This window comes from Natrix helvetica, assembly GCF_964273705.1.
Source record: "Natrix helvetica genome assembly, chromosome: 4".
NCBI classification, from domain to species: Eukaryota; Metazoa; Chordata; class Lepidosauria; order Squamata; family Natricidae; genus Natrix; species Natrix helvetica.
Window position 1 is genome coordinate 27,651,224 of NC_138550.1, and position 59,823 is coordinate 27,711,046.

The 59,823-nt window shown below is 39.3% G+C and overlaps 2 protein-coding genes across 6 annotated transcripts; one reads left to right on the plus strand and one right to left on the minus strand.

Annotated features, from left to right (window-relative positions):
* Positions 1-661: 661 nt before the first annotated feature.
* On the plus strand, positions 662-43,913 carry B4GALT4 (beta-1,4-galactosyltransferase 4). Of its 4 annotated transcripts, XM_081951444.1 has the most exons (8): positions 663-1,077; positions 14,241-14,283; positions 28,226-28,689; positions 31,302-31,534; positions 35,952-36,139; positions 38,531-38,653; positions 42,771-42,875; positions 43,126-43,913. In XM_081951444.1, exons 3-8 carry the CDS (start codon positions 28,419-28,421, stop codon positions 43,265-43,267), a joined length of 1,062 nt encoding a protein of 353 aa, XP_081807570.1. In that variant the 5' UTR covers positions 663-1,077; positions 14,241-14,283; positions 28,226-28,418; the 3' UTR covers positions 43,268-43,913. The 4 variants fall into 4 exon arrangements, with proteins under 4 accessions (XP_081807572.1, XP_081807570.1, XP_081807569.1 ...); XM_081951446.1 differs by lacking the exon at positions 14,241-14,283 and having other exon boundaries at positions 662-1,077; positions 28,501-28,689; XM_081951443.1 differs by lacking the exon at positions 14,241-14,283.
* Positions 43,914-44,045: 132 nt separating this feature from the next.
* On the minus strand, positions 44,046-57,083 carry LOC309391225 (beta-1,4-galactosyltransferase 3-like). 2 transcript variants are annotated; one of them, XM_081951441.1, is made up of 7 exons: positions 56,870-57,083; positions 54,830-55,313; positions 53,063-53,298; positions 50,306-50,496; positions 49,267-49,389; positions 46,663-46,767; positions 44,046-45,184 (listed from the first exon to the last, which is right to left on the minus strand). In XM_081951441.1, the coding sequence occupies exons 2-7, from the start codon at positions 55,074-55,076 to the stop codon at positions 45,016-45,018; spliced, it is 1,071 nt and encodes a 356-aa protein (XP_081807567.1). In that variant the 5' UTR covers positions 55,077-55,313; positions 56,870-57,083; the 3' UTR covers positions 44,046-45,015. The 2 variants fall into 2 exon arrangements, with proteins under 2 accessions (XP_081807567.1, XP_081807568.1); XM_081951442.1 differs by lacking the exon at positions 56,870-57,083 and adding an exon at positions 56,714-56,861.
* Between the last annotated feature and the right edge of the window lie 2,740 nt (positions 57,084-59,823).

The window sequence follows — 59,823 nt, forward strand, 5'->3', positions numbered from 1 at the left end:
TACAACACAGATATGCTTTCTCTGTTCTCTGTCATTTCAGAATAAACACATAATAATGGATTTACATTACAGGGAGACTAATTCTATTTGAATATAAGAAACCAGAAACTTTCTAACTGAACAGTTTGACAGCAGAAGTTTCCTTCATGGAATACATTCAGAGGGTAGAGAACTGCCTAATGGGGAATGTATACAAAGAAATTTTATATCTGCTCCCTGGATTGCAACATTGGGTTTCATATTGTTTTCTGTTTTTAATTTTTATTTTTGTTGTGCTCCACTCATAGCTGACTGCTGTGGTGCAGTATACAAATGTAGTAAGTAAATAAATGCGATTTGTGCACCGAATAGCGGGTTGAAGACCCTTTCCAACTATTATTACAGCCCCTAAGATTTGCGAGCTTTTAAATTCTCCAGAATTCTTAAATCCAGAGCTAGAAATGGAGGAAACAAGTCGGATCAGTCTTTATGGTTTGCGTCTGAAAAGGCGGTTTGGGGACCGACTGAAATCGAAAACAGCGATTTGAGATATGCAACAGTCCCCTGCACTGCCCAGCATTTCATTGCCGAACTCTAAAGACGGTTTCACTCTTAATTGCCGTCAATTTTGACTAGAGCCTCATCAGCCTCAGGTGGCGTTTTCTTATGATTACATCTTACGCCAAGAAGCAACGGGACGGCGGAGGCTTGCGAAACGAGCGGCTCTGAACACAGCATGGAAAGCGAGAGTCCCACGAATGAAGGTCGTGACCATTTCTTAATGACAATTAAGGCACGGGTAGCTTTCCTGCCATGCTGCGAAGAACACCTAGGGAGAGAGAGTGAGTGAAGACGGAAAGAGACGCGTCGAACAGAACGCGGTGGACTGCAGAGAGTTATCTGTTGCCAGGCCTCGTTTCTAGGCAACCACATCGGCGGGACCAGGAACCGTGACGCTCTACTTGCAGGGAGGAACCTCTATGGTTGTGAAAAGTGGCCGTTCTGCCTTCCTCTCCTTGGTTGGTGGGGCGTTTGGCTGGCAATCCGGGCCTTAGGAGGGGGCGATGGAACGGGAAGGAACGTTTGGTCCAGCAACGCGTGAGTACCGAGCAGGCAAGGGAGGAGGAGGAGGAGGAATACTTGGTTTCGGGTGCTTAACACTTAACTAGGTTTTCTCTCGGACCTGTGTGGACTTCTCAGGAAATATCGTGTTGCAATGGGACATTAGGAATGTTGCTCGGGAGAGGAATCCTCAGAACAGGATAGAGTAGACTACTTTATTTGGCCAAGTGTAATTAGACACACAAGGAATTTGTCTTCGGTGCAGAAGCTCTCACTGTACATGCAAAACAACAGAATCATCATCATTATCATACCAATAAGAGGGGTAGTAAATAAGATAAGGATAAATGGCAATACTATAGTCATGCTACATGGATAAATTTACATAGTAGACATTCGATAAAGTGAATTGACTGCAGCTGCAGATCCGTTTCCCCCCCCCGGAGTAAACCTGATTCAATTAAAAGGCACGTCGGAATAGTCGCGCATGAGGTCGTATGGCAAGGCTTCTCTTTGTGGAAAGGCTACTGAACTCCTGATATGAGTGCACACTGGAATCGGTTTCAGGCACCTTGATCTAGAAGCGAATTCGCTGAGAGAGAGGTGGGATTTGAGCGCAGAACTAGTTGTTTTCAGATAAGAAGTGTGAGCAGTGCCAGGCAAAACCCATGAAATGAAAATGGAAATACCTCCCCCCACTTCCACTACATTTCAGCAACTCCTGTGAGCTATTACCAGATAATTAAGTGCTAATTTTTAAATGTCCAATTTAAGAGGGGAATATGTTCTGAAATTTAGTGTTGTAGTGGGCTTCCCAATAAAACAAAATGGGGCGGTAAGGGATTATCCTTTTAATATTGCACAAAACAAAATCATCTTTCTCTCATCATAAGTAGATATTAATCGTAAGAAAAAAGTTTACGTTTTTTTGTAAAATAAAATGCATGTTTCTGGAGCTTTGCAGGAACTTGCAAAACTTTGAAATAGCTCAAAGAAAAAGAGGAACTTTCTGTGATATGAGGCGTTTAGAGACTGAAGTGAGAGATACTTTAAAAAAAAAGAAAATATCACCCCAGGTGACTTTGTTAAATGCTCGATTCTGTTTGGTTTTATTCTTGGGAGTCTGTATAAGAAAAGTGGTTTTTATAAATACATTTGGGGAATACACGCACACACCACACAGACATATACTGGGGAAAATATGCATGAATCTCTTTGATTTCACCAGGCTGTTCATATGTGATTACTGATAATATGGACTTCTATTTTGATACCTGGTTCAGTAAATGATGAGCAATCACATCGGTTGCAACATTTATAGCTCATTTGATCCTGTTTGACTCTTTCCTTCAATATGACAAATTAACGAACGTGCTCTCTTAAATCATTATTTTAGTTTGCTGCTACTGTTAATAAGCCAGGATTGGTAAACAATACTTCTGATGTATGGTCCTAATAGGAAAGGAAGCATCATACTAGGACTCTGAAAGGGTCGTTAGGAATTGTAGTTTGGTAACATTTGGAATAGTACAAATGGTTACATCTACACTTATAAAATCATTTTTGGTTTCTTTAGCTTTGAAGGGCAACCAGGGTGTATGCTCATGTACAGTTGTATGTGAATGTGGCATGTGTTATTTGGTTTTTTAATAGTATTGGATTTGTTCTTTCTGCAATTAAATATACCTAAACACCATCATATTAGAATCATAGGATCAAAGGAAAATGTATTTAAATTTGTAAGCCATGCTGGATATTTTAAGGTAGAAAGCTATCTCTTTTTTAAGGGGTAGAGGTGATCTTTAAGTTGGTCTCCATTTCAGGTGAGAGCCTAGGAAATTTATGCAGTTTTCTTGACAACATTTTCAGAAGTGGTTTGTTAATACCTTCTTTCTAGGGCTGAGAGAAAATGGGCCAAAGTCACCCAACTAATGTGGATCAGGGTAGGACTAGAATTAATAGACTTCTTGTTTCTAGCAGTAGCAATACAACTTAGATTTACCGTATTTATCGGCGTATAACACGCACAGGCGTATAACACGCACCTTCATTTTAAGAGGGAAATTTCAGGGGAAAAATTTAAATTTCAAATAAAGAACTTTGAAGCAAAATAAGGGTAGCTCAGAACTTTTTTTTATTAACTTTTAGTTGGGAGTCTGGGGAGAGGAGAGATAGCTCATCCATTCTCTCCTCCTCTCACCACACCCCGCTGTCTAAAGCGCTTCCTTTCGCCCGCCCGAGCTCTTCCGCGGGCGAAAGAAAGCGTTTTAGTCGGGTGTCGGGGAGAGGAGAGACGGCTCATCCATTCTCTCCTCCTCTCGCCCACACCCCGCTGAGTAGCGCTCCGTGATCCTTTTCTGTGCACCTGGCGTTTAGGACATCCAGCTATCTATCTAAACGCCAGGCACACAGAAAAGGATCGCGGAGCGCTTCGCCCCAACAGCAGCTGCTTTTCTGTGTGCCTGGCGTTTAGATAGATAGCCGGATGTTTTAAACGCCAGGCACACAGAAAAGGATCGCGGAGCGCTTCGCCCCAACAGCAGCTGCTTTTCTGTGTGCCTGGCGTTTAGATAGATAGCCGGATGTTTTAAACGCCAGGCACACAGAAAAGGATCGCGGAGCGCTTCGCCCCAACAGCAGCTGCTTTTCTGTGTGCCTGGCGTTTAGATAGATAGCCGGATGTTTTAAACGCCAGGCACACAGAAAAGGATCGCGGAGCGCTTCGCCCCAAAAGCAGCTGCTTTTCTGTGCGCCTGGCGTTTAAAACATCCGGCTATCTATCTAAACGTCAGGCACACAGAAAAGCAGCTGCTGTTGGTGCGAAGCGCTCCGCGATCCTTTTCTGTGTGCCTGGCGTTTAGATAGATAGCCGGATGTTTCAAACGCCAGGCACACAGAAAAGCAGCTGCTGTTGGGGATCGCAGAACGCGAACCGGCGAAGCGCGCTCAGGAAGACGGGGTAATGGGGTCACGTGTGCTTGAGGCTGAGGCAGCTTCAGGCTACTGTAAAAACAGTATCGGCGTATAACACACATACATCATTTGCCCCCTATTTTTCGGGGGGAAAAGTGTGTGTTATACGCCAATAAATACGGTATATACCGCTTCACAGTGCTTTCCAGCCCTCTCTAAGCGGTTTACTGAGTCAGCATATTGCCCCCAACAATCTGGGTCTTCATTTTAACCACCTCAGAAGGATGGAAGGCTGAGTCAACCTTGAGCCTGGTGAGATTTGAACTGCCAAATTGCAGGCAGCCGGCAGTCAGCAGAAGGAGCCTACAGTACTGCATTCTAACCATTGCGCCACCGTGGCTCATATCTGGGTATTTTTATCCACTACACCAAACTGGCTCTCAATAGATTAGTTTTTTTAATATTTGCAAAATTTTATCGTCAGTAATGCCTGCCCTTTTTCAGTTTTATTATTTCAGTAAAAAAACATCTAGATAGGTGTTTATTAAATACAGTTCAAGTAGGATTAAACATAATCCCAATAATTGATATTTCATAAAGTTCATTGTAAAAAAAGATACATTTAATAATTGTATTTATAGAGCTACTAGATCTGGATTGGATTATAGAAATAACTGTTAAATAATATCAAAGAGATGCAACCCCCAACTTTTTTCTGCCATTAAGTGATCATCAAAATTTTTTACAACTGTCATTTGCAAGTCCTATCCTTTAAAAAGTAACAGCATTGCAATTTGCAGGACAGATAGAGAATTGTGTAAATTTATCTGTCCTGAAATTTAGAATGCTGTTACTTTTTAAAATTCAGTATTCTGATTATTTCTTTTTATAATTTTCTTTCTGAAATCTAAAAATTATGCTGTTCATCTTTTCTCCCTGTTTATTTTTATTATTGATGTTAAATTGCTAGTTAATACTAAATAACCTGGAAGATTATGGCTCTTTTAAAATGAAAAATAGATGAATCATAAACACTCAGAAAATTTCAGGTAAGTAATGACAATAACATTTTGGTTTTCACACTAATTAGAGGGAAAGACCATCCATTAAAACCAGAGCTGATTTAAATCCAAATGTATATAATAACCATATATTTTAAATACTTATTTACATTTTACTGAGCTGCTCTAGAGCTCTAGAATCAACAGCAAGAATCTGTTATGGGAGGGTAAGTGAGCCATGGTTGGGTAAAAAGACTTACTTGCATTTTGATTAGCATTTCTGTCTTGTTGGGTTTATCTGCCCCAGAGTAGTATGGAGCCCTTAAATCTATATTAGAAATGTGATCATAACAAGTGACAACTATATTGGAGCTTGCAAGTGGCCATATGAAATGAAGGGACTTTAGCTGGTAAATGATGGGACTTAATTCCTGAAACAGCTTATAATTAGCAATATCAATAGCACTGAGATTTATATACAGCTTCATGATGCTTTTACAGCCCTTTCTAAACAGTTTACAGAGTCGGCATATTGCCCCAACAATCTGGGTCCTCATTTTACCTACCTTGGAAGGATGGAAGGCTGAGTCAACCTTGAGCCAGTGAGATTTGAACTGCCAAATTGCAGCTTAAGTAGCCTGCAGTGCTGCAATCTAACCACTGTGCCACCTCTACTAATTAGAGTATTGGTGATCGTGCTTAATTGCCAAGATGCCTTACAAATTTTATTTTAATGTTGTGTTTATGTAGCATATAAAATGCAAACATTCACTTGACAGAAACGTATGTTTCATCATCTTCACATTGTGTGCTGCACTTCAACTAACTCTATGGAGTAAAAGTGGCTTAATATGTTGAATGTAAAATGGTCCATTGCAAACTCTCATTTCAAGTCAAATAAAAGTTTGGCTTTATTGCTACTCCAGTTATAGTCGTCATCTTGTTTGAAATTGCAAGGCAAATATTTTTTGAGATGTTTGTGTAAAACGTTTTGCTTTTATTCTGTACATTACATGCCAAGTTAGCCAGTGAGTTGTAGTTCGGTCTTAGGAATGGTTGACCATTGGGAGCCATTCTCTCTCAGAAGGAAGGAGACTATAGCAAGCCGCTTAAGAAAAATCCTTGCCAAGAAAACTGCAGGGACTAGTCCAGGCAGTTGCCAGAAGTCATATCTGACTTAAAGGCAAATAATATCATATCATATCATATACCATATCATATCATATATCATATCATATCATATATCTAAATGCCAGCCATATGTTATCTACAAATAACATTATGGGAGGTTATCATCTATAACCTATGGCACACATGCCACTGATGGCACTATATCTGTGGGCACGTGAACTCAGCTCAGCCAGCCAGCTGATTTTGGGACTTTCTGGGCCCACCAGAAGTCAGAAAACAGGCTGTTTTCAGCTTCCGGTGGGCTTCCAGGGGAAGGAAGGCCGTTTTCACCCTCCCCAGGCTCCTAGAAAGGCTCTGGAGCCTGGGGAGAGCGAAGAACGGACCTTCCGCTCCAACCAGAAACCAGCAAACGGGCCATTTCTGGCCTCCGGGGGGTGGAAGAGGCAGTTTTTGAAGAGAAAGGAGCGTGTGGAGAGCGAAAAAAGGATCCACCGTGCATCACATGCCAAAAGCGGGAGGAGCAGGGGGTTGTCAGATGTGCATGCATGGGGAGAGGGTGCATAGAATTATGGGAGTGGGCACATGCGTGAATGACCCCCTCATGCTCCCCCTGCTTTTGGCACGTGATGGCAAAAAGGTTAGCCATCACTGATCTATAACATACAAGGCAAATATGCAAAAATGATGCTTTTAAGAGATTGAAAGAGAGGACAGCTGGTGTGATTACATATCTTAAGCGGGAGTCCAAATCCTGTAAGTGCTTTCTGAGTTGTGGCCAAATTAATTTTCAATATGTCCAAAAGGAGAAATTATGAAATATGTATAGACTAAGTCATACTAAATACACTGAGTTTACTTTTAAAAACATATTTAAATTCAAAAAGCAACATTTATTTTTTTACTTTTCATTGGCTCTTACTTCTGGCCTGCTGTTCTTTTTGGAAAGGACTCTTGGTTTAAAAAAGTTGCAGTCTGCTAGTTGAAATTACTGAAGAGGAAGTAATCTTTCAGACAGTAGCAATCTAATCAGGAGATTTGAATTTCTGAATGGCAATATTTATGCCCAAATGAAATGAAATAAGACCTCTAGCTGACTCTTAATTTCTCTGTCAACAAACCTTATAGCAGAAAGAATCTTGGGCTGTATTTTTTTAAATCTGTGTCACAATCTGATCATACTTTCCAAATGGAAACATGCCAGATAAATCTAGGAAGAATTGGAGGACAGGGCAAAGTCTTTACAAAACTCGAATACAAATAACTATGATTACTTTGACTGCTCTGGTAAATTTTACCCAGATAGTGATATGTTTTCTAGCTAACTAAAACTTAATTGGTTTATTCTGCAGCTAGCAAGTTGGGGTGAAAACCCAGCTCCTGTTTTATTCACGTGCAGTTTTTACCATTCAATTTCAGGACAGATAATGTCATCGGTTTGAGGCACAGATTGTTCTGTTTTAATATTATGTGCTGACAGCAGCATTTCTTCTTTTAAAAAATTGCACTCTGAATGTTTCTACTATCTTAATTTTTTTAAAGATATAGCTGAATTCTTAAAGTATGTTTAATATGCATATTCTGCCATAAAGGATCCTCTCTGTCCTCTTGGGATCACTCTGTACTTCCAGCTATTTCTACTTTATTTTTAGTACAACTGTGATTGCTTCTCTGACATATTTAAAATGTGATTAAGCTTTACCCAGCGTAGTTACTTTACCTGTACCTTTCAGACAACTATGCTTAATAGGGCCTGTAATAATGTTCTAACCCAGCAATGGCGAACCTTTTTTGGCTCGCGTGCCACAAGTGGGGGGAGCGCAGGGGGGTCGTGTGCAGGCGTGCTGCACCCATAATACAATGCGTGACCCCCCAGTGCGTATGCGTGCACTACAGGCGCGATTCTCCCATTTTTGCATGTTTTTTTCGCCCTCCCCAGCTCCAGAGGCTTTATAGGAGCATGGGAAGGGCGAAAACAGCTTCCCCCCCCAAAGCCTTCCGGAGGCTTCAGGGACCTTCAGGAGGCTTCCCTAAAGCCTGCGAAGCAGTCAAAATGACCCTCCGAGCAAACCGGAAGTCACTTCCGGTTTGCTCAGAGGGTCGTTTTAAGCGCTCCGAAGGCTTTAGGGACCTTCAGGAGTCTTCCCTGAAGCCTTCGGAGCGCTCAAAACGACCTTCCGACCAAACCGGAAGTCACTTTCGGTTTGCTCGGAGGGTCGTTTTGAGCGCTCCGAAGGCTTCAGGGACCTTCAGGAGGCTTCCCTGAAGCCTCTGGAGCAGCCAAAACGACCCTCTGAGCAAACAGGAAGTCTGTTTCTGAACTTCTGGTTTGCCCGTAGGACCGTTTTTTGCGCTTTGGAGGCTTCAGGAAAGCTCATGAGGGCCTCCGGGGGGGGGCGGAGTCTCTTTTCACCCTCCCTAGGCTCCTATAAAGCCTCTGGAGTGTGGGGAGGGCAAAAAATGGCTTTAAAAAAGGGTGAACTCAGCTGGCCAGCACGCTGGCTGCAGATCAGAGCTTTGGAAATGGTTTTGTGATATTATCCAAGCTAGAAGGCATGAGTGACCTTTATATGGAAGATTTTCAATAGTTTGTTTTGGAAAGGGCATGATGTGTCTGTAGAATCTCGGAAATTCCCAGCAGCAAGGGAAGCCTTAATTTATGAGATTGATAATGGCAGGGCTGTGATGCCCAAATCACTCCCTATATTTAATGGCATAGTCTTATAGCAGTAGGTCTCACTTAAAACTAAGTGATTGAATTAGGGGGTGATTACTTTTCCACATTAGCGCATTGCAGTTTAGATACATTTATGCATGAAATAATAAGCAAGTTTATAATTTTGGTATTGTTTGGTAGCACTCCCTTGAAGGCTCCACATAAAGTTCCAATAACAGATCCAGTGGCATAGTTACGCAAAACCTCAAAAATGGGAAAGACTGTCAGATTCTAGCGCATGTTTCTTTGCTTCTTGTTCTCTCTGTTTCCTTTAGGTAGTTTCTTTTTATCTATCTTGTTGGAACAAAAATCTGGTCCAGTTCCAAGCCAGGAGAAAGATATGAAATAAAATGGAGGCAGGCTACAGGAAAGAAGGTCTCTGTTTATTTGGTAGCTAGAAACTTCAGTGATAACAGCATGTTGTCAGAATAATCATGAACTGGAATAGGACATAGCAACAGGTCAGCCAATGTATAGGCATGACAATGGGAACTATTTGGGGACTGAGAGCTATGCCAGATGGCTTAGAGCCTATGTAGCTCTGAGTCTGTGCAAGAGAACTAATCTAGTCTTTTTAAAATATATATATATATATATTTATTATTTTTACATTTAAAACAATGCAGTACCACGAATCGAAGTGACCATACATTCACATTACATGCAGCTAGTCTCAACCATTAACAATTAGCCTACTTAATACATTGTCTATCCTTCTGTCCAATCACAATATATACAGTTTGTTCCAGTCTTGTCACCTTGTCTTATACCAATCATAAAATCTGTTCCAGACTTCAAAATATTCTGATTTCCCTTTATTTTTAAGTTCAAGAATGAGCCTATCTGCTTCCGCACAGGCCAACACTTTTCTGATTATATCTAGCTCTGATGGTGTATTTTCTTTTTTCTAATATTGTGCATAAGTTATGCACGCCACAGTTAGTACATGTATAATTAGATAAAGTGTATCTTAAAACCCTACGGTATTAATACCTAGGAGAAAAATTTCTGGTTTAAACAAGATTTGGTCTCCCACCATTTGTTCTAACTATGATTGAATCATTTTCCAATTTTTTTTGCCTCATTGCACGTCCACCACATGATAAAAAGTGCCTGGTGTTTTTTTATACTTTGTACAATTTGGGGGCAGATTTTTAAACATTTTGGAGAGCCGTGCTGGGGGGAGATGCCATCTGTAGAACATCTTATAAAGGTTTTCTTTATACGCCGTAACCATTGTTAGTTTCTGATTAAGTATCCAAAGTTTTTCCCACTTAGCCAATTCCACATTATAACCGAAATTTTTTTGCCCAGGCGATCATAGTTTCTTTGACATGTTCTTCCTCTAGTTTATATTCCAACAAAAGTCTATACCAAACTTTGATCAGCCTTTCTGTCTGTATCAAAAGTTTATCTAAAATTGTGTAATCTTTGGCAATACCTTCCTTCTTCCTATCCTGTGCAAACCTTGATTTTACCTGTAAGTAGGATCACCATTCTACTTGTATCCCTTGTGATGCCAATTCTAATCTAGTTTTGATCTCCCCCTGTCTGTTCAATAACTCTTTATATGTAACTATATTTTCCATATTAATTAAATTTGGGTGTATGTATGCTTCCATCGTAGATAGCCAAATCAGTGTTTTGGTATAGTGGTCGTGTTTAATTTTGTTCCATATTAATAACAGGGACTGTCTGATGTAGTGTCTATTGAAATATTTGTGTGCAGATCCTTTTTCATACCAAAGGAAGGCATGCCATCCTACTTGGATGCCTTCCAATTTGAGTAATCTTTTATTTCTCAACATTATCCATTTTTTTTTACCATGTTAGAGTGGCCGCAGTATAATAAAGTTCCCAATCTGGTATGCCAAATCCTCCTTTTTCCTTAGTGTCTTGCATAGCCTTGAGTTTTATTCTTGGTTTTCTTCCCTGCCAAATAATTTTCGAAACCAATTGACTCAAATCCTTAAAAAAACCTTTTTCTAATTTAATGGGAATATTCTGAAATAGGAAAAGAAATTTTGGTAAATCATTCATTTTTATGACTGCGATCCTACCCATCAGGGACAATTGTAGGTTTTTCCACCTTTCCAAGTCTTTCTTAATTTTATTGATCAAATTAGTATAGTTATCTTCTTTGATGGACACACACCTCACAGATAAATGTATACCTACATATTTGACTTTTTTGACAGTTTGGATACCCAATTTCTTCGTTAACTCCTCTTTCGATTTTGATGTCATATTTTTAACTAGCATTTTAGTCTTTGTCATATTTATCTTTAAACCTGCTACTTTCCCATACTCTGTCAATTCCTCAATAAGTTTCATACCAGACTTTATAGGATCCTCTAACACAAACAGTAGATTGTCCGCAAAAGCCTGTAATTTAAATTGTTCCTTTTAAATTCCTAGTCCCTTTATCTGTTCCTCTTTACGTACATCCCTGGCTAAAACTTCTAAGGTTAATATAAACAGCAGCGGGGATAGGGGGCAATCTTGTCTGGTATCTTTCTGGATTGCTATACTTTGTGTTAATTCACCATTAATTATTACTTTGGCTTTTTGATTTATATATATTGCTCTAATCGTGTTTATAAATTTATTCCCAAATTCCATGTGTTCCAATTGTTGATGCAAAAATTCCCAGTTCACTAATCCAGTGAACTAATCTAGTCTTAAACTCTGAAATCTGAACTGAAACCAATCTCTCCTCTGCCTGTATTTTGCCTGTAACTACTACCATGTTGGAGACTCCCCTATTGGTATTGTATATTTACTCATGTGTTGTTATGTATATAAAGAAGTTAATGAATCCTGTTGAATCAGTTATCTGTGTGTGGTTTCTGGGTGTGATTTCTGCAACAAATTCTGCAGATGTTTCTGGGGTGGCTGATAAAATTGGGTTGAAAGTAGGTGGGCTTTTATACATTCTTTGGGGCTTTGTGATTGAGATGCCTGTTTAATGGCTATTACCAGATTCCTATGGGGTCGTGTAGCGATCATGGCTAGCTCTATAGGCAAAAGGGGGAAATGCAAATACTAGGCGTTTTGTTAGTCTGAGCTAATCTTGTCAGCTTTGGCTCCTTCCCTATTGTGTTGCTTATTTGGAGTTTCTGGCTGCTCTTTGCTTATGAATAGAGTGGTCCAGCTTTCTGAATGGATACAAAATATCCATTCCTAAATCTAGGTTCTTCAGGTTTCTGCTTGAGGCTGTTTTCCTATAGCAGGAACACTGGGACTGCTTTCTGCCTTTAAGAAGATGTCTCTCCTTTTCTCCTTCAGGGGAAATACTCCATTCTGTCTCTTTTTAATATTAAGGAATATTTTATTCTGTGGAGGAGGTCCTTCCTGCAATCTCTTGATAGCAAGGATGGTATAAGGCCATGATGGCAAACCTATGGCACGCGTGCCACAGGTGGCAAATGGAGCCATTTGTCAAGGCACACAAGGTTTACCCTGTCAGCTGGCCAGCGCGTGCCAGCTGACTTTGGCCTTCTTTTGAGGCCATTTTTCGCCCCCCGGAGGCTTCAGGAAAGTTCCTGAACCGCGAAAAACCTCCGGAGCGTGAAAAACCGGCCCTACAGGCAAACCAGAAGTTCGCAAATGGACTTCCAGTTTGCTTGTAGGGCTGGTTTTAGCCTTCCGGAGTGTTCAGGAGCCCTCGGGAGGCTACCCTGAAGGCTCCGGAGGGCAAAAAATGACGTTATGGGCAAATCGGAAGTCACTTCCGGGTTGCTTGTAGGGCTGATTTTAGCCCTTCGGAGTGTTCAGGAGCCCTCAGGGGGCTTCCCTGGAGACTCCGGAGGGCAAAAAATGACCCTACAAGCAAACTTGGATGCTTGCTTGATTTTCCTAGGACTCTATTTTTTTAGCCCCACACTGGCTTTTTGCGATTTTCAGCTGCTCTCTCTCTAAATATACCAACTCTCTGTTTATTTTGCTTGTAGTATAAAATAACCTTTACTGCTCAAAGATTAAGTATTCAGTCTCCATAATTTCCAACTGGTAGTTCGTGTTATATATATCACTTGATACCTATTGAATATATTGTGTAGCCTGTACTGCTCCTGTGTCTTTGATAATCAGTTGAAACAACTCTCAAATGCCACTCCTAATACTAACACTGCTTTCTTCTAGAAGGAGAAATATATTAGTTGGTGATGGCAAAACAAACAAACAAACAAAAAACAGGAATCTGGGAGCATCTTTTCCAACAAGTAGATTTTTTTTATATTAATAAAGTTTGTCGGAAAAGGTGTTACCAGTTTTCTGATTTTTCAGATGTCCTGTGATAGGTTTCCGGAGACAGAGATTACATTGGCAGAAGCAGTCAAGATGTTCTGAATATTGAGAAATAAATAGCTACTTCAGAGAATGTCTACTCTAAAAAATAATTCTTCCAGTTTATCTTGTATTAACTTATGTCTCCATAGCTCTCCTGCTAAAAAAAAAAACCCACACATTATTTATTGAGTTTTAAATGCTAAAGCATGTCCTGTGTGAATAATAGACCACTAAGTGTCAGTGAAGCAAATGACAGGTTTATCAAGCTGATATAGATCCTTGCTTTTTTCTGTTATGTTTCTCAGCGCGTGCACATGTACACACACACATTATGGTCAGAATGCTGAGAAATTTCTTAATTATTTGCATTGCAAAATTAATTTCTCTTAATGCTGATCCACCAGTACTCTGCAGCTTTCTCACTCTAAGGCTTATTTAACGATTGTGAAATGAACTCATTTCATTTCCCTAAGTTATATTAATGTTCTTTATAGTCAAAGATAAACTGTTAGTTACACATTGCACATAATCAGGAAGATAATCACAAAGAAATGAAAGAACAATTAATTGTCAAGAACAATTAAACTAAATTAAATAATCTTTAAAATAAATTAATGATTATTTAGATCTTCATTATATCTGGTATATTCAAAGCTGTTGTATTGTTCTCTCACTGTTCTGCCATGAAATCTAAGGTTCTTATGTATTGAACATTGCACATTTTACATTTCCCTGGAAAAAAAGTGTATTCGTTTAATTACAGGTCAACCTTCGAGAGAGATTTATTATTCAAAATTGAACACCCCCCCCCCCCAGTATTTTTTTTTAGTAATATTGCCTTGATCATACTGATTCCTAATGCAGGAAGTGAAATCCAACAAATGTAAAGGTAAGAATGTTGGGGAAAAACTGATTTACTCAAACAGTCACTAGAATTTATGTTACTACATATTCAGCAGCTTTTGACAATTGATGACCGTTTGAGAGACAAACCTGAGCCACTGTTCATGAATGGAAACCCTGCAAACCCAGCAGTTCTGACTTAGACCTCAATACAAGCTGTGTGTCAGAGTAATTATGTTTTGTGCTTTTCCATATTTTTCGGTTGTGCATATGGTAATTCTGAAGTAACTTCCTTTTTTTCTACTTAGCTGCCATTAAGAAGAGATGCACAGCTGCAGTCCGCAAAGCTGTGTAGAGTTTTCCTATCTATTTGTCATTAAAGTTATAGAATGTGTGCCTCTGACTTTGCACCTTCTTGATACCTTCTTGTTCCCGAGACTCCGCTGTGAAATGGGAAGTTGCAAGCCTTTCACTCTTTGTATGTGGCTTTAATAAGCTCATTTCTGCCCCTTCATTTCTCTGACTATCTTGTTGGTACTGGATGGAGCAATACCTGCAAGAATCAATAATTGATATTGAAAAAAGAAGCAAAAGTTATGTTACCTGATCATACTGGGATAATGTCCACACAGTTAGCCCATGTTTAATAACCCCAACAGTGGTGAAATTCATTTTTTTTTACTACCACTTCTGTGGGTGTGGGGCGTGGGGCGTGGCAGGGGAAGGATACTGCAAAATCCCCATTCCCATCCCACTCCAGGGGGAGGATACTGCAAAATCTCCATCCCCACCCCACTCCAGGGAAAGGATACTGTAAAATCCCCATTCCCTCCCCACTCCAGGGAAGGATACTGCAAAATCCCCATTCCCTACCCACTCCTGGGGAAAGGATATTGCAAAATCTCCATTCCCACCCTACTCTGGGGCCAGCCAGAGGTGGTATTTGCCAGTTTTCTGAACTACTCAAAATTTCCGGTAGCGGAAATTTTGTCAGAACCTGCTGAATTTCACCCCCGCCACAACTGGAACCAGAGTTTCCATTGCTAAATAGTTATTATGTGGAGCCATATGACTGTACCACTTAGTGACAACAGTTTTCTAATGCTGGCTGTGGTCGTTAGGCCAGAATCTTACACATCTCCATTGTTGGTGAAGACAGCAGTCATGAATGGGTTAACTCTGTTATCATCTAATGGGATTGAGACTGAAGATTTGCATATCCCGTCTTCTTCACTGGCCTCACCAGCTTTTTTAGACTCACTGTTTCAAGGGATAACGTGCTAGTCTAGTTCTCTAGCTATATTAAATACTATTTTTTTAAAAAAAATTTTTAAAAATGCAAAAAGATCCTTTCTTCACTGATTTCTCCCCTGGCTTTTAATTTAAAGCAGCAAGTCCAGGGGAGCCCTAGCAGCCACAGGAGCCTTGCAGAGGTGAGGGCTTTGCTGTGGGGTGGTTTCTGCCCTCTCTACCTCTCCTCTTCCGTTTCAGACCCTTTGGAGGGGGTGAGCTCTGGAGGCATTGGGAAGGCCCAGGTGAGCTGAGACAATCACGTGGGGGGTCCCTGCGGCTCAGGCTTTGCTCCACGTGACTGCTAGAGCTGCCGGTGGAGTTTCTCTTCAGGTGATGATCTAAAAGTTGGGGCCGCTGTTTTGTTTTGGCACAAAAAGCACCTGACCTCAGAAGACCAGCAGGTCTCTCCTTCATTGTAGGAGGCTGGTGGAACGTCAGTGGTCGCTCTGCAGATGCAGGCGGCCTTGGGAAGCACCTCTGCACCTCTGCAGGCCTATTCCCTGAGGCTAGTGGGCAGCTCGAGCTGGATCACACCGCAGCAGAGCTGCAGCCTCCTGCCACCACCACTGGGACCCGGGTGAGGCAGCAACTGCTGCACGAGGCCGGAGAACCCAGCACCAGGCCTGCAGGACAGATAAGTATGGAGGGTTCCCCAGGGGAGGTGATTTCCCATTCTTCCTCTCTGGAAGAGGCTGTTGCAGGGCCTCCAGGGGTACCCCCCACCAGAAAGAGGGCTACCCCTCCTCCCAAAGCTGGGCCTTCTCAAAAAGCCTCTAAGGCATCACAACTGGCAGAAGAGAGGAGCAAAGAACCCTGGATCGTGCATTTTTCAGAGCTCAGAAGGAGGCTGAGAAACAGGCCTCCCCAATTACTGTGCAGTCCCAAGTCCATTCTCAGCCCTCTGAAGAGGTTTCAGTCTCTCCTGATCCTCTTCTGCCCCAGGAGTTATCCGCTGATAGCGGGGAGGAAGGTTCCCTTTCAGAACAGGAGGAAGGTGAGATCATTCCCGACTCCCCCAGGGGCAGTCCGTGCCAGGCTGTGACTGCTACTCCCACCATTGAGATCCAACCTGACATGGCCACCATAATTTCTGAGGTCATTTGCTAGGGCATAGCGGCCGGTCTGATGCAGAGGGACTCCTCTTGGGCTTCTGGCCACAGCAAACCTTTGGGGGGGGGGGTGTAAGAAGAATAAAACCTCTTCTGCAATGACTCAATCTGAACCTAGACGCCCATCCAGGTCACCTAGTCAGTCATCTTCTGAGGAGGATGAAGATAGCCAACGGGGTTCAGAGATGTCTGCTGATGAGGGTCTCGAGCCCAATCAGTCTGAATTTGTGGGCCTCTTTAAGCCCACGCTCTTTAAGTCACTCTTCCACAAGGCACGTAGGGTGACAACTCAGGATGAGTCGCTGGAGCCTCCTGCTTCGGCTCCGACGCCAGGGGACAACACTGATCCCTTGTTCTTAGAGCCAACAGTGAGAAATCGGGAAAAAATTCCTCTTCCTCTTACAGGAGGTCACTCTTTCGTGGTGGAGGGGGAGGCTTTTCTTCCCCTCGCTCCCAGCGTCTGTTCAGTCCTCCTCAGGGACAACAGTATCAGCAGGACAAGTCCAATAAGGAAGGCCAGCGCTATCAGGCTAGGAGATCCTTCCGAGGTGGGGCTAGTCACCCCTTTCAGTGCCAGAAGTGACTACCTCGAGACGATACCCATCGGGGGCCAATTGGCCTTTTTTGCCCACTGATGGTGTCAAGGGAAAAAAAATCACCCTGAAGAAAAATGAGGTCTATGGATCGGGCTGATTTCCAAGAGCATATGCATTAAGATGTTAAGAAAAGAAAATAGTCTTGAGAAGCATATTCTAATTAATAAACAAACTTTAATACGAAAATAATAAAAGTAAATAAAACAAAAGCTAACTAATTGTTACATTTTGATAAGAATGTCCCGTCTGCCAGCTTTCTTGGCAGGCGGACAAAAGTTCAGCAGAAGCTTTCTCTTTCTCCTTCGCCTCTCTCTGGAATGTGTGAAGACATGCGCAATAAATCACTTTCAGATAAGTTTTATGACCTGCGCAATAACTCTTTCTCAGTTTAACTCTTTAGTGTCAGTTTCAGTCAGTTCATGTCTAGCAAACTTTTTTTAACATCGTGACACCCCTTTTGCTAGTCTGGGCTGATGTCATCAAATCATCAATTAAGGCACATCTTCTTTTGCAGATACTCGTGTTGATTTACAGGAAGTGGTTTGTTAAGCATATCAGCAATCTGATCATGTGTAGAAACATATTGCAATTTAACAAAACCTTGCTTAACTAATTGCTTTGTGTTTTGATAACGAATGTCAATGTGTCTGGACCTAGAACCTGTGAAATGTGACTCAGAAATATAAACAACAGATACATTATCTTCCATCACGGTGATTGGTCGAATCGGACGTGTCCAGATATCTGTGATCAAAGCATCAAACCACGTTAGAGAATTACAAGCATCTGAAACACAAGCATATTCAGCTTCAGTAGATGAACATGAAACAAAACTCTGTTTTCTCACTTGCCAGTAAACAGGACATCCATTCAGGAACATCATGTAACCAGAAGTGCTTTTGCGTGACTTCTTGTCACTCGCCCAGTCAGAATCAGAATAACAAATCAACTGTGGATGATCAGCGTGTGTTGGTTCTAGCAATAACTTCATGTGTTTAGTGTGTTTCAGGTATTTCAACAACTTCTTAATGCATGACCAATGAAATTGTGTTGCCTTACCTACGTGTCGTGATAAAAGATTAACACTAAGTGCAATGTCAGGTCTGGTCCAACTACTAATGTATAATAGTGAACCAATGACTGAACGATAAAGTGTTTGATCCTCGAACTCAGGACTTGGTTCATGTGTTAAGTTGTGAAAATCTGTTTGCATGGGTGTCTTTGTTGTGCTAGCATCTTTCATGTTGCAATGATGTAGAATGTGGTCAATTTTCTCTTCTTGTGAAAGACTAAACCCCTTCTGTGTCTTTTCAATTTGAACACCTAAATAAGTGCTAATGTGTCCTAAAGATTTCAGTGTGAAGTATCTCTGCAAACTTTTAGCAAAAATCTCACTCATTTTCTTATTTGGACCAATATAAACAATATCATCAACATAAACAAGAATTATCTCATATGCATTGTTAGATCTTTTTGTGAACACGCATTCATCAGTTTCGGACTTAATAAAGCCCATTGAATTTAGTTTGTCAGTAAGACATAAATACCACATTAAACCTGACTGTTTCAGACCATAAAGACTTTTGTTCAGGAACCAGGTATCCCCTTCTTGCTTTCGGAATCCTGGAGGGCTTCTCACGTAGATTTCTTCATCTAGGTCTGCATGTAGATAAGCTGTGTCCACATCAAATTGGAAAACTTCTAAACCAAGAATAGTTGCAGTGGTTAAAGCAATTTTTACACTTTCAGTTCTGACTGTTGGTGAGTAAGTGTTTGTGTAGTCCTCAGGATAACGTTGAGCGAAACCCTGAGCTACAAGTCTGGCTTTGTATAAAGACTCACCATTTGGTTTCTTCTTGATTCTGTAGACCCATCGAGTGCCAATGACTTTCTTGTTTGCTGGAGGTTTTGCAGGTGTGAATACATTAAGTTTCTTTAAACTGTCCATTTCATCCTGCATTGCATCATACCATTTGTCTTGCTCTGAATCAGGAAGCTGTTTAATTTGTGTGAATGTCTCAGGAGGAAGAGTAACGTTGCAAATCAAAGGTAATGGTGTTTTTGTCAGTTGCCATGAATAACGTTGTGGAGGGTTTCCTTTTGTGATCCTCTTGGAATGTCTAGGAACATCAGTCCAGTCTTCTTCTTCTTCTTCATCCTCATCCTCGTCCTCACGTTCGTCGCTAGCATCAGCATCCGCGGCTTGCGAAGACGGAACATCAGGTTGTGAAGAACTGGTAGAAGGAATATCTGCCTGCGAATTGTCATCAGGCTGCGTGGTATCTGGAACACCATCTCTAGGAAAATAAACTTCAGGATCATTGGAATGAATCCTGGACCAATCAATATCTTCCTCAAAATTAGCAGATTGTGAAATGATAATCACATGTTTAGTATCGATGAATTTGCACCATTTTGAGTTATCATCAATACCCATAAATCTCAGTCTCTTTGCTACTGTACCTCCCTTTCTTCTTTGACTTAAGGGAGTGTTCACCATAGCATATGAACCAAAAATGTGGAGGTTCTTGAGATCAGGCTTGTAGCCATACAGCATGTAGAAAGGAGTTTGATTGATTACACTGCTCCAAGTACGGTTGACAATGTAATTTGCATATTTGATTGCTTCACCCCAGTATATGTTACTGAGATTAGCATCTTCTAGAAGACAACGCATCATGGTTTGTAGAACCCCTTGTCTTCTTTCTACGACTCCGTTATGAGCCGGTGTATATGGAGCAGATGTCTGATGAAGAATTCCATTCTTACGCATCCAGTCCTGGAAACGCTGAGACATGAATTCTGCACCACGGTCACTCTGGATTCTGGCGATGCGAACTTGGTATTGTGTAGAAACAAAAGCTGCAAAGTCTTTAAAGATCTGAAAGGTCTCAGATTTCTCTCTCATAGGATATACAAATCCATATCTAGAATGATTATCTACTATTGTTAGAAAATACTTTCTGCCACCAATTGTTGGTGGGAAAGGACCCACTATGTCAGTGTGTACCAAATCAAAAATGCGTGTTGACTGGCGTGTAGCGTGTTTTGGAATTGCAGCCTACTTGGATTTAGCCTTTTTGCAAACTGCACAATCCAAAAACACCTTACACCCCTTTAGATCCAAACATTTTGCGAACTCCGGCATCTTTCTAAGAACACGGAAACTGGCATGTCCCAATCTTCTGTGCCACTTGTGAATACACCTGGAATGCAAAGGTTTACCAGTTAGTGAATTCTCAACATTAACAGTTTCATGAGGACCCTCAGGCTTGCTCTGAGCAATCTGTTTCTGTTTTCTCTGTTTGTTGGCTTTAGGAGCCTTTGGCACAGTAATGGTTTCTCTCTCTGAACCAACTCTCTCTGGGCCCGTGTTGTGCCTTTTTGGAGTTTGCATACTTGCCTGTGCTTGCCCTTTAGGCTTTGGCTTTAAGTAATAAACACCACCAATCAGCATAGTTTCAGCAACAATATCTCCATCTTTAACTAAGTAACTTGCTTTTTCGAGGTGGTGAACCTGGAACTTTAAATCTCTAGACAAGTGACTTTGACTAAGCAAATTACTGGTTGCTGAAGGTATGTAATAAACATCAGGGATGTGTGTATCGAGCTCTTCAATGTAAACAGTTCCTTTTCCCATGACCTTGCAAGTGTGGTTGGTGAAGGAATACAGTTCTCGATACTCGGGCTCTGGTTCGCCCATCTCTGTGAAAAGTTCCCTTCTGTGGGTAACGTGCACAGCTGCTCCACTATCTAAAGTCCACAAAAGACGTCTGTCGAACTTTGGATCAGGTTGTGGAACGTTGGTTATGGCCAGTGTTGCAAGTGGAGCTTGTGGATCACGCCTTGGACCACGATGACCTTGTCTTCCGCCTCTACCTCTGCCTCTGGAGTCTGTTCCTCTGGGCTGGTACGTGACGGGAGCTGGAACTCGTTGGGGACAATCCCGGGTGTCATGTCCCACACGGTTGCAGGTGTAGCATTTTGGCATCCTTGGAGCGTAGCCTCTTCCTCGGAAGGGACGTCTGGCTGGAGCCTTTGATGCTGGGGGTCGTTGCAGATGTGGTGTAGCTAACTTGATAGCTTCCTCTTCCACTAAAAGTCTGCAAACGTGGTTAACTGCGTTGAGCAATAGGCACGTAGTTAATCTTTGCAACAGCATCTTTCCATTCATAATTCAATGAGTTAATGATGATGCTAACCATTTGGATATCATCGATTACATGGCCATTTTGTCTCAATTCACTTCTCATTCTGTTCAGTTTGGTCAAATGTCCACCAATTCGTTCACCAGGTTTCAACTTCGAACCATGGAACTCAGACATGAGCAAACATGAAGATTCAATTGAAACGGGCCTGTAGCAATCTTCCAAAATAGCCCAAATTTGTTGGGCAGTTGCATCAGGTGGAAAGATACCCTGGATCTCAATTTCCATTGACATGAGCAAAGTCGTGATTGCTCTGTTTTCCAGGTCTCTCATTGCAGGTGTCCACGGCTGAGGGGGAGGATTAAAAATCATGCAGTATGTGCCTTCTCTTCGAAGCAAGAGCACAATTTCACTGACCCAGGCTTTATAATTCTCTCCTGACTCCTTTAATTTGGACTCACCAGTCAAGGGAGTGACTGGAAATACCTGCTGAGGAATATGCATCGGAACAATTTGTTGAGCAGGTTGCAAAGCTGGTTGTTGAACCAGGGGGTGCTGCAGTTGCACCATTGATCTTTGCGTGGCAACATCAAATTGACTTCCTTGCATTCGCCTTTGACTTTGCCTTTTTCCATCTAGGGAGGATTCAGCACCACCAGGGGGCGTTGAAGACTTAACCTTTGGAGGCAAAGCTTTGGCTTCTAGAGAACTCATAGATAAATCTTTAAAGCTTTGATGAAGCTGCTTCATCTTTTGCTCTAATAATTTTTCTCCGCCAGCAGATAGCAGTGCAGCCTCACTTTTTGGCTGCCTCATCTTTCTATACGTGGCCGGAAGTTCAGTGGACTCAAAGGGATCACGTGACCTCGGTGACGTGTACATATCTCTTTGTTCTGATTCACCAATGAACTCTGTGGGGTGTGTCTTAGGCTGTTGTTTTGAGGAAGACAAGATGGCGTCCTCAGACATTTTGGGAGTGGGGGAGCCCCTCCTACTTCTTTTTATTTCCTCAAAATATTCTCTCGCCTCCCTAGCATATTTTTCAAACAGCTCTAATTGATCAAGATAGCTTTGCATTTCTTCCCCAGTGCCTGGGAAGGATTCATAAACTTCGCTTTCTGCGTGGGAGTGTTTTTTCTCTGCCGGCAGTTGCCGTTTAGACTTTTGCCATTCATCAAGTGTTTCATAATCTCCAAGAGTCTGGGAATGGAGTGGCTTTGGCAAAGTGGGAAGTTTTGGCTTGGCCCCCAATAAATCATAATCTCCTGGAGGTATTTTAGAAGGGGGAACCACTGACCTCGTTTCGTAGATCTCGCCTCCTGTAGCTCCTTCCCCCACATCTGGGTCTTCATCCAGTCCAGTTGCTGGATTTTGGGAAGCTAGAAGCCAGCGTGAGAGATCTTGCGTTTTTGTGTCTGAGAGAATGGATCCTTCCGAGCGCGTTCCACGTTTTTTCTTTTTCTTCCTTGGCATGGCTAATTAGCCTTAGTCGGTTATCTTAAGATAGCTCGAAGGAAAAGCAGCCGTAAATTATAGCCATCTCAGCTTCCATCAATTAACTCTGTTAGCATTAACCGTCTTTGCTGCCATAAACCATCCTCTGCTACCATAAATTGTCAAGGGAAAAAAAATCACCCTGAAGAAAAATGAGGTCTATGGATCGGGCTGATTTCCAAGAGCATATGCATTAAGATGTTAAGAAAAGAAAATAGTCTTGAGAAGCATATTCTAATTAATAAACAAACTTTAATACGAAAATAATAAAAGTAAATAAAACAAAAGCTAACTAATTGTTACATTTTGATAAGAATGTCCCGTCTGCCAGCTTTCTTGGCAGGCGGACAAAAGTTCAGCAGAAGCTTTCTCTTTCTCCTTCGCCTCTCTCTGGAATGTGTGAAGACATGCACAATAAATCACTTTCAGATAACTTTTATGACCTGCGCAATAACTCTTTCTCAGTTTAACTCTTTAGTGTCAGTTTCAGTCAGTTCATGTCTAGCAAACTTTTTTTAACATCGTGACAGATGGGAGGCAATAACATCGGACGCTTGGGTCAGGGAGACAGTGTCCAATGGCTTTTTCCTTGAGTTTCGCTCCTACCCCCTGAGGTTTTTCAGAACTTGCCCAGTGTCCCAGGATGTGGACCGAAGGCTTCTGGTGGAACAGGCAATACAGCACATCCTGGACATCCAAGCGATCCAGGCAGTTCCACCGGATCAGAAAGGGCTGGGGTTTTATTCCCTCTTGTTCATTGTTCTAAAGACCTCGGGGGGCTGGAGGGCAATACTCGACCTAAAGCAGTTGAATCGCCATATAGTATATCAGCACTTCAAAATGCAGTCATTGTGAACCATCCTGGAGAGTATCCGAAGGGACGACTTCCTCACCTCGGTGGATCTGACAGAGGCGTACCTCCATATATCCATTTCGACAGCTCACAGGCAGTTTCTCAGATTTTGTTACCGAGGTTGACGTTATCAATATAAGGCCCTTCCATTCGGCCTCTGCTCAGTGCCCAGGGTGTTCACAAAGGTGCTGGTGGCCTTGGCCGCCCACATAAGGGCCAATCCCATCAGGATTGTCTGCTATTTGGACGACATCCTGCTTCTGTCCAGGTCCCCTTACCAGGCAAGCCATGACCTTCAGCTGACCCTCCAGCTGTTAAGAGACCATGGGTTTTCCATCAAGCTGGGCAAAAGTCACCTCTCTCCCACCACCAGAATTCTCCACCTGGGGGCAGTCATAGATACCAGGGAGGGAAAGGTCTATCTTTCACAGGAACGTCAGACCAGTCTGAGATCGATGGCATCGGATGTTGCAACGATACGGCAGGTGCAACTGGTTGTGTTGTCCCAATTATTGGGGAAGATGGTGTCCTGTTTCCACATCGTGCCGTGGATGAGACTGCACAGCAGGCCACTTCAGTGATTCCTCCTTCCCCATCAGAGGGTGGACAGAGCTAGCTTGACTGTAAGGGTGGTCCTGACACTGGCGGTACGCGGTTCCCTGAGTGGTGGATGTCATCGGCGATTTCCCAGGGTACCTTGTTCTAAGAGATGACCCGGATTTCGGTGACCACAGACGCCAGCCTGTCGGGCTGGGGAGCGCACCTTTGCTCGGACATCGCCCAGGGCCTCTGGTCCCCGTCGGACAGCCAACACAGCATCAATTGGCTAGAACTGAAGGCCATCTGCCTGGCGCTCTTGCACTTCAGTCGTCACTTGGAAGAATGTCACATCCTCATCTACACTGACAACATGACTGCGAAGGTACTCCAGGTTCCTGATGCAGGAGGCGGCACGACTCAGGACGTGGGCGGAGTGTCACCTGTTGTCGGTGAGAGCCGAGCCTATCTGCGGCACGGCCAATGTTAGAGTAGATTGACTTAGCCGCTATCAGGTGGGCCAGGCGGAGTGGCAACTCCATCTGAGACTGTTGTTTCATCAGCTGACCCCTTGGTACGGTCGCCCTCCGTCAACCTCTTCGCAACAAAGGAGAACAGACAGCTGAAGCGGTTCATGTCACGGTACCCGGAGCCGGGGGCAGAAGACAGGTGTTGGTGGCCCGACGGCCTTCTCTATGTGTTTCTTCCCACTCCCCTCATTCAGCGGGTGGTATGGAAGATACTGGAGGAGGAGGAGGAGCTCATCCTGCTTGCCCCAGCCTGGCCGCGTTGTCCCTAGTTTGAGGACCTGAAGGCACTATCTGTGGCCCCACCTTGGCACCTGCCGCTGTCACCCGATGTTCTCAGTCAAGGCTCCTACCTCCAGATCCGGCTGGATCAAGCTGACTGCCTGGCGAATGAGCAGCACAGTTTGATTGTGGGACAATTATCTCCTCAAGTGGTGGCCACGATCCAAGTGTCTCATCGACCGTCCATGACCTGTATTTATGATGCAACCCAGAAGGCGTTTGTCTTATGGTGTTCTGGCAAGGTCATGGCTGCGACCCAGGCGCAATTACATCATGTGCTGGACTTCCTACAGGAGGGCTTGAACAAGGGTCTTTCGCCTAATACCCTGCAACGCCAAGTGGTGGCACTATCATCCATCTTTATTTGCGGGGATTGTAACTCTCACAACATCTCCTGATTTGTTGTTTTTTGCGAGGCTTCGAATCTGTGGCCACCTGTAATTCATCACTACCCTACCTGGGACCTGCCCAAGGTCCTCCTGACTTTGACAGGGCCTCCCTTTGAACCACTACGTGACACCTGAGGTATCTATCCTTCAAAGTATTATTCCTCGTAGCCATTGGCAAGGAGAGTTTCTGAGTTGGCAGCCTTGTCTGTGCAACAGGACTTGTGCGTATTTCACCAAGACAGGATAGTTTTGAGGCTGGACCTCTCCTTTGTGCCCAAAGTCAACTCTCATTTCCACAGGGCACAGGAGCTGATGTTCCCAAACTTTTGTCCATCTCCTATCCACAGACTAGAAAGACAGTGGCATAAGCTTGACGTGAGGCAGACTCTTCAAATTTACATTCGCCGGACTACTTCAATTCGACGCACTGAGGCGCTATTTGTATCTTTATCCACCGATCTTCTTGGGACTTAAAACATTGTCTGCTAATTTGGATTGGTGGATCAGAGCCTGCATTACCAAGTCGTATGAGTTATAACTGCAGCCAGTTCCTGATCATATCTTGGCGCACTCGACGAGGAGTGCAGTGACTTCAGCTGCCTGGGCCACTCAAGCCTCCCTTGAGGAAGCTTGTTGTGCGGTAACTGGACGTTCCTGTCGCATTACAAAATCGACATTTACGCGTCGGCGGATGCAGCCTTCGACAGACGGGTTCTGCAGCGTGTGCGAGAGGCTCAAGAACATTGGGTCCGGTCGCAGGCCCACCCGTAGGGACACTACTAGCTTTGGTATGTCCCATTCATGACTGCTGTCTCCACCAACAATGGAGATTGTGTGTTGGCTTACCTGATACGCTTAATCTCTGGGAAAGTGGAGACAGCAGTCATCCCCACCCTATGAAGTGGTCCAATCCGAAGTTGGAGGTTTTTCCTTGATGTTACCATAGCACGTCAGTCTGCGGATCGCATTCGTCATAAAAAGCTGGTGAGGCCAGTGAAGAAGGCGGGATATGGAAATCTTCAGACTCAATCCCATTGGATGATAACGGAGTTAACCCATTCATGACTGCTGTCTCCACCTTCCCAGAGATTTAGTGTATCAGGTAAGCCAACGGCCATTCTCCTACCCTCTACTTGTTGCCACTACTTCAACTCCCCTCACTCACAACACTCTGCAATCTCTTTGTCTTTTTGGCCACCCTGGACACTTCCCTACACTCTCACTGCCCTTATCACTCCCTGCTGTCCCTTAGCTGACCTCTGCTATCTTCTTCCTCTTGCTGCTGCTGAGGTCTGCCGAGCTGGTCCTATATTAGGCAACTGCTGACCACACATGACCTTCCTGAACTACCGTTTGTTCTGCACGGTCATAGCTTTGAGTGGTCCCTGAACAAATGGTCATTAAGTGAGGATTACCTGTATTGCAAATCTATGCCAATTTTTAGATCTTGGAAATCTAGAATTGGTTAATGCAGTTTTATTTTTTAAATGTACATTAAAACAGGAATCTGATTCATATGTATTGCATCACATTCTATCTACCAGACCTCACTTTTATATGTAGAAAGCAATGATGGTACCTGCTGTTTTAAAGCATAAAAATTGCTTTAAGGAAATACGATGAAAGCATTGAAGTTTTGGTTCACAGTTCTTTTGCTTCAGTTTGGCAGAATATAGCAGTGCAGCTGTGATTATAGAAGTGCAGTAATTTGAAGAGTTGGCCATAAACCAAGGTGCTCGAAATTAAAAACCAGTGTTTTTGAACAGGAGCCCAGTAAATAATATTTTGAAATGATCTCTGCTTTGTGTATCAGTTTAAAATACCTGTTTTTCAGCTGAAGATATTGTTTTGTATTGCCCACGAATCTGAATTTTCTGATCATGCAGTTCACAGACCATTTTAATGTAAAATATAGGGATACTTGAAATTTTTAAATTTGAAATCAGACACTGCGTATGTAATAACAGGGATAAATCCATAGGGGGAAAATTTCGAGAACTCAGTACTCATTTTCCAGAAGTCCTCTGGGTCTACATATCCTACATAACCATCCACTAGTAGGGATAGATGCATATTCCACCATAGTGGATGGTTGGAGTGTCCTTAATTCTGTCGCTTGTCTTCAAGAACTTCCTGCTATAGGGAGTGGTAGTTCTCAGTGTATGACAGGGTTAGTGTTAGGGTAGTTCTCAGTGTATTACTTGCCTTCGAGGGAACATCTCACCTGGCCATCTCCCTGCTAATACAGGTGTGACAGAGATATGGGGTTTTGGTATGCTGAGTTTTTTTTCCTGACACATTAAAAGAAAAAGAAAAAAAGAGAAGAAATTTTATAGTGCCACTTCATTATTGATTTTATTTTAAAAAAGGAAAGGAGAAGATAGAACCTCTTTTGAGATAGTCACATGCATTTTACCAATCAGTAACAAAAGGGAAATAAAATATAGAATTGTTCAAATCAGATTGCATCTCCAAAAGTTGTCCTTAATATGTGTGTGTGTGTGTTTGCAAACCGCAGGTGTTTGTCTGTTCCTTTTTAGAAGCAATTGGGCCATAAAGTTTCAAGCTGCAAAAACAAGTTGTTGACAAAATGTTAGAATTAAACACATACACAGTCAAAAACAATTAGCTTTATTCAATATTTTGCAGTAAACGTATTATACTATTTTTTAGGATAAATTGATGCATGAAGCTAGAGTCTGCATGCTTTCCCCCTCTATCTTCTTGTAAATTGTAGCTTTTTATGAGTGACTCAGGAATGCTATACTGTACCTATGAACCAAGAAAATTTAGAATTTGCTGTGTTATAGAATAAGAACATTCTTTTCTTCTAGTTCGAATATTTAACCAACCTTTTGCCCTTTGTATATGTGAACTTTAATGCCTGAATTCTTAGCAATTGTCATACTGGATTATAGGAATTAAAGTCCATACACCTGAGGTGTTTCCGCATTGCAGAAGAGGTACATTTTGCACCCATTTCTGCTCTTAATTTTGTGTGGGGCTGACCTCAAAGCTATTTGCACGATAACATTTTTTTTTTATTTCTGTCTCATTCTGTACAGGTTGTTCCATTTGAAGTTTACTTTCCACTGCTTATTTGCTTAAAAACTTATGAGTTTTAAAGCCGGAAGAAATTGATCAGAATGCAGTATCATACAACATCTTGCTTTAATTTGATTTTCCTGCTTTCCTGCACTGTGGTAGGACTCCATCAAGAAAAGTATCCCAAGAGAAGCTTCTAATCTATGAAGGGCCATGGGCTTTTGGTCTGCCCGCTTGCACCTCTCCTACAAACTCAAGCTATTGATGCTCATTACCTTCTGCGTCTTATTGATAGGCTGGGCTACCTCCACTTACCTGGTGGATATTTTACACGAAACTCCAGCAGCAAGAGGCATGATTGAAAGTTTCAGGAAGCCAACCACTATTAAGGAGGAACAGATGGAGAATTCAAAGAGGAAGGCCATGCTTATCGAGAAACTACCCACAGCAATACCTGCCTGTCCTTTTCTGTCTCCTTATCTGCGTAAGTCAACTCACATTGTTTCTGGAAAAAAAAGTGGGGGGAGTTAAGGCCTTGAGCTAACACCCCTCCCCTCCCCAAAGTTTAGCCTATATGATGAAAATGTTAAACCCCAACGTGAACAGGTTAGTCATTGTCTGTCTGCTGATAATATATTACAGTGTCTGATAGAAAGTCTCTTAAGCAGAGGTGGGCACTTAATTTTCTGAAGGGGTCACATGAAAAATTGGGAGTGTTGTAGAGGGCCACCACTAACACACACACACACACACACCGGCCTCACTGCCACCTTCCCGTCCAACACTGCCACCCCTGCTGCCACACGGATGCCTCCCTCTCCCAAGCTGCTGATGCCAGGTCTCCAAAGTCATCAAGACAACTGGTTAGACCAGGTCTGCTTCCTGGATTGTAAAACACCCAGGTCTGTTTTTAAGGATTATTTAAATTCTTGGGTCATATAGCAAAGCTGCTATTGTTAGATCTTAAATTCTAGAAATTAACGTAACCCAAGGCAATGTTAAGACTTTTTAATATTTGTGTTACTTCCAGTAAAATGTCAGAAAATTCCAACATTTCTTCCATTATCTAAATATTTTTTAAAAATTATTTATTTGAATTTATTAGCTCCCAAATGGGCATCCCCCATAATATTATCAAAGAATAGGATCCCCTGATGGGGATTCACCCATCAAAAAGCAACTACTATTCTAATTTAGCAATGTATGGATATACAGCAGCTTTAATGAAAAATTGTAAACTTCACTTATTCTGTTGCTTTGGCAGTTTTTTATTTTGCATTTGAATTATAAAATGCTAGTGTGGAATTAAATTTATGCCCCAATTGAAGTACAACAGTAGGAATTAAGTAGCAAAATCCCCAAGAACATAGAGGTGGGACATCATATTGTAGCTATTTGTTTATTTAGCAATGCTTGTAGCCTTCCTCAGGGCAATGAACCACAACACATATTGACATAAATACAGCAACAATAAAAAAACAGTACAGTTCAATCATAAAAATGCATCTGAATGAAACCCATAGATTGGAAAATCCAGGTTTAAACAGCTAGTGAAATGCAAGAAGGAACAGGGCCAAATGTACCCCTGCAGGAATCATTTACCAAAGTATGTGGCAGTACCACAGAGAGCTTTTACCCTGCACATTCCACGTGTGTTGTTCATCCTTCCTGTAGTCTGGCTGCTATATTTTTTTGCTGCTTGACTCACATAAACTGTGTTGCAGCAGCCGAGCAAAATGACAATCATCATATGCATTACTGTGGCCAGAACATTGTTGGCCAGCTGGAGTTTTAATTGACACACACTCTGCATCTGAGCAAAAGCCTACCTTGTCCATCTTCTGCTTGATTGGGGAGCCTGTGGTTAGTTTCCATTGATAGCTCACTTTTATTCAAAGACCCTAAAACCTGTGCATACATCTTTCCTAATTTATCCTCTCAAAAACAATCCTGTGAGTTCACTGAATGGAAATATCTCAAAGTCAATGTGCTTTATGGTCAAATGAGAAGATGAAACTCCCATCTTCCTGATCTAAGTTGGGTACTTTACCCATTGCAGGGCATTCACTCTTAAAAGACTGCACTGGGCAATATATTACATAAAGAACATTGACATTTAGTGCACTTTATCAATCTAGACAATGACATGTGTTACAGTAAATTCAGCAATTAAGGTTTGCAAGCCATGTTTTATATTTTTAGCACTACCCATTAGCCAGGGCGCTACAATTTGCTCAACAAGCTGTGCTCCAAAGAAGTCAAGTTCTAGCAAAAATGTAAAGCCAATCATTGCCTACCCCATTCTGTCCCCAGCAAAATTGTGGGTAGCTTACCAGCAGTGCCACTTTTTTTGTGGCATTTACTGCAATGGAGCTGAATTTCAAAAACTGGAAACTGCAAACCTCTTCCTTACCCTTTTTATGATTCTATAACCATAGGAGCCGATCAACAGTGTGACAAACAGCCTTTCCTTCACAGGAGGAGTTTAAACAAAAGGTTGGATAACCATTTGTCAGATAGTAATATTGGGCAAAGTATCAGACTAGAACAGGAGTGTCAAACTCGATTTCATCAAGGGACGCATCAGCGTTGTGTTTGACTTTGGGGGGCTTGGGTGGGCATGGCCAAGCTGGGTGTTGCCAGCTTGACGTGACTCATGTCGGGGGTGCCTGTGATGGCCCGAGTATTCTGCCAATGAAAACGGGCTCCTGAGCTCCGCTTCCAGCTGCGATAGCCTCCTGCAACCCTCTACCAGCAAAACTGGAGCTTGGGAGGACTGTGCATGGCCCTTGCGAGCTCTGTTTCCAACTGCGACATCCTCCTGCAACTCTTCTGTGGCCCTCCCGAGCTCCATTTTCACTGGCAAAGACCGCGGGCTGGTCCTTTGCTGTTTCTGGGGCAGCCCCATGGGTCAGATCTAAGCACCCCGTAGGCCGAATCTGGCCCCCGGGCCTTGAGTTTGACTCCTCTGAACTAGAAGATATCCAGCCCTTTCCCACCCCTTACAGTCTGGTTCTATCATTCCCAGTCACTTCCAGGGACTCTGAAGTCTTACTGTAGTGAGAGTTGTGAACCTCAGGTTTACCTTTCCTATAGGAGGTCCCAGCAAGCTCATTTTCAGAGCATCTCTCACTCTGGAAGAACTGGAAAAAGAGAATCCTTCGGTAGCCAAAGGGCGCCATAGGCCAAAAAATTGCACAGCTCAGCAACGGGTGGCTATATTGATTCCACACCGCAATCGAGAGAAGCATCTGCTGTACCTGTTGGAGAATCTTCATCCATTCTTGCAGAGACAGCAGCTGGATTATGGCCTTTATGTCATCCACCAGGTGAGTCCATATAAAAGTGAGAAAAAGAAAAAGCCTCCTTCAAATCAATTAACTTCTAGTGACTTCATGGACATGCCCAGGCAGTTTCTTTGGCAACAATATAGACACGGTTTGCATTCTTTTGGGAAGGATTTTTAAAATATAATTTGATTTTTTTATTGTTTGGCTTTCCAGACTAACCTGAGGTTATTTTCTAGTGGTCTCCCATCCAATATTAACCAGGTCTGACCCTGTTTGTTCAACCAAGAACAGAATGCTACTAATGCCCAGAGATATTTTAGTGCCCTTTGCTTATTGTTTTTGACTGTGTAATTTTTTTTCAGTTAAATATTCAGGGAAGTCAAATATTATTTCTGCAGCTCCATTTACAAAACTAACCTCCAGGGTGTTACCAGTCCTGAGATGTCTTTGTATGTGTCCGTATTAAGTTTATTTTGCTTTTGCTGCAAGAGCTTAAAGCAGATTGAATACATTAAACAGAGTAGGTGGCAAATTAAGTTTATGCACCATTGGTAGAGTATTATTCTTTTCTAAGTTGCAAGTCCTAAATGTATATTGTCTTCATTGCCCATTTGCATCCTGCTCACGGTTTGCTGTCTGACTTCTTTTGCTACAGCTATCACTTCTTGCAGTCACTTTTTTTTAAGACTGAGACTTTTTTTCTTCTTGAATAAAAGTTCTCAGTCTTTAATTCTATAAAAGCAAAAGCAACGTAGCCCAAGAAGCAATAAAACTGTACATTTATTCAGTATGGCCAATGTTTTGCTGTTGGAGGACTCTTATCTCTTATTAATGCTGCAAATGCTGCAACAGTGGTGCCCACACATGTCTGCCCGACATGTGGCAGAACATTTCATGCCTATATAGGCCTTACCAGCCACCTGTGGACACATCATGCACAGCCCACAAGTTAGATGTCAAGGTCCTCTTTGAACGGCGAACATCATTAATGGCCAATGTTTTGCTGTTGGAGGACTCTTATCTCTTATTAATGAAGAGCTGTTAGTTCAGTTTCAAAAATACTAAAGTAAAATCCAGAGTTAGAACATCTGACTTCTTACCACCGTATGTGGCTTGCTAAAAACATAACCTTTCTTACCATACAGCAAGAGACAAATAAATTGGGTATCATGGCTTACCCCTAAACTTACAAGAACAACTTTTCACATTGGATGGCATAAAACTAGAACACAGAAAGAAAGCATCCACTAAATTGGAAGAAGTTGGATAGCTATTTGTCTGAAACAGTATAGGGTTTCCTGCCTAGGCAGGGGGTTGGACTAGAAGACCTCCAAGGTCCCTTCCAACTCTACTATTGTATTGTATTGTATTGTAAGTTTTGTTTGTTCAATCATTTTTATTGGAAGAAGAGCCAAATAGAAATGATCAAACAATGCACCAGTGCATTTGATAGTTCTTGGAATACCAGAATTAGCACCTATTTGGGTTATAAATTGATACCAAACAGACTCTGGCAATGAAGCATTGATGCTCTGGGTTTATTCTCTATGAAGCCATTCAGCTGGAAAATTTGAAGCAAAGAACATGGGTTGCCTTAAGAAGTGCTATGAAGCATGATGCCAACTAAGTCATTTTGGAGAAGAGAACATTGGTTCAAGGGAAGACATTTCTTGTTTTGTATCTGCCAGGATCTTACCTCATAGAAAGATACATGAATTGTTATAACTTTAATGAATGACAAATGAAGAAGACCCTGGCGTTAAGTAGAAAGACACCTGGTTAATATGAATAAGAAGCAGGAACAGTCCCAAGTAAGGTTAGGAATAGCCTTTGCTTGCTAAGTGCTTTTTGTAAGGCAACCTGAAGCTTTCCAGCTAGCGCTACCGTCATTCATGGACAGGATGGTAGAATTGTTGCCAAAACAACTATCTGGGGAAAACTGGCCTAAGGGAGCAATTATGTTCAGAATTGTGTCTGAAACTTTCCTTTGGGGACTGCTCTCCTGTTCCCATCTCTGCTTTTGTGGCTAGGGAAAACAACTCTCTGCATTAACATTTGCAAACACCCCCCCCCCCCTCCGGGATTGCAATATCCTCTATGGACCATGATGCTCCATCCAGGGAGATGAAAATGGGAACAGGGTTTCTTTTTAAAAAAAAGCAAAAGCAGCTGACAACATGGCATTAATATGCCATACTTTGATTTTATAAAATCCATTACCTATGAAAAAAGTGTGAGGAGGCTTTTCATCTTTCTTCATTTCCTGTTTAGTTGCTGATGGCTCTGCAAACTCTCTTCTGAGTTTCTGCATTCATAAGAATGTTTGGGTGCTTGCCAGAGCTGTAGGCATTTAAGTTGAGAATGGAGTTTACCTTACAAATATAAGGTAAAATTCCATTTGAAAATAATACTTACAGAAAACTAGGAGTAGTGTGACAATATAGTATCAGTTCATGTGTTTTTTAAACGTTCACCTACAATTAAATTGTAAGATAAAGGAAAACTAATAGTCTATTTTGAAAACTTAAATTAGAAGATTGAAGCTGCGGCATGGATAACCTTTAGGAAGCTTACAGAGTGCTTCTGGGGGCTGGGAGGGGGGCAAAATTGAACCAAAAAATGGTTCGCTTTTTGCTCATTTCTGCCCTCCCCAGCCCCCAGGAGTCTCTGAAAGCCTTCTACAAGCTATGCACGGCCATTTTGGTGAAGGGGGCAGGGTTTCGGGAGGCAAAAAATGCTGTATTCAGTGTATAAGACGCACCCAGATTTTCAGCTTCTTTTTTGAGGGAAATATACTCCAAAAAATACGGTACTTGTCCCAGCTTCTGCCAACCTAGCAGTTCGAAAGCATGTAAAAATGCAAGTAATAAAATAGGAACCACCTTTGGTGGGAAGGTAACAGTGTTCCATGCGCCTTCGGCATTTAGTCATGTTGGCCACATGACCACGGAAATGTCTTTGGACAGCGTTGGCTCTTTGGCTTTGAAACAGAGATGAGCACCGCCCCCTAGAGTCAGGAACGACTAGCACATATGTGTGAGGGGAACCTTTACCTTTACCTTAATCTTGGAATTGCTAGTATCATGTAATGATCTGGAGACTTAAATTGAAACGTTCAATATGATACAGGATATCAGTTGATAATCGTGGCAAAATATTTAATTGACAGATTAGCTGATCCGCCGTTGAAGTCCTGTGAGTGTAGTTCAACCTTCCCACTATGGGGGCTCTCCATATGTGCTACCTTATGGCTACTGGCCTTAGTTGGAATTCTGGGAGAATAGGACACATCTGTGGGTATTGGATTAGACAAGCTGTTAAAGTTTATGTATGCATTTGATTCAAGGCTTTTATAATCTCCCTCATTTAAAAGGATGGAAATGTGCATAATAATCTGTTTATTTACTGATGTTATATATTGTGTTTTTCTTCCAAGTGTACAGATTGTTTCATAATCTGAAATAATAGATTGCAAGCCAAGAGACATGGCACAAAAGAAAAAAAGGAAGAGGGAAGAGGAAAAGAAAATAGACAAATTCAATTCTCTTGTCATATCAAGGGAGCCAGGCATAAAGTGGCTGATATCAAATTTTATTGATTGATTAATATCAGTTGATTTATACTGGGATAACCAGGTTCCCAGATTATGGGAGGGCTGCCCATCCCAGCAGAGAGTCATAAACAAAAAGGAAGCAGCGAAATATATGGTTATATTGAGAAATAGCTGGTACAGGAGAAGTTTTCAGGCTGAGAACTTTCTGTATTTAAGAAATGCCTTGACTGCTTTACTGTTTAATTTTTTCTATCTCATATCGAGCACACACCTGTACAGACTTCTTAGAACCTTAACCTTATTTGACCTGGGCCTGCTTGCCCCTTGGATTTTGGCTGTGGGTAAACATTCTGATTGCTTTGAATTGGGATTGTATCAATCACTACAACCTTATCCCTTATCCAACAGGTTTATAATTTAAATTGGTTATTCATTCGATTTATATGGTCACCGTCTCTTCATGATGATTCTCAGCAGCTAACTGCAGTTGAAAACCAAGAAAATAAACACAATAATAAATACATAACCGTCGCCAATATAAAACCACAAGACCCCCATTTACATAGCCATCCCATGGACTATGCTACATGTTCCTACCCTCATGCCTGGTAATGTCTTCAGGGCCTTACAAAAGACCGATAGAGTCAGGATCAATCTGACTAAATCATTGCAACCTCAGATGGAAGGAGATGTTCTGGCAGACTTGAGAGGAAGAGTCAAATAGAAATAGTCCAAGTGCCCTGGGCCTTGTTTGAGACAGCCAGGAGAAATAAATGTCTTGGTTTTATACCCATGCAGGGTGTGATTGCCTTGATTTTGATGGACACTGTGAGAGTGCTTGATGTGGCTAGAATAAGCTGATGTATATTCATTTGTAGGCTGATGTTTGTTTATTGTTTGTAGGCTGGCAATGCCAAGTTTAACAGAGCAAAACTTCTAAATGTGGGATACCTGGAGGCACTGAAAGAAGAGAACTGGGATTGTTTTATTTTCCATGATGTGGACTTGGTGCCAGAGAACGACTTCAATATTTATGTATGTGGCAGTCAGCCAAAGCATTTGGTAGTGGGGAGAAATAGCACAGGTTACAGGTAAGAAATAATGTGTTACCAGATATGTTTTAATGTAATCCAATATATCTATGAATTATATTTTTGACCCTGGTTGGCTTGACTTTGAAGTAACAAATCTTGCTGCAGCTAAATTTAGAACCTGTCACTAGTTCTCTGATTTACTAGCATATCCAAGTTGAATCAATGTCGAAATTAGTGACCTAAAATGAGGATTCTCCAATGTCATGGGTTTAGATGACCCAAACTGTATATTGATTTAATGGATTGCAAGAATAACCTTGAGAGAAAATAGGAAGAACTGCAACCTAGATCATGGTTTGATAAGAGATATCCAAAGTCCAAAGCCTTTCGGACTCAGGAATGGTGGTGGAGAAAGTGTCTGAAAGGTGGAGGAAGGGGAAAACTGCTATCAGACTTCCAAAATTATATTAACATAATATTACTATAGAGGTAATATTATGGATAGTGTTTTGTTTTTGTTTTTCTGGTCTGGACTACCTTGAAGGTCTGATAATTTCCCTCATTGTCAAAGATCATTATCTGATCTTTGTAATTGTACTCCCTTTTTTTTTCATTGTGGTCCTTGACTTTTATTACTAGAGCTTTCAGATCCTTGTTTTTTTAGCTTGCGGGGGAATATCATCACCGTATCACACTTTGTTGATGTTTCTTCCTCTAATTTTATAAACATGTGTTTTCTTTCAAATTCCTTTAATATATTTTCAGTGTTTAGATTGAATAAATAAGTGGAGAGTATATAGTCAACTCTCACTCTTTTGCCAGCCAGTCTTCTTCACCATGTTATCTCCAGAATGTGACGTCCTAACCTCTGCATAGACATCAATATTTTGAACAGAATGATGGACAGATCTCACATCCCCTCTTTTGTACTTTTGACATTCACTACCCTGTTTCACATTGTACGGTAGAACTCTAAGAAATACATGGATACTTCTGAATTCAGATATGAAGAAGACCAGAAAACTCCTGGTTGCTTGTGGAATAGGTTCATCTGCTGCTCCATGGAACAAATTATGTTGCTTATTGGTCCATCTGTTATTTGTTATTTGACACTGCTTTAAGCAACTTGGTTGTAACTGTAATTTTTGAATCTTTTGGGTTAAGCAATTTGAGGAGGAACATATTTGAAATTTGATGAATGCACACATCATTTATCATGGTCACTCCTGTACTAGAAGATGAGTAGTTGTCAACCTTGCAGCATTTCCACCTCCTGTTATAAAGTTATGGATATGATTAAGGATCATCTTGGCCAGTCCTCCTCAATGTGCAGCAAAATTCTTGTGAGATGGTTTATTAACTTAACGTGGTAGGCTCATGCGCGCGTTCACAACTCCGTTGGTGCGAGAGGAGGGTGTGCCCTCCATTTGCGCAAATGGAGCTTTGCACACTTGGGCTCACACACAAAGCTCTACTCGGGCGAACAGTGGGCACTTGCGTGTAAAGCTCCATTACGAGCTAAGGGTCCTCAAGCGAAGAGGGCTTGTGCTCATAAGCAAAGCTCAATTTGCACAAAGGGAGCTTTGTTCGTGAGCACAAGGCCCCACCCCTCTCACAAATGGAGCTTCACGTGCACAAGCATGCGTGCTTACCCATCACTCGCATGGCCTAGTTTCAAACAGGCTGCAGCCCGGGGGTTGGTGAGCCCTGTTGTAGAGGAATGTTTGTTTGGGGAAAGGAGCACTCACTATTATCAGAACCAGCCTTATAGTGTCTGTATATTACCATAATGGATTAAGCTAATTTGTTAATATATGCTGATTTTAAAGGAGTTTGATACAGCCCAACCTGCATCAACTACTTTACTTTTCATTTTGTTCTACTTGCTGCTATTGAAGTAAGTAAAGATGCTTATACCTTGATTTACATCATTCTCCATTGGACCATACATTATTCTAAGTCAGAAGGTATAATATTAACTTTTTTTTCAGGGTAGAGGGAGTCAGAAGTGAATGAATTGAATCAAATAGACGAATCACCTCCTTGATCCTGTGATTTAGTAAATGTGAATCACACCATCTGGAATTAATCAAGGGGCTTCAAAGGGTCCCTCAAATTCCCCCCAAAGGGAGCTAAATTAGATGCAGGTGCTTAGTATATGAGTTTAATCCACTAGTTCAGAATAAATGGGTTCATTATAATCCTAAAGGGCAATGAAGGTGCTTGTCATCATAGTCAAAACCAACGTGCAGTGCTGACTGATATAGTAAAAGCCCAAAATCTTTGGCATACCTTTCTTGGGAAAGCTTAGGAAAATGTATTGCTGGGTATTACTCCTTTTTTGTGTTTGTTTTAAAACTTGGAATTCTGCAAACTTTCTGTTTCTGATAAATATGTAAATGCCATTTTTTAAAAATAACTTTCCTGCCCCTGCATATGTGTTCATAGGTTGCGTTACCAAGGATACTTTGGCGGTGTAACTGCTCTGACAAGGGAACAATTTCTGAAGGTGAATGGATTTTCAAACAACTACTGGGGCTGGGGAGGAGAGGACGATGACCTCCGGATCAGGTACATTTCAGTCAAATGCAAAGTGGGTGGCAGAGATTGTGGGTGATGGGAATCTTTCCTGTGATATGACTCACATTTGGTTAAAGCAAATTATCTTAAGGGAGTCTGGAAACAGAGATCAGAGTTGGCATGCAGGAAGCTTAATCAGAAATATAGAAGTGTGTCTTGACTTTTTAAAAAAACTGGAAGTCCACTCCACTAACTAGGATTGGCTGCACTTATATGAGATGGTTTTCTTAAGACTGCTTGACAGAACCACAAACAAGCTTCTTGTTACTTGTTTTTTTTAACCACCCCTCTGTATTTGGATTATTTCAGGTTTCTTCTTCCATGAAGCAGCATGAAAGTAATGCTGCCCTCTTAGTGCAAGGTGGGAATAATTCAGCAACAGATAAACAATAATTGAACCTTTCAAATTTGTGCCAATGTATGGGAACCTATGATGCAACTGTAGGTTGATGTCTTAGGCTTGTTCTAGTACCTCTCTGCACATAACCATAATTGCCACTAGCAGAACAATACAATGTATTGTATTGCAATGTATCTGCTTTGGGGTTCAACAATATTGTTAAGAGAGGAAGCTTCAAACCAACTTAAAAAAACACTTTGAAGGCTGTCTCTGGCTTTTTGTGCATGTGCTTCTGATGAGCATGGACTATTCATGGGGAGACAACAAGAGTCAGACTTCAGAATAGTTGTGCAAGGCTTCTGACTCTTTGGTGGTCCAACCATAAGGAACTCATAGACCTAGATTAAAAAACAAAGGAATATAGAGTTCCAGTAAAATGAATAACAATTATAAAATCCTTCTCAGGATCACATCAGAAACATCTGATGTGTTTTTCTGATTTTGTTGGTTCTGCCTGTTGGGAAATGTAGCATTTGGAATTGGTTCATTCTGTTTGTCTTTCTTTCTAAAGGTCAACAAAGCTGGGATTTGCAAGAAGATAAATACTTAGCATTCAGAGGAACAGATAGTGCAGGCCTCATTTTTAAAAGGGAGAATGCTAAAAAGTGCTGTTAGAATCCAGAATGCAATATACATAATGTTTTTCATTCTCTAAATTGTAATACCAGCCTCTCCTAATCTGGTGCCTTGCAGTGTTTTGAAATTATATCTTCCAAAATTGTCTCATCTACGTATATAATACTTGTCTGGCAAACATGGGACTAGATAAGGGCATTTCCATCACCTTCCTTTAATCAATCTATTCCCAGTTAATTTACAAATGATCAGTATTGCTGAAATTAATCCAAAGTCTTGGCCATGTAGCTCAGTGTATAGTCAAGTTTGAAACATCCTCCACAGAGAGTTATCCAATCTGTTTGACAGTGTCAGTGACAAGAAGCAAACCATCTCCCTATGGAGATGGTTCTGTTCTCAAACATCTAGTCTCTGCTATATTTTTTCTTTACAATCAGTGGCAGTCTTCCTTCCTGCATTCTCTCTCCCGTAGCCAGGAATAGTTAAGGACAAGAGCATGAAGTTCATACAGGTAGTCCTTGACTTAAGACCAAAATTGGGACCAAGATTTTCGTTGCTAAACAAAGTTGTGTTAAGCAAATACTAAACAAGGTTGTATTAAGCAAAACATACATAATTTTCCTTCCTCCTCTTGTTTTCCCCATAATAACAACATGCGAAGTAAGTTGGGCAGAGAGAAAGTGCTTGGCCCAAAGTCACCAAACCAGTTTTCATGCCTAGAGTGGGATTAGAACTGTAAACCATCTCCTCATTTCTAGGCCAGCACTTAAACCACTATACCACACTGGCTCTCTGTCATTGTAATTAAACAGTTACAAGGGAAGAAAAGAACTATAAAACAGAGGCTATAATCCTCAACTCTTGTAGATGTCACATGATGAATCCTATGGTTAAATGATATCAAAAGCCCCTGTGAAACCTAATAGGGTCACAAAGACCCTATTCAGGTCATCCACAACAGCAATCAATGCAGTAATATATGATGATATATTCATTTGCTTCTTTCAAGGACCTTTGCAACTGAGCCCCAACTACAGACTTTTCACCATCCCTTATGGTCATAGTGTAGGCTTCAACGTAGACCTTTGCTTATGATTGGTTCAATTCCTTGGTGTGCCCCCCCCCCCCCCCATTGCTTTAGGCAGGTAAAGATGGTTGGCGGGTAAATCACACTAGTATGGCAACAAGTCTCAGTCACTTGTGATAAGCTAAGAAAACATAATGCCTGCCCAGATTTCAGGACTTATTGGCCATGTTAAGATAAAATGTGCAGGAACAATTTGATTAATTAATTATGTATATATGAAATCTATGTTGCTTTTCCTCCAGGTCTAGCACCTGAAGGTGGCATACATAGCATTCCTGCCTTCAGTTCTTACAATAGCTTTGCAGAATGAAATGGACTGAGAGGTAGAACAGGGCTTGGCTATCGTGGTTAAAAATGGACTTGAACCTGAGTTTCCTATGTTCTAGCCCAGTACCTATTCCATCACACCACAATGTAATATGAATTATTCTGCTCACTATTGGCAGTATTACATATATTACGCATGGTTGCTACTTCTAGGAAAAAGCGGTTTCAAAGGCAAATTTAAAAGAGAGAAAAATAACATGTACGTGAACAATTTTCCCTGCTCTGTTTTCCATTCTTTGCAGGCCTCTTCTTTCATTTTGTTAAGAATAAAAACTCCTCTGGAATCCTGAAAAACAGAAAATCAGCTGCAGAGTGAAGTGCAGGAACAAATTAATAGGCAGTTTTCTCTATATCACATCCCACTCAAGCTATTTCACTTTAGAAGCAGCAGCAATTGGAGAATTAAGATTAGGAAAGGCAGTTCTGAAATAGATCAAAAACTCATCTAGTTCAGGAATTTATTTCCAAGTTGACCAGTAAGTATATAAATAGTTGCATTATCCTACTTATATATCCCGGTGATTGGTACAAAGAACCTGATTAGTAGTTGTGATCAATAGCCTTACCCTCTATCATTTTAATGTTAAAACTCTGCTCTAATTGCCATCCCTATCAATGTATTCCACAGATTACAAATTCTTTATCTACCATCACAAATTTCCCATAATTCAGATTCATTGAACATTGGTTGGGGCGCACTGAGGAACAAAACTTTGATCTTATCCACCTCTTCATCAGCATGAATTTGTTGTATATAATTCAGTTGTGCAAATTTGGCATTTGACTCAGAAGAGGTATTTTGCAGCACAAATGCATCGTCTACAACTCATTAAAGCGGTTGTATATTTCCAAGATCACTTGGCTGCTGTGAACGCTTTCCCAAAGCAGCATGATTCTGGAAAAAGGCATATTATTTTAATGAATTACAGCTAGATGCAGGGCTTGTATCCCTGGGTATTGCGATACACCAGAGGTGGGTTCCTAGCGGTTTGGTCGAGTAGGTAGTAACTCAGCCAGACACCCCCCAAACTGGTTCTATGCTTGGGGCCACCATCTTGACTTTCTGTTCTGCACATGTGCAGAACAATCTTCATTGAAAAAATGTAATTTGTTTTTCCTTTTCTAATGTGCGCATGCACAGACCTTTTTAGGTACAACACACATGCACACATTTTTTGCACGCCGAACCAGTAGTAATGCCAGCAGGAACCAACCCCTGTGATACACCTCTTCTAAATTAAATATGTATTAGTCTTAACATGCAATTGCAGCTTATACTAAGATTGTCCTTCCCTAAAGCAAAATTTTGTTATTTTCATCCATTAATCCAGAAAAGGGCCATAGGATTTTTCTACCTTCAGCATAGGACTTTTGGAGACGAGGAAGTGGGTTTCATGAAAATTGTGCTATTTCCACTTTTCAGTGGCAGTTTATGTAGCGCTCATTCTGTGCTTGCTGCATTCTCATTCATATAGCATTAGTTAGATTTAAGATTTTACTTTGTAAAATGTGCAATTTGAGAAAGAGCCTGTATTCTAGAGGTTCTCTTTTCAGGACTGGAATGTTGAGTTCATGTTCATGGTTGCTTTCATGTGTGCTTTCCTAGTCGTTATCAGCAAGCAAAATGGCTAGGAAGCTCTCCATCATATTCTCTAATCCACCATATTTGCACTTCACAACTTGTCATTACTCACAAATTGTCACATTTTTGTTTTCAGGGTTGAAATGCAGAAAATGAAGATAATCCGACCTTCCCCCAGTATAGCCAAGTATACTATGATCTTTCATACTAGAGACCAAGGCAATGAGGCAAATGGCCAAAGGTGAGTTAAGAAAACTGTATCTATGAAGCAAATTCCACTGAAGACTATAATTGGTGATAGGAAAAATTAGGCTGTGGATTGTGTTCTTGATAGACACAGTATGTTTGGGAGATTTGTATATCTGAGAATGGATGGATTGAAAACAAAATTGCTTATTACACAGCCTCAAGAGGTGCATTTTAACATATGACTTAATATATGACCTGTTTTTTCTCTTTCTCTCCTACCTCCAACATTAAAATATCTTCAGAATGAATCTCTTGCGTCAGGTGTCTCGAGTATGGAAGACCGATGGGCTAAATTCATGCTCCTATAAACTGCTTTCAAAAGAATACAATCTTTTATATACAAATATTACAGTGGATTTTGGAAGGCAAACTAAGTTTTCATAACCATTTCTTATGGCTAATAAATTTTATTCAAATGGACCAAAAGAAAGTACTGACTTGAGTAACAGCAGTGAAATATTTCATTTTCTGTTGGTGGATACTCAACAAGTTCTTTACACATGGAAAGTTTTTAACACTGATAGATTTGTTAGTTACTTCCTTTTGAGCTATAAGACAACGTTGAAATTAAAGAGTTTCTTTGGATAAAAGTAATCCTTTATAAAGAGTTCTACTGAACATTTTTTTTGAAATGAAGAGAAAAGAACAATTCAACTTAATTTTTCAATGAAGCAAGACTTTTTTTTCAGTCCAACTTTTTAAAATATCATTTTTTCAGTTGAAGAACTGCTCATCATATTCTAAACGGGGTGGTACATAATTTCTTTTTCTTAAACAAGGAAAAAATAAAATTTTGAATAAAGTTTAACATCTGTTGATCTTCAGTTTTCATATTTATCCGAATATCTGTCAGTTTAAGAATGTAAAAATTTACTACTAAAAGAAATTGATTACTCTGTGCTTTTCATTTTTCAAAGGATAACAGCCAAATATATTTGCATAGAGTACATAAGTAGATAAATCGATATTAAAATGATAGCATACACCTTTACAAGGTTAGAGTGCAGAATGGTCTTAAAATGCAGAGATATTGGCTGGGAGACAATTAATGCAACTAATGAATATAAAATATTAGTACTAAACATACAAACGGTCCTATGGTTAAATGCAAAATATTTTCTTAAAAATGAGCAGAAAAATAAATTGTGTTCCAGCTACCAAAGTCAAATTATTTTTTATTGTCAAGGTGGCTACTAGCAAATCACATAAATTTGAAAGGCAAACAATCCTTATTTTCTCAACTGATTTACAAATGGACAGAGGGAAATAGATTCAACATTGGTGCTTTGAACAAACAGCAATCTTGCTTAAATATTTATAGATTTCCTATTCTGCCTTTCTATAGGATGGCTGCTATGATGATTCAGTGAGCATATATGAGATATAATACAAGGTAAATCTCCATATCCATTAATTCCATATTTTTAATATGGTAAATACATAAACAGCTGCTCTCTCTAATCAGTTTGTCTACACAAATATATCAAACTTTTTAAAATAATGAGACTCCAATGAAATGTGTTTAAAACAGCACATAATCAGTTCATTCACATACTTACATGTTTATTAATACTTTTGTTGTTTATTGAAATTCACTAAGATATTTTTAAAATAACACCCTGAATATAATTTAAAAAATACTTTCTTAAAATATGGGTATAGAAAACTGAATTTTCTAATAAAAAACCTTTCAAAAGGAGACCCATAAGTCAATTCCAAATTCATATATTTCCTGAAAAATTGGTAACAAGTAACATTAACGTAACTTTAAAAAAAAAATTGCTATGCAGAAGACTTGTGCAAATTAGAAAAAAGCACAGGATTCAGTAGACATTTTGCAATTATTTATAGACCAATTTGTTGCTGGTACTTGACAATTCCTGTAGTAGAACTATAGCTTCTAGGGCCTGACAGTTTACTGCAGAACAAGATAGGATAATTTCTATGTTGCTGATGTCAATGAAGCAAAACCAATCTACCTCAGATATGGTTTCTTTAGCACCCTGTATTAGGCGCCTGCTTAATTTGGTCAAATGCATGCAAAAACAATGTTCTCTTTCCCCTTCTTGCATTCCTGGTGAGTTTAGCTTGTAAAAAGCTCTAGGATTTAAAAGCTTCAGATGATGCCAAAGTCAAGTGTTATTCCTTGTTCTTTGATTTGGAGGTGGTAATGCTGGCGTGGCTCCAATATCTACCACAATGTGTGTATAAAGATGTTTTTTCTTCTTTTCTAAGAGTTTGAAGACAAGGGAATTTGTTCCATCATCTTTCCATGTTTGGGAAGTATGCAATTTAGCAGGCCTAGGGAAAGGAAGATTCCAGTTTAGAAAAGCTAGGAATATTTTACATATAGAAATGCAAATCAAACAATATTTCATTACTAACTTTTTAGAAAGGAAAAAGGAAATTGTTTCTCGTATTACAAAATAAGCATAGGCAAATGGAAACTTGTTTCTAATATATTGTTAGGAAGAACCTTCATAAGAGGAAAAATTAATATTATTAAGGATATACTGTATATCAGAGGTTCTTCATGAATGGAACATCCATTATGCAAATATATAGTCAGAGTTTAAGAAGTAATCTAGATGAGACCCCAATCATATATATTCATTTGGGCTAATTAAAAAAAAGTGAATTATAGCCAGAGAACCTGATTTTGGTGAAAAACATTTGTCCTGACTGAGATCTCATTAATGCAACTTGAACTGGGATTGCACTCCATGTTCTAATTTATCATGCAAAACCCCGGACAATGGAAGAAGTGGGAAAAGGAGGGATAGAGCCAGCCTTCTCTGATTCTAACTAACTAGATGTAGCAAATGTTTATTTTCAACCCATGTGATTGGTGTTCTGTTGCTTTTGCCTTTAAGAGAATGTTTACTTTTGAACATTGGAAACCATTTTTTGAAATATATAGATAGAATTATAGATATCTCTCCCTCACTTCCGTTAAAAGCAGTTTATCATGTACAAGATGGAGGGGAGTTTCTAGGTAGATGATACAATTACTAACCACACTGCACTTCTGTTTGGCAGTTCCAATAAAGCCGCAATTCACACTCCAGAATTTATATTACAGGTACTATACCTAAATGTATTTGCTCTGGTTGGCTGATATTTAGTTAAAATATTTAGCCCTGCCAATGACTACAAACATTCCTTTTTTAAAAAATCATTTTTTAAAAGGAGCCTAGGTGGCCTTTCTTACATAGAAATAAATTATATTACTACTTTAATTAGATTTTAAATTTTATGAAAATGTCAACAATAAGTTAACAATTATTGAATGTAACATTAAAATTAATCACTTTAATTAATCACCAAAGGTCCTTTGGAAGAACAATATTTCCACCTTCAGAAAGGCCAACAGTCACTGTTGTGTGAGAAGGCAAGCTATTCAAAGTTACGACAGTGCTGAAAAAATAACTTAGCAATGGAGTTTCTGGTCCCAATTGTCACAAAAAAAGGACTACCTGTAGTGATTAGTCTCTTAAACCGTACTGACAAATTTACTGGTAACCAGAGTAGCATTGATGCAGTATCTACATTGATCTATTACATCAATGCTGCAAGAACTGCTTTGGTTACTCACAACTAACCACATCATTTCTGCCACTGCATTCTGGATCAACTGCATAAGATGGTTTGACTTCAATTTAAATTGATATATGATAGGAATTTGATCTGCAGTGTTATGCATGAACAATACTTCACATAAGGGAGAGAAAATTATTATTGAATTTGAGTGGGAAAGAAAAATAAATAAATGTGATCACCTTTTTAGATTCAGCAAAGGGCTAGCTGTTTGTTCATAACCCATCATTTTGTAACGTCCAACATGAAGAGGAACCTGAATTATTTTCATTCCTGCTATATGGATCCTTTTTGAAATAAAACATGGTAGGAAAATTACTTCCTCAATAAGAAAACTGGCAAATGTACAATTGAAAAAGTTACGGCAACTACCTTTTAGACAGTAAATAATGCTTCTCCCTTTTCTGGCAAAAATAAATTAATAGCTTTAAATATTCCTTACAGCGCTGACCACTTTTTAAAAAAGTCTTTTGAGAAGACGACTAAAGAAGTGCTGACCACTTTTTGTTAGTCTTTTGAGAAGCCTCCCCCCGCCCTTGCAACTGGGTTTCATGTGGATTTATGAAGTGGTTGGTGATATTGTCTGTATGAGTATATGTGGACAATTGAAAGCATGCTATTAATTTTCTCTAAGGGAAATATTGCAACAGTGACTGCAAAACTAAGACTAGTTCTTAAGTGTGTCTGATAAGGTGGTTGGCAAAGTAGTATGAGAAGTGCAGCACCAGGAAGGAAATACACAGATGAGAATCTTGCTCTTCAGCAAGTCACATATTCATATGAAAGAAAGAAAGCTTATTGTATGTTATTTTAGAAATAAAATGAACAGATTGAATTATGGGTGGTTTTTCATAAGTACAGAATTAAAGTTTGGTTGCAAAATGAATGAATGATACAAGAAAAGTATGTATAAATATAAATGTGATGCTAATATATAGCTCAACATTGAGCAGAAAGTTAGAAACTATGTACAATGACGTTTTGGTCATTTAATGCATTTATGGAAAAATCTATCTAGAACATTTACAGTGGTGGAGATGGAAGCATAGATATAGTTTTGTTTACAGATGATGCCATAAGCCAAAAAACCAAATTATATGAAGTAAATGTCAGGTTGTAAAAAAGAATACTGATATGAAAATTAATGTTTTGAAGACAAAGATCAGTTGAAAATGGAGTTACACATAATGGGTGAAAAACTGCTTGTAACATCCGATTTCTCATATAGTTTGGTACAACATTTATTAAAGATGGGGAAAAAATGGTCTTACAATGCAAGAGTTTATCACCAATACTTTGACTGAATTCCAGTATGTATGAATTCTTACTTTCTGTGATGTTGTACAATTTGCCTTCAAGCTTGACTACCCCTGTTTAGATGAAGGAAAAGGGTGAAAAGAACTGCAATTAAAAAATACAGAAGTCCCATGAACGGAACTCAAAATGCAGTTCTTGGAGTAAAAAGTCATTCAATGTATGACAGGAAAAATATTCAGTTATGTGTTTTAGCAGAAAAAAAGGACACCCTTGCAGACTAATAACATGTATGTGTTCCTCAAACTGTTCCTTAGTACTTGCTATGTTTCTGCCTTAACTTAAATATGATTTTTTAAAAATAATATTTTTAAGACTTAACCTCTAGTATAGGCTGTATTTCTAACATTGACTTTGGGCCCTATATAGATACCACAAAGATTATTGATGGCAGCCCAAAGCTTTGTCTTATGTATGTGTGGTATTGTAATTGCTATAAGAGATGCAATTAGTAATTTTGTTAGGTTTCCTATATCCTGATAAGAATGTTTTAATTTCAGGTATGTGACTGTATTAAAATCACACACAGCAAAGAAGTTCCAGCATTTGCATGATTTAAAATGGTCCAAGGACTTAAGTATTTATTACAGTAATAAAGTAAAAACAACAACAATTAAGTTAAACATTTTATATATTGGACAGTAGCCATCTTAATAATTCCAGATGTATTGATGCTAACAAAATCATCAGATGGGATCTTAAATTAGACTTAAGAATTTGAGTTAAGTGCTTCCATCACTAAAACAGATTATTGTATCAGGAGCCTATAGAAGTAAAGCAGCACAGTACCTTTTAATTTAGCATATGGACTGTGATAAAATCACAAAATTCTTAGGTTTTGGTACTGAAGCTATTTTTTAAAAAATGTATAATGTACACATGGATAAGCTTACCAATGAAATATCAGCATGTCTTATTGGTTGATTAAAAAACAAAGAGATACCCAAGTTTTGAAATAGAAATTAGTGTTTTAACAGCAAAAGCTGTTAAAAATATTCTGGTAATTTCCTAGTAAACTAGAATTAATTTTGACACGATTCCAATTGAACAGCTATTTACTATAGCTGACTGATACAGAATTAGGAAGATAGCAACAGCACTTAGACTTATATACTACTTCACAGTGCTTTACAGCCCTCTGTAAGCAGTTTCAAGAGAACTTGAAATGCCAAGACAAGCAAGGCAATAATAAGTGATGATATTCATATCCATTTCAACCTTTAGAAATGATGTTTATAATATGTTGTCCGTACAAAAATATGATGGCCTTAGCTTCATTTTTCTTCAAACAATTTGAGGAAGAGTTATAAAATGGCATTATTTGATTGGAGAATACTTTTTACATATATAATATTCACTAACAATAGCTGATGAAAAAATGATGCCTTTGTTGCTTCTTTAATACCCACAATATGTATCTTGCTTAAAACTTTAATGCTTGAACATACTTTAACATTTCAGTAAATAAATACCTTTCTGCAATGTCATCATCTTCATCAAGACGCTCCCAGTATGTGTTTGGAAACCCATTTATCTTCATGTAGTGGTCTGGGGTCAAAGCAGTAACACCACCAAAAACAGACGAATATGGCAGGCTGCACAGAAAAATAAACTTAATGTGTGTGATTTATAAGTAAAGACACATGGATTCATCATACAAGCAAATACATGTGGGTACTTTTTCTTTACTCCAGCCCTTTCATACCTGTACAATATATTGCATTAATTAGAATTCTATTGTTGATGCTTTTTGTTATACTAACCTAGGAATGAACATAGGAAAATCAATGTGCTTTAACAGTTAAAATTCTGGACTGGGACCAGAAAGGCACATTTTAAATTCTTAACAGGTGACTTTAGGTCAATTATCACTTTAAGGCAGATATATTTTACAAGCTGTTGTAGTTAAGGTAATATAACAGAAGAGACCTATGACCTAGAGAAAAGGCAGATACGCAATAATTAAATTGTGAAATAATTATTATAGAAACTTCAAGTCTTCAATAAACTTAAAAGCAAATTCTATATATAATTCTGAAATAAATATAAATCCTTTTAGATATATAGGGTTGATGTTTAAATAATTATATTTAGTATTAGAGTTTAAAACACAACTAGGAAAATATTTCAGCATCTGAATTTACCCATATTGCAAATTATAAAGTGACTCTGATTTCTGAAAATCATTGTAAAGTCAAATAAAGTAAGCTCACACAGTAACTTTTTAAAAATAAGATACTTATGCGCTGCCACACAAGTATAATTCCTAAATGTTTAAAATGTTATTTAAAAAATATATATATAAATTCAATCCAAATGAAAACAGATCTCCTGAACAGAACATGAAAAGGTTCTGGAATTAATTTTTAAAAAGTGAAAGTGCATATAAATCTAAATGTTTATTCATTATAAATTATTCAAATAATGAATTAGTAAATATATTCAATAAAGCACATTTGTTTAGATTATTTTATTTCATAAGATATTTACTGTCATATTCTTAGACATTACCGGTAATATAACTTGTCAATAGCAGTGGATAAGTGTTTGGGATAATATTTATCACAGACATAAAGATTATAGTCATTTTCTGGAATAAGATCCATATTATGTAGAAGCAGACAGTCCCAATCATTCTCTTTCATGGCCTCATGGACTCCAACATTAAGGAGCTTTGCTCTGTTAAATGGACCAGTTCCAGCCTGGAAAGAAAACATGCTACTCAATCAAGCAACATAACAACACTGAAATCTGACAGCAATGCCTCTTCATAATATCTGTATTGTATTCATTTTGCAAAAAGCTTCTGATGTGATTGGATGAGTTGTGTTGGCATTGGATGATCAGTGATAGTGAAAATTGGATAACTTGTTAGTCCTATATTCATAAAAAAATAAAATTAATAGTTTATCTGTGATTAACATACAATCTAAATACTGGGAAAAGAGCTAGGAAGGAGAGACAAAGTAGTCTAAGGTAGCAAAAAATAAAAATCAGGACTAGCAGTTTTCTGATTAGATTTCAACAAAGTGCATAAGCTTAATGAGCTTCAGCACCATTTATTAAAAGCACTCAAATGCAAGATAAAGGGGCTGAACAGCGAGCAGATAAAATAGAATAGGAAGGAAAATATGTAATGCAAGTTCACAAAAACAGCAAAGGACATATAATTTGAAACAGGAGAAAAACCATTCAACACTCAGACAAGATTCTTAGTATCATCATGACGTCTGTGTGTGTGTGTGTGTGTGTGAATTCCAGTTTTGGGGGAGGACTTGATAGGGGGATAAAATGCCAAATTTAGTCTAAACATCTAACTAACTATGCAATGAACTATAATAAAAAGAATGTATTAGGTTTGTATGCTGCCTGACTTTCAATAACTCTCGGAAGCTCCAACAATCAGAATCAGAAATTACAAAAAAACATTAAAAATAAAGCACAATTGAGTCCATCACTGAAATCATTGATAAAAGCCAGGTCTTTGTGACTCTTTTAAATAACAGAAGAATAGGGTCCATTTGGTTCTCGCATCTCGTATTGCACTAAAGCTATGCATGAAAATTGCATGAGAGTCCACTGTAATATATAGAATCATGTTTCATTTAATATCTCTAAAATACATGTTTGATTTTCAATTAGATGCTCCCCCAAATGCTCTAAAATTAAATAGTAAAACTAACAACTTTCAAATGAGCTTTGCTCTTCAGTACTCTATTCATATTAACAGAAAATATAAATGGAACATCAATACAATGATTTGGATAAGGCTGTAATCATAGTTTCTCCCAGACTTCTTCCCATGTACGGCTTCTCAGAATCTACAGGTGAAACTCAAAAAATTAGAATATCGTGCAAAAGTTCATTTATTTCAGTAATTCAACTTAAAAAGTGAAACTCATATATGAGATAAGACTCATTACATGCAAAGCAAGATAGTTCAAGCCGTGATTTATCATAATTATGATGATTATGGCGTACAGCTTATGAAAACCCCAAATCCATCATCTCAGAAAATTAGAATATTACATGCAGTCAATAAAACAAGGATTGTACATAGAACAATATAGGACCTCTGAAAAGTATAAGCATGCATATGTACTCAGTACTTGGTTTGAGCCCCTTTTGCAGCAATTACTGCCTCAATGCGGCAGTAATATTCTAATTTTTCAAGTTCCACCTGTATATACTATTAAAACCAGTGTCTATAACAGTGATAGCGAACCTATGGTACACGTGCCACAGGTGGCACGCGTAGCCATTTGTCAGCTGAGTTCACCCTTTTTTAAAGCCATTTTTCGCCCTCCCCAGGCTCAGGAGGCTTTATAGGAGCCTGGGGACGGTGAAAAGAGCCTCCCCTGCCCCCCCTGGAGACCCTCCGGAGGCTTCATGAGCTTCCCTGATGCCTTCGGAGCGCTCAAAACGACCCTCAGAGCAAACAGGAAGTCACTTCCGGTTTGCTTGGAGGATCGTTTTGAGCCCTCCGAAGGCTTCAGGAACTGTCCAGAGGCTTCCCTGCGCCTCCGGAGGGCATCCGGTGGAGCAGGGGAGGCTGTTTTTGCCCTCTCCAGGCTCCTATAAAGCCTCTGGAGCCTGGGGAGGGCGAAAAAAGCATGTAAAAATGGGGAGGGTCATGCCTGTAGTGCGCGCATGTGGACAGAGGGGTCGCGCATAGCATTATGGATGCGGCACGCTCGCATACAACCCCCCTGCGCTCCCCCCCACTTATAGCATGCGAGCCAAAAAAGGTTCACCATCGCTGGTCTATAACCTTTAACTGAAATGATACACCGTAAGCAAAACTGTTTCAACCAAATGGATACCTTAAATGGGCTACCTTACAGGAACCATGAATCACATAAAATTAAAATTTGGAAAATTTTATAAAATATCATAAAAAATATTTTGACATAATACAAAATGTCACAAAATGTTTCCTATGGTCAGCTCCTAAAGTTTGACTGTACTATATATTCAATATAGGTTACTTTCAAGGCAGATGTTTCTTTGAATATCACCCTGAATTTTAAAGAAATTTTCAAGACATGCCCAGCTACCATTGAAGGCTTAAGGAATATGGTTCGGAAATAGCTCTGAAATGATGACCCAAGGGTTCATGGATTTGTCCAGTTTCCAAATCATAGTGGCTCAGAATATGAAGGCCTATCCAGACTTGCTAAGACAGTCAATAGAACTTATGTAACTATTCCCAGTATAATCAGATACCATCTGTGCTCAACTAGAGACTTGCTTGATAGTTTGCCTTACCTGATGAATCAAGTAGATACAATAGCTAAGCTGTTGACGTTGGAGAAAGGGATGAAGGTAATAGAGAAATTGGTGCAACTTCTTTTCACAGGTTCTGCATGGTACAATTATAGCAGTTTTGTAGTGGGCTAGACAATGAGGTGGGCTGTAACAGCCACCCAATTGGACATATGGATTTTTGTGGATAATTGTTCTTTCACTATGTAGTGTATCAAAGGTGATGGTTAAGAGTCCCACTGCATAAAATATGGATTGACAAAGGAGAAAAAGAAAATTATGAAAAAATTCAGCATGTCTGAAAAAGATGATTTTTACCATTTTTTCCCCTCTAGAAGTAGTTCTAAATGTACTCTCATGGAAAATCCTGGCTATGCTTGAATATTTCATTAAATAATGTTTTAGCTTTACAATGAGGAGCCCATATGAACTTCGGATCTCAACTCTCCTATCCTTCAGCATAGCACTTAAAATTTCTTTATGTATGAGTTACTCATGTAAGTCATTTTCAAAGCCTCAATTTGTCTTCTTTGGGTCAATTATACAAATTTGTTTATGTTAGAACATTATGCCAAGCAGCAGTTAATATAAAAGGAAAGGCTTTCTGAAGCCTATCTTATAGTCATATTGGAAAAGGTGATAAAAAAGAAATGAAAACCGTTATTATTTTAAATATTAAACCATGTCCCATTGATTTTTTTCTGTATGAAAATCTGTATAAATACTCATTAAAAAGTTAATAAACACCCTTCTTGCAAAAATATTTGCATTTTTTAGTTCTATCATATTTAATCTAGGTATATATATTTTTCCATGGTAAGTAAAATCACATAATGCATATAAATTACAAAGAATACAATTTCCAACTAAACCATTCAGATCAAGTCAGATATTACATGCCTTGTATTTGGATTGAAAATTCATAATGGCATTGCAATATATAATTTTAGTGCAAAACTAATAGTTTTAAAACAGGAGTAAAATTCAGCAAACAAGAGTTTGCTGGCACATTTTGATTGCTGATCAAAATGAGTTGAGCAAGCTTTTTGAAATCGAGTGGAGGATATAGTTCCCTTGCCTTTCTACCTTATTTTACCATACTGTTATCTATGCTTTGTATTTAAATAAAATGCCAGACTATAAACACTATGGACACAACTATTGAAATAAAAAAAGGTTTATAGAAATATTCATCTAAATCTATTCCTAATGCATTAGTGCAAGTAAAACAATGTATAATTGAGTACACAAATAATTTGTACCACAATAAAAAGAGTTGTACTTACTGTTTTGCCAGAGATGGGGAAAAGAAAGCAACTTTGATTACCATTTTACTACATTATGTTATGTTTTAATCTTATTACTATTTTGGGATGTCTGTAAACAGGATCAGGAGCAGACATGATTGGAATGAAAATAGTGAAATGAATTTGTTGTCATTTTACAAAACTACTCTGTATTATTTTGACCCACCTTGTAGCAAACAGCAACAGCAGCTATTAATGCATACAGTAGTAGTAGCAGCCATGTTCGCAACAATTCGAGACCTCCAGAAAATGAATAGGGGAAATCCATACCAATTATTGTCTGGTAAGTCTTGGGATCTTGTGTAACATGGTGCACTTCTAATCACCATTGATAGACAAGAGTTGTCACAAAAGAACAAAAATAACCATGTATAGCTTTCAAATGCTAGTCAAATCATACTAACACAGATCAGCTTATTAGACCAAAAAAAATTAACCTGTATTGTGCGTATTTCATACATACCAAGTATGCTTGATTGCGATGTACAAGTCTGCATAGTGGTCTTTTGAGGAGCAGGAGTAAATAAACTAAGATTTATATAGACATCCTCTGATTTTGAATAGTCCAATGACTTATGCATTTCTAAATGACCCTGAAATAAAACTGAATTGCTGCCTCGGTAAAGTATCAAGACGAATATAACTTGAAAGATTACTAAGAGAAGCAGAAAGCAAGAATTTTCTGCTCGAGAAAAATTCATTTTCTTCATAAAAAATTTACTTCTTTAGTTTGTCAGAACTTTCCAGTGTTTTAACTTTGCAGCTACTAAAGCTAAAGTAGCTAAAGTTTCAGTAAATGACTCTTTGAGGTAACTGAGTATGGAAATTGTCATTTTTCGGAAGTATTCTAGATTCTCAGCATGATTTCTTGAAAGTCACAGGACGTTCTAGATCAAATGCTTTATATTTTAACCATCTTTGGTGAATCAATTCTTCCATTATCCAATCTGCAATTATAAGGGAAAAGCAGTAAAAATTAATTAATAATATAGAGCTTAAATACAATTAACCCTTCTAATTATATATTGGATTTATATACCAATTATATACCAAATAATTTATACATTATATACCAATTATATATCAAAATAGTTATGCATGCCTAGTATTGATGCTCAAATATTATAGGAATTCCTATAACTCTTAATATTCAATTACAATTATACAATTCTGAGACATTCCACAAGTTTTTTTTAATATTGTGTGTCTTTTAAAAAGCATTTTTCTTCTCTCCTTTTAATCTACCAACACAATAAACCTCCCTTCCTGATTTAAAATCAACTCATTTTCTGAGTAGATTGGTTAGGAAATGTAGTTTTACATTCAATCTCATTTATATACTTGCATTCTGTTTTTGCTACTCAAGAATATTTCTTCAGTACTTTTTGGACATGCTGTTGTAATTATATTAACTCAAACATACATCTCCAAATCTTGTGGTTTCTCCTTCAGGTTCAAATGTTAATTTGTTGATATAAATTATGAAGATAGACTTAAATCTAGTTTAGTGCTCTTTGCTTTATCTTCCTCATGCATCTGAAAATACATGCTTTTTCCCTAAGGATAAAAAGTTGAACTTAGTATTGGAATCTGCTGCTGGCTACTGGTCTTCTTTTTTCCAGAGAGTTAATTCCAAATGGTCTAATTCTAAAGTTGACAAAATATTAATTTGAAACAGCAGACAGAGACTAACTTCCTATTAATAAGCATGATATATTCACTGCTACATCTGATCCCCATAAAATGTTGTTCAATATAACTAAAAAAGGGATGTACTAAAAAAAAAAGATATACAGATTTTACTATTAGTGGAACATTTGTGTTTATATTCGTTTTTCTAACAGAAATCCTTTCTTCATAACATTTTCCAGTTTCAGTTTTATTATTTGTGGGGGAAGGGGAAATGCGTGAACATTTAATTTTAGGCTGTGCTAAATGTATAACTAAGAGAAAATAATCCGTAATATCGTAAACTGGCAGGCTTGGCTAATGTTAAAGGCACATATGGTGAGGAAACTGAAGCTCTGAGAGGAAACTTTATCCCAGCAAATTTTCTTTTATTCGTCAGGGAAAAGCCACCGTGTGAGAGAAAGAGGAAAACAAACATTTATCAAGATATTTCTATCAATGTTGAGGAAGGCAAAACAAAAAAAAGTTTTAACAATCATCATCGCCAAGCAAAACAATAAACTTCGTTACAATTCTGCTGGTCCAAAGCAGCTGTCAATTTAACACAGAATTCTTCTCCCAAGAATTTTTGGAGGGAGAGTCTGTGCCTTAACTTTCTCAACGCTTGCCGCGGAATTGGGCCTGAGGTAAAAAAATAAAATAAAAAATAAACAACTACTTTCTGCGGTGCTGTTTTCGCCTGCCTGGTGAATTACGCTAACAATTCCACCACTTTCCCTCACGCCGTCGCCGTTCGAGTTCACCTCCTTCCAATCCGAGACGTACCGCCCCGTAAACCCCAACTTCTCCTTCCTCGACCCCAGAACAGACCCACCTCAGAAGCCGCACCGGCGAAGCGCTTCGAAGCGGGGAAGCGAAACCACCTTGCCAGCCCGCCTTCGAAACGCGCACGAGGCACTTCCTAGAAGCGGCGGCCGTGGGCCCACACCCCCTTTTCTTATTATTGTTATTTTTAAATGAAGGAGTATCTAGGACTACATGTACCAAGATGCAACGCAACATCTAGGCCTTTCCCGAGTTAAAGCACGGCATGCTGGGAATCAGACTGGAAGAAGAGAGGGCTTCGCATAAGCGGCTTTCGGGGGAGGTTTGCATTAAGATGTGCGTGACGTAAAGCGGTGATACAAACTGGCTTTCCTTTAGTTTTCTTTTTAAATGACATACACGTTCTCTTTTCGTTCCTTATATGAATAGCACCCTATGTTTTCAAGTTGTTATGGTTCGCATCTCCCGCGAAGTGAAACCAAACAAACCAAGTTATGGCTTACTCTACTTAAAGTAAATGTAAAGTCAAAATGTGCTTTTTAAAAAGCCAATCCCACTGAACATCACTCGCTATAGACTAAGCAGTTTTAAAGTTTATGGGATTGAGAGTTTTCCCCCCAAATGTCATCACTCTGCTTAACTAATTCCCACAACACACTCAATAATTTACTAAGACTGTATTACTATTCTTCTCTTCTTTCCTAGTATCTATCTCTCCCCACTTATGACTATAACCATGTTGCTTGTTTCTTTCAATTTATATTGTTTTTATTTGTTTCCTAGTACAATTTGATAGCTTATTTGTAACCTTGACTATCACTAAGTCCTGTATCTTTTTATTCTTGATGAATGTATTTTATTCTCCTTATGTACACTAAGAGTATCTGCACCAAAGACAAATTCCTTGTGCGTCCAATCACACTTGGGCAATAAAGTATTCTATTCTATTCTATTCTATTCTATTCTATTCCATTCCATTCCATTCCATTCCATTCCATTCCATTCCATTGTACTATAGGGGATGGGAAATGTGAATAGGTCTAGCCATATGAAAGGGATCTAGGAGTCCTATTGGACAACCACTTAAATATGAGCCAGCGGTGTGCTGCAGTTGCCAGAAAAAGCCAATGAAATCCTATGTGCATCAACAGAGGGACAGTATTAAGGTCATATGAAGTACATTTTCTATTGCTTTGGTAAGACCACTCTTTGAATACTGCATCCAGTTCTTGATCACCATGATTTTAAAAAAAAAGCTGTTGAGAAAGAGCGCAGAGAAGAACAACAAAGATGATTAGGGTGCTGGAGGCTAAAATATATGATGAATAGTTGCAGGAATTGGGTATGTCTAGTCTAACGAAGATAATTATTGGAATTGACATGGTAGTAGTCTTCCAATTTGAAAGGCTGTCACAGAAAAAAGCACCTGCAGGCAGGACAAGAAGCAATGGATGGAAACTAATCAAGGAGAGATCCAATCTAGAATTAAGGCGAAATTTCCTGACAGTTCCAACCTCCCTTACAACTGTTATTCTGTATGTCAAAAATGTTACAAAGAATACAATCCTCAAAATATTTTTTCATTATCAGGGAATATACAACTGTATAAATAATTATTATGGGGCTATTTAAGACTTTTAAGAGGCTTGTGACAGCAGAGGATTGATTTTTTAATCTTTTGCATCCTCCCAGATCCTACTTATAAAAGAATCATTTATTTATTTGATTGATTGGTAAGCTGTCCATCGTAAATTCATGGCTCTGGGTGTAAGCAAATAATTCTCTATGCATGAATTTCAGTCTTTTTGAATTAAAAGGTTTTTTTTTAAAAAAATGAAATGTTTTCACTGAAGCATGTGAAGGACATAGTAGCTATTCCACACATCTACTGTGGGGTTTAGAGGAGGAAGAGACGGAAAAGAAACAATATTATTCCAAATTTTATGCACCGAGCAAGAAACTATTTTCCTAGCCAAAAATCTGTCTTTCTCATTTTTATGCATCTGCTTTAGAAACTAAAGTGATGCAGTTTTGTAAAGAAATGGAGCTAAATACAATCTTCAACAGAGCTTGAAATTAAGTTTGTGCACAGTACTGTAAATATCTGAGGAAGGTGACAGCTTCTGTCCCCGAATATAGCCTTCAAATATGTTTTTCCTTTAAATCAAAGTGGAGTTAGGTAAAAGAAGCAATAATAAAAATACTTTACCTATTTAATCAAGTGTACATCAGCTCTGTACACTTGGTTGTCAATGTTAATTGCAAATGGAGACAGAAATGCTGGACTGAAATATATTCTGCAACTTCCCAAACTGTTTCTACTTACTCTGCAAAAAAAAAGATCTCTGTTTTTCTACTTTATTTTCAGGGGACTGACTGGCGAATTTTAAATTTTTGTTCTAGTGGTAAGTTCTTTGAGCTTACTTTATACTTGCAACTAGTAAAGTATGCACCTACTAGCTTTGCTTTCATTACACATCTCTCTGAGTCTTTGCTAGCTGCCCAAAGCTCTCAGGCTAAGAAAGACCAGTGGAGGAATTCACGCACCATATCTTTCACTGGGATTTAATTAAGAAGCCTGGGAGACCACTGGAAACATTATGATACAAACTTTAAACATATCATCATTAGATGCATTACAACTAAGTAGACGAGCCTCATCTTCCAATTTATGAGAATGTGCCTGAAGTTTTCTGTTGAAAGAGGTGCTGAAAGAGAATTCTCTTTGATTGAATTGAATGAAGGCTGATAGATGGTTTCTATCATGGATTTAGGTCATCAGTTCCAAACTCCTGGCAGGAATACAAGTATCCCTGACAGATGCCTGACTAACCTTATGTTGAACATTTCCAATGACAGAGAGACCATCAATGATTAATGGTTCTTCTGTAGTCATTGATAGGAAAGTTTTTCAAATTATATCTCTCTATAATTTAAATTATTATTCTATATTTTGCTCCATGGGAGAATGTAGAGAAAGTCTTGTCTTCTTCTATGTCACAT

Excerpts from the sequence above, each read along its gene's own strand:
- B4GALT4 (XM_081951444.1), top strand. The coding sequence starts at position 28,419 with ATGGGCTTTTGGTCTGCCCGCTTGCACCTCTCCTACAAACTCAAGCTA. Across the intron at positions 38,654-42,770 it reads GACGATGACCTCCGGATCAG|GGTTGAAATGCAGAAAATGA; the intron begins GTACATTTCAGT and ends TTTTGTTTTCAG. Across the intron at positions 42,876-43,125 it reads AATGAGGCAAATGGCCAAAG|AATGAATCTCTTGCGTCAGG; the intron begins GTGAGTTAAGAA and ends AAATATCTTCAG.
- LOC309391225 (XM_081951441.1), bottom strand. The coding sequence starts at position 55,076 with ATGAAGAAAATGAATTTTTCTCGAGCAGAAAATTCTTGCTTTCTGCTT. Across the intron at positions 50,497-53,062 it reads GTATCTACTTGATTCATCAG|GCTGGAACTGGTCCATTTAA; the intron begins GTAAGGCAAACT and ends TTTTCTTTCCAG. Across the intron at positions 49,390-50,305 it reads ATTGACAAGTTATATTACCG|CCTGCCATATTCGTCTGTTT; the intron begins GTAATGTCTAAG and ends TTTTCTGTGCAG.